Source organism: Chenopodium quinoa, unplaced genomic scaffold, assembly GCF_001683475.1.
Source record: "Chenopodium quinoa cultivar QQ74 unplaced genomic scaffold, ASM168347v1, whole genome shotgun sequence".
Classification (NCBI taxonomy): domain Eukaryota; kingdom Viridiplantae; phylum Streptophyta; class Magnoliopsida; order Caryophyllales; family Amaranthaceae; genus Chenopodium; species Chenopodium quinoa.
The window spans coordinates 2,739,033-2,791,901 of record NW_018742630.1 but is presented as its reverse complement, the minus strand read 5'-3'; the positions used below and the strand labels follow the sequence as shown (position 1 = coordinate 2,791,901).

The 52,869-nt window shown below is 35.8% G+C and overlaps 6 protein-coding genes and 1 pseudogene across 9 annotated transcripts; 3 read left to right on the top strand and 4 right to left on the bottom strand.

Moving 5' to 3' along the window:
- The first annotated feature begins 4,817 nt into the window (after positions 1-4,817).
- On the top strand, positions 4,818-7,522 carry LOC110721868 (annotated as a pseudogene).
- Positions 7,523-7,612: 90 nt separating this feature from the next.
- LOC110721867 (heat shock 70 kDa protein-like) lies at positions 7,613-10,809 on the bottom strand. Its single transcript, XM_021901084.1, has 3 exons — positions 10,270-10,809; positions 8,854-9,519; positions 7,613-8,617 (listed from the first exon to the last, which is right to left on the bottom strand). Exons 1-3 carry the CDS (start codon positions 10,732-10,734, stop codon positions 7,805-7,807), a joined length of 1,944 nt encoding a protein of 647 aa, XP_021756776.1. The 5' UTR covers positions 10,735-10,809; the 3' UTR covers positions 7,613-7,804.
- An 11,402-nt stretch (positions 10,810-22,211) lies between these two features.
- On the top strand, positions 22,212-28,252 carry LOC110721866 (eukaryotic translation initiation factor-like). Its single transcript, XM_021901083.1, has 9 exons — positions 22,212-22,822; positions 23,537-23,608; positions 24,055-24,150; positions 24,324-24,527; positions 25,246-25,340; positions 25,827-25,914; positions 25,990-26,340; positions 26,430-26,672; positions 26,770-28,252. The coding sequence occupies exons 1-9, from the start codon at positions 22,652-22,654 to the stop codon at positions 27,793-27,795; spliced, it is 2,346 nt and encodes a 781-aa protein (XP_021756775.1). The 5' UTR covers positions 22,212-22,651; the 3' UTR covers positions 27,796-28,252.
- An 840-nt stretch (positions 28,253-29,092) lies between these two features.
- On the bottom strand, positions 29,093-32,343 carry LOC110721864. The gene is made up of 7 exons (XM_021901081.1): positions 31,971-32,343; positions 31,637-31,880; positions 30,796-30,996; positions 30,012-30,690; positions 29,803-29,906; positions 29,645-29,704; positions 29,093-29,556 (listed from the first exon to the last, which is right to left on the bottom strand). The coding sequence occupies exons 1-7, from the start codon at positions 32,157-32,159 to the stop codon at positions 29,519-29,521; spliced, it is 1,515 nt and encodes a 504-aa protein (XP_021756773.1). The 5' UTR covers positions 32,160-32,343; the 3' UTR covers positions 29,093-29,518.
- LOC110721865 (protein MULTIPOLAR SPINDLE 1-like) lies at positions 32,343-37,025 on the top strand. Its single transcript, XM_021901082.1, has 9 exons — positions 32,343-33,301; positions 33,378-33,435; positions 33,537-33,683; positions 33,791-34,095; positions 34,206-34,260; positions 34,804-34,914; positions 35,501-35,693; positions 36,270-36,340; positions 36,593-37,025. Exons 4-9 carry the CDS (start codon positions 34,093-34,095, stop codon positions 36,775-36,777), a joined length of 618 nt encoding a protein of 205 aa, XP_021756774.1. The 5' UTR covers positions 32,343-33,301; positions 33,378-33,435; positions 33,537-33,683; positions 33,791-34,092; the 3' UTR covers positions 36,778-37,025.
- A 2,741-nt stretch (positions 37,026-39,766) lies between these two features.
- LOC110721863 (molybdopterin synthase sulfur carrier subunit-like) lies at positions 39,767-43,501 on the bottom strand. 4 transcript variants are annotated; one of them, XM_021901080.1, is made up of 4 exons: positions 43,240-43,501; positions 42,806-42,874; positions 41,349-41,360; positions 39,767-40,323 (listed from the first exon to the last, which is right to left on the bottom strand). In XM_021901080.1, the coding sequence occupies exon 4, from the start codon at positions 40,321-40,323 to the stop codon at positions 40,015-40,017; it is 309 nt and encodes a 102-aa protein (XP_021756772.1). In that variant the 5' UTR covers positions 41,349-41,360; positions 42,806-42,874; positions 43,240-43,501; the 3' UTR covers positions 39,767-40,014. The 4 variants fall into 4 exon arrangements, with proteins under 4 accessions (XP_021756772.1, XP_021756768.1, XP_021756771.1 ...); XM_021901076.1 differs by lacking the exon at positions 42,806-42,874 and having other exon boundaries at positions 41,349-42,034; positions 43,240-43,495; XM_021901079.1 differs by lacking the exons at positions 41,349-41,360; positions 42,806-42,874 and having other exon boundaries at positions 39,767-40,418; positions 43,240-43,498.
- A 731-nt stretch (positions 43,502-44,232) lies between these two features.
- LOC110721862 (F-box protein SKIP1-like) lies at positions 44,233-47,689 on the bottom strand. Its single transcript, XM_021901075.1, has 2 exons — positions 47,203-47,689; positions 44,233-45,059 (listed from the first exon to the last, which is right to left on the bottom strand). Exons 1-2 carry the CDS (start codon positions 47,673-47,675, stop codon positions 44,486-44,488), a joined length of 1,047 nt encoding a protein of 348 aa, XP_021756767.1. The 5' UTR covers positions 47,676-47,689; the 3' UTR covers positions 44,233-44,485.
- Positions 47,690-52,869: the final 5,180 nt, after the last annotated feature.

The following is a 52,869-nucleotide window of genomic DNA, read 5'->3' as shown; positions in this document are numbered from 1 at the left end:
TTTTTAAAATAATTTAAATCCTAAATCATTATTCGTTGCTTTTTACACTTGAAATTAAACTCTCAAATCTATATATCATTTTGCATATTTCTTGTGATCTCTTGATCTCTAACAAATTATCTATCTTTTCAACTTTTTAGACATAAAATGTTTAAAGAAGGTAAAGTTTTTTATTGCGTTATAAGTTATGATTTTTTTTTACGAAAAAAACATTTTATTAATCGGGTATCTAGATAAAACCATTAATTTCATAAGATAATTTTTATTTTTTTTAATAATTTAAATCTTAATATCCCACGGTTTTTTATACATAAAATCTCATAAAAATAATTTTTGTAATTAGATCATATAATATTTTTGAACATTAAAAATAATAGTTATTAGATGTAATATTTCGATGTAAAAAAATTTGTATTAAAAAAAATTTCGATAGGATCATCAACTCTGTTCACATCGATATCTCTTCCATCTAATAAAAGCGAATAAATAGAACATGTTAGCAAAAATAAAATTCATATAAAATTAATCTTTATAGTCTTATAAAATAAATTAAAATATTTACCAGAAAGTGAATAATTATTGTGAAATTAATCTAAAAATTGTAATTATACAAAATTAAATCTATCCATTCGAATTTTTTCATCTTCCCCAATTGTCCAAACAATAGTATTTTGGAAAATTGAATCATTATTTTGTTGTCGCTGACAATGCGTGTGATATTGCTTCTTATTTGTAACGACTGAAAAGTATCTAATGGGGTAAATTTTTCCTTCAATCAATTTTGAACAAAATTGTAGAACAAAGTTGAATTTAATTGAGGCATGAACGTAATCACCTTGTAATTAAAAATAAAAAAATTAAGTTAATTTTATGACTTAATTAAGCTACCTAAATCACAAAAAATTTGTTTTAATCATAAAATTAATTGATAAAAACTAATAGGTTCATTAAAATATTTAATAAATGTAAATGATTAATAAAGATATAATAAATCCTCATTTTATAGGATCATCAGGCGAGAAACTCATACTTTGATATTCCAAAGATTTTTGCTCGAATATAATTCTCTGATTAAATTAGATCTGCATGTAAAAACAAGATTCGGTAAATTAAACAAAACATAAACATATAATCATTAAGTATCCCAAATAAACACAATTTAAGCCATAATCACAAATATACATTTAAACATGGGTTTTAATAATTAGGCTAAGAATTACCTAGGCATTGATGACCTAATAAAACTGACTCAAAATTAATGACACAAAATTTGCTTGGTTTGGTTTTGTATTGATACGAAATTTCGTTGGTGTCATATGATGCGTCAATTTATAATGGTAAATATCACAAATTTTAATTTAATTATAATTAAAGAATAATTTTTATTTCTTATCATAAATACTATTAAAATTAATCTTATAATAGTAGGTATATAAATCCTATATCTAAAGATGATTATTTTAAAAGATAATTTTTAGTTTTTTTAAATAAATAAATCCTAATAAATCAATATTCGTTGTTTTTACATACGTGGCAAAATTCTTAAATCTCATTCGTCACTTTTGTTTAGGTGGCAAACGAATTTTTTAATTCCAAAATAAAATAGAAATATAATTTTTAATTGGTCGAAAATATACCTTTGCTTATGTGGCATGCCGAATACTCTTAAAAAATGTTTAATATATATATATATATATATATATATATATATATATATATATATTAGATTAGATTAGATTTTCCTTATACTAGAATTACAAAAAGCTGTCTTCAAAAAAAAAAAAAAAAAAAAATTTACCAAAAGCTACTCCGTAGTTATTTTGGCAAAATTCTACCTCCTTCTTCTTCATCACTCCTCTCTGTTCTTCTCCCCAAATTCGTGAATCCCAAAATCGATGGTAATCATCACCCCAAATATTTGCAAATTACTATAGAGAATCATCTGGGAGGTTTGTTGTTGCGCAATTATACTACAAGGGTTTATAACTTGAGGGAATTTCGATTTGGCGCGCAAAACGTAAGGTACCTTCGTACTCCATTGACATTTTGTATTTTACTTTTAATTCGTTGTTTTCTCTGTTATTTGCTATTTCATTGTTGCTATTTCAATTTTCAGGTTAGATTTCTTATGCAACATTACCTTGATAGCTAAGAAAATCTTAACCTTCGATTGTAGGACTTTCCCAAAGTAAGCTTAAGTAGCAAAATATATACGTAAATGGTTGCGTGACAAAAGTATTTACCAAACTAAGCTTCCAGGGTAAAACGTTGTCTCGTACAGAGTTTTATGCCCTGGTTTTTTTTTATAAAAAATTCAACTTAAAAACGCTGTCTCATACAGCGTTTTACATGTTGACTTTTGTTTTTTTAAATTTCGTAATTTTTGATATTAAAAAAAAAAAAAAATTACACTAAAACGCTGCGTGAGGCAGCGGTTTTAGTGTGTAATTTTTTTTTTTTTTTTTTTTTAATTTCTAGTTTAAAAATAAAAAAAGAAAAAAAAAATATTAAAGCTGTTGTGTTCTTAAGGTGCCCCATTTTCCTAGCTTAATTAACCTTTTTTCTTCTTTGTTCTACACGTAATGTTCATGCACTATAGATTAGTGTCTCTTTCTAGGATTTTTTATATTTGGTTTTTACCAATTATTTGACCCTCTTCCTATTTTCACTCCTTTAATCAAAGTTTCTACTGTTCTTTTCTCCTTCACTTTCACTATACTCCTACCTTTAACCTTTTCTGTCCTCTGTTGTGGCTTTACTTGAGCAACACACCTTCGTTTTGGATGGTATGTAGAATTTGCTCATGAATTGATTTTGTTAAACACAAAACAATGACAGCAATCAAAGCATATGTATTTTCAGTATATTGCAATCATGTGAATATGGACTTAAATACAAAGAGGAGAAGAAGGTAGGAAGCAACAATCGTATCCCAACCCCAACCGCAATACTCGAATACGATATGATAATTATCACATATTGATAATTATCCACCCAAATAATACAATCATTATCACATATTGATAATTATCCACCCCAAAGAATACAATCATTATCATAATAACGCAATAGTGTATAATATTTTTTTTCTTTTTTTGTTTTTAAACTAGAAATTAAAAAAAAAAATAAAAATTATACACTAAAACCGCTGCCTCAGGCAGTGTTTTAGTTTTTTTTTTTTTTTTTTAATATCAAAAATTACGAAATTTAAAAAACAAAAGTCAACATGTAAAACGCTGTCTGAGACAGCGTTTTTAAGTTGAATTTTTTATAAAAAAAAAACCAGGGCATAAAACGCTGTACGAGACAGTGTTTTACCCTGGAAGCTTAGTTTGGTAAATACTTTCGCCACGCAACCATTTACGTATATATTTTGCTACTTAAGCTTACTTTGGGAAAACGTCCTCAATTGTATACCGATGTTGATGTTGTCTTTACTAGGGTTTTGTGTTTTAATGCATGTTGACTAAATTTGATATAATTTGTGATGTCATATTTAATACATTGGTCGATTAAAACAGAAATCGGTCTAAAGCACTTACTTTAGTAGAATGCTTTCTTTGTGTTTTTAGACCTTTGGTTGATTTCTTTATAGACTACCCCCAATGATCAAGTCGTTTGTGGTTAAGATTCCATTAATTTGTATGTATTTCTGGATGTACATGTAATTTTTGTGATTCATGGTTGAGCAAGGTATATTTAGATTGAGAATTTACATGTTGGAACCCAATGTATTAGTATGTTGCTTGTTGCTTTTAATGGCATGTATGTGTTGGCTATGTATCTTGGAGTAAGGATGCAACAGGGCTTTTCCTTCATTTTTGTCGGTGAAAGATTGTAACGTATAACCCTTTGAAACACCATTTATGTTTCTTGCAATTAAAGTCTTAAGGATATGGACCTAATTTCAGTAAAGATGCTAGTTAAATTCCCAAACATAAATATGTTAATTGATCAAATTTTGATTTGTGGACATTTTCACAGAATATGAACTATTAATTCTGTGTTTTGGAATGATTTTCCTCAGATTGGTATTGGAAAGGGGAAAAAAACTTCTTGGTGCCCAGCAATGTGGCATGATTCAAGCCTACATGAAACCATAAGTTTATTTGTTTATTTATTTTTTGGATGCTGAGCACCAAAATAGGATATTTGGTAAGGAATCAATCTGGGAAATCTATCGATGCCTAGATGGGAGTCCTATGAGAGGTATGGAAGTAATGTAATTGGTATCACTGCAGTGATTTTCTCCACTTGAATGGAAAAAATTATATCCTTAAATGCTTGTAGCTTAATATTTACTTATTATAATCAAGTTTGGATTCTATTGAATAGTTACAATAGTATACAAGATCACAGTTGGCTGTTATGAGAAGCTTTTTCTTAGCGAAGTCTTGTTATGTAGAACCAAATCTCAGTCATAGAGGATTTTGTAGTTGAGGTCTATAACGTAGCCACAGTTGTGCAGAAAAGAAATTTGTTTGGGAATGATGAATAATAAAGCCATACTTTGTGCAATTAAATTTCTTGTCATTTGCATCTTCCTTTTTTGCTATTTTCTCATAGGGTGGTTATTTGTGGGCTGCCTTGCCACATGCACTCCTATTGAGCTGCTTTCCATGTGGAACTTGACAAGGATTGAAGTTCACTTGTGCAACTTGTTATCCCCTGAGGCACCTCACTTGCTACCTACAACTTATTTATTTTGCACTAACTATAAAATTCAAGTTTTCATGTTGCCTTTTACAATTACGCCCCATTTGGAAAATTGTGTTCATGATTTAATGGGTTCATACGGTCATACCGATGTTGCAGTGTTGATAATCCGACATGGGTGGTAGAGTAACATAGGGGGGTGGGGGGACTAAGAATATTAAAACAGTCTATAACCAGAGATTACTTAATAAAACTGAGAATTTCCTCTATTTTTTTTATTAGTTCATTCGCTTGTCAGGTTAGATGGTTGGTATGAATTAGAATCTGGATCATTTGTAATTGTTTACTGTTTGTTTACTTTCAATTTGTTGATTTCTCTGTAATTTGCAGTACCGTATGATTTATTTAATTTTCATTGTTGCTATTTTAATATTTAGTATGCCAGGGATTTCTTAAGGTCAGGGATTATGCAATATTAAGCATTGGATTACTTAATTGTGAGAATATACATGTTACGGAAGTATTATTTTTTATTACTAACCTCGTGTACCATTATGATTAGCTAATTTTTCTATATTGTTTAGCTGCAATTTTATAACATATCTGTATTTGCTATCTACAGGTTTTGAAGTAAGAGGACTGAAAGGTTGAGGGGGTTTTCGAAATATAAGAATCTAGAGTGTGTGTATAACAAGTTATGGGAATTTTTAGTGGCAGTATTGAGAAGAAGAAAACACATAGCTCTAATTTGCCTGAAATTGAACTTCCTAATGCTGAAGTGGGAAAGGTTTGTCTGATGTTTGCCCCTGAGCCCAATGGATATCTCCATATAGGGCACTCGAAAGCAGCCTTGCTCAATAAATATTTTGTTGATAAGTATAAAGGTCGTCTGATTGTGCGCTTGGATGACACAAACCCTGCTAAAGAAAGCACTGAATTTGTGGAGAGTCTTCTGAAAGATATTGGTAGTCTCAGCATTGTTTATGATGCTATAACTTACACATCTGATTACTTCCCTCAGTTGATGGATATGGCCGAGAAATTGATTCGTGAGGGTAAAGCATATGTCGATCATACACCAGTAGATCAAATGAGGATCGAAAGGGATAAAGGGTTTGAATCCAAGTCCAGGAACAATAGTGTAAGTAAGAATTTGGAGTTATGGAAGGAGATGATTTTGGGATCTAACAGAGGCCTGATGTGTTGTCTTAGGGGCAAATTAGACTTCCAGAACCCGAATAAGTGTCTGAGAGACCCTGTTTACTACAGATGCAATTTAGCTCATCATCATCGAGTTGGTTTCAAATATAAGTTGTACCCAACTTATGACTTTGCTAGTCCATTTGTAGATGCTTTGGAAGGCATAACACATGTCCTTCGGTCAAATGAATATCGTGACCGTGATGATCAGTGTCATATGATCCAGGAGGATATGGGAGTTAGAAAAGTTTGTTTTTATGAATTTAGCAGATTAAGTATGGTCTATACACTTTTAAGCAAACGTAAGCTTCTATGGTTTGTGCAAAAAATGGAAGAGTTGACGGATGGGATGATCCTCGTTTGCCAACTATTCAAGGGATGGTGCGTAGAGGTCTTATGATAGAGGCACTAACCCAATTCATACGTGAACAGGTATAATTCGTAGTTACATTTTGTTTTGCTCCAACAGTACTCTGCTTTGTTGATTCTGTTTTATGTTATGTAGTGAGAAAATTTAAGTTGAAAGCGCCTTTTTGCTGACATACAAAGTATATATTATGTATGTGAAAACTTTAAACTTATCCTATAATGCTGTTCTGCAGGGGGCTTCCACTAACCAAAATCTGATGCAATGGGATAAACTGTGGACCATTAATAAAAAGATCATTGATCCCATTTTTCCAAGACATACTGCTGTGCTCGAGGAACACCGAATTCTGATAACCCTCGTGAATGGCCCTGCAGAGCCTTTTGTGCGCATCATGCCTCGCCATAAAAAATTTAAAGAAGCAGGAGATAAGTGCACTCTCTATACCAAAAATATATGGATCGACTATGCTGATGCTTTGAGCATTTCTGTGAATGACGAGGTGACTTTAATGGATTGGGGAAATTGTATCATCAAAGAAATCAAGCGGAATGAGATGGATACTGTTGTGGAGTTGTTAGGAGTGTTGCATCTCGAAGGATCCGTTAAAGCAACTAAGTTGAAACTGACTTGGCTTCCTGAGACAGATGAATTAGTCAGGCTTCAGCTTGTGGAGTTTGATTATCTGATTACTAAGGAGAAGCTGGTACTACCTAGACAACCATTTTATATAACAATTTTTATTGATTCCTGGTCATTTGTTTGTTAATTGATTTTGTTTTCTATCTTAGGTCAAATTCAAGAAAAAGAAAGGAGAGAAGACACAGGAGGAAAAGATCCAGGAGGAGAAAGAATTTCTGAAGGCACTTAACCCCGTCACCAGAAAAGACACCTTCGCACTTGGGGACTCAAACATGCGAAATCTAATTTCTGGAGAGATCATACAGTTAGAGAGAAAAGGTTACTTCAGATGCGATATTCCATTTGTGAAACAATCGAAGCCAATTGTTCTTTTTGCAATTCCTGATGGGAGGCAGAGTAATATTGTGCAGTGACTCCTTGAGAGTCAAGTATGCTGAAAGTCTTTACTTTATCTGGTAATTGGTTGTGCTAACCAGTAATAAGGAGCAAGTTGCAGAATTTTCGAGGGTGTCTTAAACATTATTGCGAGATTTTCTAAAAGCCGGTAGCTTTTTTACTGTCATTAGCCCTGTTTATGTAATGTGTATCTGTGTGGATTTTCACTACTCCTTAACTAAGAATATCATTTTCTGAAGATGTCTGATCTTTTTGGTTTTGTGCTTTGGATTGAGTAATTTAGGAGTATGAGTAGCTCACAATCTAATTCCTTTTTATTCATTGATTACTAACTATTCACATAGTCATGGATTCAGAGTCATAACTCATGCATAAAAATGAAAGCAACATTAAGTGAAAAAACATTTTAAAAAAATAAAAAAATATAAAATATTAAAACCTGACCAAACAACATTACAACACCATATACACAAAACAGAGGAAACTAAAACAGAGGAGCTACCCTGAAATCCGCAGTATGATTCAGGTGATGACCACGCCACCTTAATCCACCTCTTCAATCTTAGGCCCACCACCCCCGGCACGTGCATCACTAGAACCACCGCCCATGTCCTCATCACCGGCCTCTCCATTGACGCCACCAGCTTCTTGATACATCCTTGAAATGATTGGATTACACACCCCCTCTAACTCCTTTTGCTTATGTTCAAACTCATCAACTTCAGCCAACTGATTAGCCTCCACCCACTCCACCACTTCTCCTACCGCCTTTTCGATTTTTCCACGTTCCTCCTCCCCCAATTTGCTTCTGAACTTGTCATCCCTTATTGTATTCCTCATATTATACGCGTAGTTCTCCAACGTGTTCTTTGCCTCCACCCTCTTCTTCACATCCTCATCTTCAGCCTTGTACCTCTCCGCTTCCTTCACCATCCTGTCAATATCATCCTTACTCAGCCTCCCTTTATCATTTGTTATAGTGATCTTGTTCTTCACCCCTGCAGTCTTATCCTCCGCAGCAACATTCAATATCCCATTAGCATCAATATCAAACGTTACATTTATCTGAGGTACCCCTCTAGGCGCCGGAGGAATCCCACCAAGCTCAAACTTTCCAAGCAAGTTATTATCCTTCGTCCTTGCTCGTTCTCCTTCAAATACTTGTACTAAAACTCCTGGTTGATTATCCGAGTAAGTCGAAAATATTTGCTCCTTCTTAGTAGGGATGGTGGTGTTCCTAGGGATTAAAGTCGTCATCACCCCACCAGCAGTCTCGAGCCCTAAACTCAATGGTGTAACGTCTAGTAATAACAAGTCTTGCACCTTCTCATGTCCCTCCCCACACAAAATCGCTGCCTAGACCCAACAACAACGAATAAAAAATATTAAATTTGAAAAATATATCTATAAAATAAAACTTTAGGTGAACACAAAAAAGATTATAATATTACCTACACGGCCGCACAACAAATGAAAGAGATTAAACTTGGATAATATATCAACATTCAACATCATATCGTACTTATCATACTTATAATTTACAGACTACAAAATAAAACGTTACATGAAAAAAAAAAAAATTATAATGTTACCTGCACGGCCGCACCATATGCCACGGCCTCGTCGGGATTAATGCTCTTACAAAGTTCCTTCCCATTAAAGACATCTAGTAACAATTGTTGAACCTTAGGAATTCTCGTAGACCCTCCTACAAGAACAACCTCATCGATTTGACTCTTATCAATCTTTGCATCTCGAATACACTTCTCAACAGGCTCCATACACTTCCTAAACAAGTCCATGTTCAACTCCTCAAACCTCGCCCGAGTAATGGTGGCATAAAAATCCATCCCTTCATACAACGAATCGATCTCAATAGTAGTTTGTGCGGTAGAAGAAAGAGCTCGTTTCGCCCGTTCACAAGCAGTACGAAGACGACGTAGAGATCTCGCATTACCACTTATGTCCTTTTTAGTCTTCCTACGAAACTCCGTGACAAAATGGTTTACAAGACGATTGTCAAAATCTTCTCCTCCTAGATGGGTGTCTCCGGCCGTTGCCTTGACCTCAAAGATTCCTTCCTCGATTGTAAGAATCGAGACGTCGAAGGTTCCACCACCGAGGTCGAAGATTAAGATGTTTTTCTCGCCAGTTTGAGCTGCCTTCTTGTCTAAGCCGTATGCTATGGCTGCTGCTGTTGGCTCGTTGATTATACGCATCACGTTTAGGCCTGATATTGCTCCTGCATCTTTAGTTGCCTGCATAGTACCAAGTATATAAATTTAACTTACTTTGGTTGTAAAAAATCATATTCAAGCATTAAATATAGGAAATTGAATAATGATTATAGTTAATCATTCATTTTATATTATGGAGATTTAAACGAGTCAAGCATCATAATGATATGTAAGATTGTAAGAATGTAACATATGTTCATATGTATGGGCCACTGGGCCAGATATTTGAGATGTATCCAAAAAATAAAAAAAAAAATAAAAATAAAATCGAATATTCGAATGATAGTTGACATTCTTGACAATATCGATTCAAATGACACTTTATACTTTGTATGTAGAACTGTAGTAATTTTTTTTTTTTTTTTTTTTTTTTTGAAAGATAGAACTGTAGTAATATTGTAATCATGAAATAGTAAAAATTTAATTTAATAAATTATGACTAATGTAAAAAGTTGACACAATCCATCTGAGTACTAATGTACTGTATTGTCTATGTATGGCATTAGGGTTTCTCTTCTTAAGGAGGCTCTTAACTCTCTAGCTGTATATGTTTCAAATTTAGAAAACTTATTTTTTTTTAAGAAATTTTTTAAAAACTTTTAATTATAGCTCTCCCTCACAATTATTTTGATATTAATTTAAAAGTCTGAATTTATTTCCGAAAAATGTACTATAGCCTGTAATACCGTATCGATTAAACAATAAAGGTTACAACAACAACCACAAGAGTAACAGAAATTAAAGAGTACATAATTATAACTAATTCATTACCTGGCGTTGAGAGTCATTGAAGTAAGCCGGAACAGTAACAACAGCATCCTTAATAGTCAACCCAAGAAACTGCTCAGCAACCTCTTTCATCTTAACCAACACCATAGATGATATCTCTTCTGGAGCAAACTCCTTCTCTTCCCCCTTATATTTCACCACTATCATCGGCTTTTCGGCCACGCCTCGTACAACTTTAAACGGCCATAACTTCATATCCGACTGCACCGAGGGGTCCGAAAACCGCCTCCCTATGAGCCTTTTAGCGTCGAACACCGTGTTCTCGGGGTTCATCGCCACTTGGTTCTTCGCGGCGTCCCCGATAAGGCGTTCGGTGTCGGTGAAGGCGACGTACGACGGGGTGGTACGGTTGCCTTGATCATTAGGTATGATCTCTACTCTATCATTTTGCCATACTCCTACACAAGAGTAAGTTGTTCCTAAATCAATACCTATTGCTTTTGACATAGTTTTGCATGAAATAAAAATAATATGATCACTTTCTTGTTATGTAAAAACGTTACATACAAGATATATATAAAGACTTAAAGACTATAGAATAAGGATATACATGAATTAAAGTTGAAGATTAAAGGAGATGTACGTGGAAGTAGGAAATTAACCGGTGATATTTGGTGCTTTGTTGATATGATTATTTATAGCGTTATTTTTGTTTTTTGTTAGATGAATTGAAGTTGGAGAGTTCTACTTGGAAGCTCTATGTTCCATAACCAACCTCTAACTTGCACATAATATGGACAAGTGTTTATATAAGGGCTTGCAACTTTGCAAGTAAAGAAACATTATTTGTGTAATACCGTCTTACTTTTAATAAGAACACTTTTGTGAGTTATTGTTAACATTATCCGTTTTATAATATAGACTTGATTTACTTTTATAAGATTTTGTTAGATTCATCTTAATAATGTCTACTTTTGTAATATCAGTTTTTAAAAAATTTCGTTAACTATGACTCTCACCTAATGAGTCGCCTAATATGTATAAGGCGACTCGATAGGTTAATGAGTCGCACCTTATATACATGTGATTTTGAAAATAAATCTAATTTAAGCCCCCAAATAAGTTGGGTTATAGAGTCACATGTATATATGGTGCGACTTGTAAGCCTATCAAGTCGCCTCATGTATATTAGGCAATTCGTTAGGTGCTTTGTTGATTTTAACCCCAACTTAACAAGTTGCCTAATAAGTATGAGGCGACTCGATAGGTTTATAAATTGCACCTTATATAAAGGTGACTCTAAAAATCAGACTTGTTAGGTTCATTGTTACAATTTATCGCGACTCGATAGGTTTATTGTTACAATTTAATAAAAACTAGTACGTACCCCAGGCGATGTATCGGGCTCCCTCTGTAATATATATCCTTATGTTTTAAAAATCTATACATTAATTGGCTACTTATAAAGTAATTATAAGGAATAATTATTTTCTCAAAGGCATTATCACTAATGTCTAAATTTGTCTACATTTAAACATTAGTTGCTTTAAATGTTCGTTATCGGATAATTAATTTAATTTTACGATTCCATTGACATTTAATAATTTGAGCACTCCTAGACTTTATCCAAAACCCTCAATTCGAATGTAAGTCTTCGGCTCCTAGACTTTTAGGATTTTTTTTTTAAAGACAATTGCCTATTTGGAATTTTAATTCTGGTGGCGATATCTGGTTTGTTTATTGAATTTTAAAATAAATTTTTTTCAATATGGCAAATTTTAAAACACATCATTGATACAAACATTGTTATGTAAAAGGTGTATATCCCTTTTGATTTGGGATATTTTGATGTAGGATATATATTATAGAAATGTACAGTATATATGAGAAAATTATTTATGTTATTCGAATTTTCTACTCATGGATTAATAATCAGTTGACAATCTGACAATCATAATTGTAAAATAAAAAATATAATAGTACCGATCATAAAGTTGTGGGCTATAATTTTTAAAGTATATAATGAATGGATTTATTTTGAAATAATCTTTAACACGAATATTATGATATAAAAATAATAAGTTATATTAAGATAATAATTATTGAAAGTTATAATTTATTTTTGTTAATAATAGGGTTATTATTTAATTTGTATATATATAATATTGGTATTTTATCCAAAAAAAAAAAAAAAAAAAAAAAAAAAAACTCTAAACCAGCAAATTTATCCTAAAATATATTCAAATTTTATTGAAAATAAAACTCTAAACTAACTTTTTTATCTTAAAAAATCTATCGAAATCTATCAAATATTTTTACCATACGTGTCATACTAATAATTAATTGTTGCCTACATGACACGACTTTTGGCGAAAAGTTAAAGCGCCAAGTGTCGCTATCTCGTGATCTGGCTAAAAGTTTAACTTTATATATTAGTTATATGATAGCTACAATCTCATGATAGCAAGAACTTCAATCTTTGAGGTAAAGAACCAAAGATCAAGCATGCTAAGTAGCATAAACATTGACATTGTATGAGCTAATCAAAATAGTTGGAACAAAATGTTGATTTTTTACGAGTCGCTTCTTTCAACACAAGTGACACAATAAATTAACCTATGGAGTCGCCTCTTTCAACACAAGTGACACAATAGCTTAACATATAGAGTCGTCTGACAACTAATAGATGACTTATACAAAAGATATCGAGTCGACTCAACAGGCGACTCCTAAAGTAGGAAGCTATCGCGTCGGTGGCTGTGTAGTCGCCTCTGAGGTGACTCGTTAGGTCATTTACAGGTGACTTGACAGGGATTTTTTGTAGTAGTGAATGTATATATTAAGGTTGTCAAAAAATGAAAGAGCTGAGGTACATATTAAGAGTCAATGACTTGAATTTCGTAATTTTATTTATATTAGACTTCAACGTAACAACTTGTTTTGACAAATTAAAATACTTCGTACATAAGAATCCATCACCGATTAAAAAGTAAATTTTAAATATATTTTCAAATCAAATCGCACTATTTTTTAATTATATGATGTGATATGAGTATATGACTTTTTTTTTTTAGTGAAAAAAAAAACCCTAGTACTTTCATTTGGGTTATGTATTTGATGACATTAAGGAGGCGTTTGGTTAGAACAATGGAAACGGAGTGGAAAGGAAACAAATAAAAGGGGGAAAAGGAATCATGTAACTACCTTTTCCTTTGTTTGATTTAGCTATGGAAAAGAATTACTTTGTGTTTGAGGAGAGTAAAGATATTTTTTACCTTAGGTTTTGGAGAGGTAACAAATGGGTGGAATATCTTACCCTTAGGTAATGGTAATTAACCAAATATTTGGTAACGGTAATGGTTTATCCGAATCCGTTTCCAACCCAAAATATACACTAACTAAACATGCTCTAAATTGAATGAAGTTAGGGATGCGACACCCCTATTGTTTTTAGAGAAGGTATTGGGTGCGAACTGTTGCACGCAAATTATGCGTGCGGCAGATTGACTGATATATTTCACTTGTTGGCTAATATATTTCATGTGTTGGTTGATATGTTTAATTTGTTGGCTGATATGGTTTTTACGTTGGCTAATATATTCCTTTTGTTGGCTGATATGTTTTTTTTTTTTTGATATGTTCTTTTTGTTGGTTGATATCTTTATTTTGTTGGCTGATATGTATATTTTAATTGTTGGCTTATATGTTTTATTTTAATTGTTGGCTTATATGTTTTATTTTAATTGTTGCTTGATATGTTTATTTTGTTGGCTTATATGTTGCTTTTGTTTGCTGATTTCATCATCTTGTTGGCTGATATGCTTCATTTGTTGGCTGGTAAGTACCTTTTGTTGGTTGATAAGTACCTTTTGTTGGATGATATGTATCTCTTGTTGGATGATATGTATCTTTTGTTGGCTGATAAGTTCCTTTTGTTGGCTGATATGTTACTTTTATGGGCTGATATGCGTCATTTGTTGTCTAATATGATTAACAACATACAATATATTTTTATCTCCTTCTCACTTTCTCTACTCCTCACTCTCTTCACAAAATCATGGGCAATCTCTCTTCCCCGTGCAATCTTTCTCTCTCTTCTAATCCTATCACTAGGAATAGCTACTGCTATTGATTGCAACCAATTTCTCACCTTGGTTAATATCTCTTCCTTCCACCGCCCCTACCGCAGCCCCCATTCACCACCAACACAACCACCACCACACTCTCTCTCCTTCCTGCCACAGCCACGTCGGAGCCCAGCCATAGCCAGCCGCGCAGCCAGACGGAGTGCCCAACCACGCAAACCATCGCAGCCAACCACCTCCAAATTCACACCACCTCAAAACAACAACGACTCACAGCCAATTAACCACCGCAACCAACAACATCAGCCCCTACAACTTACGGCACCCCTGCTCAATTAATCCCAACCACTACCAATCTCCAATTTACGGCAGCCCTGCTCACGCCCACCACCAAACCGCAATTCCCCTGCTCCTTCAATCACTACAACCCACACTCACAACCTCCGTTCCACTCCTCGCCGCAGCAAATTACGGCCACCACCCCTTCACCAATTCGCAAACAATTGCAACCAACAACAGCAGAGGAGCAGAGAAGAGAGAAAGAGAAGGGGAGAGAAGAATACCCCCTTTGGATTAATTATGATTGTTTCATGCAATTGATGTGAATTTCTGATTTCGATTTTGATATGGTAAAAAGAGGAGCAGAGGAGAGAGAAAGAGAAGGGAAGAGAAGAAGGAGAGAGAAAGAGAAGGGAAGAGAAGAAGGAGTGCCGCATTGCCGCACAAACAAATAGTTTGTGTTGTTTTTATAGAGGAAGAAGAAAATCATAAATATTAAGTCCTACAACATCAATATGGATTATTATTGTAAGTGTCTTTGAAAATTGGTGTGGATATATATATTAGGGAAATTCTACATGGTGGCCTCAAGGATTCAATTTTTCTACGTGGAAGACAATTTTTTTTCCAACTTTCTTAAGTAGCACCAAGGTTTTAAAAATTTAAGCATAGTGCCCAATTTTTAATTTTTTGGCTAACTTTTTTAATTTTTGGTTAACCATAAGTAATTAAAAAAATTATTAAAAAAAATTAAAAAACCACCATCCAGCAGCCACCTGCCAAACCCACTGCCCACGTCGCCGGCGCGCCCAGACCCTCTCCCTCAGTACCGGCGCCACCCTGACCTCCCTCCCGGCCCTTCCCCTTCCCTAACCACCGTAACCTCAGCCCCACCAATCGAAAACCCCTAAAAGTTATTGGAAAAGTCCGGTTGCCCCTCCTCACACACTCGAAACCCTAGCGTCGGTCTTTTCGAGGTGTGGGGTAGGGGCGGCCGAACTTTTCACTATTTTGTGGCTAGGGTTTTGATGTCGTACAATGGCTGGGTTAGGGTTTCGAGGGTGGTGGCTAGGGTTTTGGGTTTCGAATGGTGGCTGAAGAAAAAAAGGGGGTGGTTTTCGTGATTGGGCTGGTAAAATTGGGTTGGAGCTGGCGGTGGGTAGATTTGGCTCAGGGATGGCGGTGGGGTATGGCAAGGTTGGGGGCTGGCGGTGGTGTAAGGCTAGGGAGGGGGCAGTGGTGATGGGCGTGTGTGGGTGTGGCTGGCGGCAGTGAAGGTGGTGGGTTTGGTGGCTGGTGGCAATGAGGGTGGTAGGTTTGGTGGCCGGGAAGGGGGTTAGTTAGTTTGTTTAGTATAAAACTAATGGTTAGGCAAAAAATCAAAAAAAAAGGTCACTATACTTAATTATGAAAATCTAGAGTGCCACTTAAGAGAATGCAAAAAAACATTGTCTTTCATGTAGAATTTTTATATCCTTGAGGCTACCATGTAGAATTTCTTTATATATTAAAGTTGCCCTTTTATAGGCTAATGGTGTGTTATATTCACTTGATTTTCACTTAACAGAACTTGACTTATCTAAACTTATTAGACCTGAAATAAGTGAAAATTAGGTGAACAAAAACAGGTCTTAAAAATATATTTCAAGCTGTTTTTTCTTTATATATATATATATATATATATATATATATATATATATATATATATATATGTTTTCCTAAGTTTTTTATACTTTGCCTTTTCATCTATTTTCTAATTAGTTTTACCCCTTTTATTTTGTTCCTTTCATGACAAGTATTTTAATAATCCCTTACTACTTATCTCTATTCTCTTTAAAGCAAATTACCCACATGCATGGTCCGTAACTAAGGGATTGGAGTAGTATAGGCCCGACCTATTTGGTAATTGGCTAGTAGTTGGTTTGATTAACTAGTTTAACTAGCTTGTTGTATGCTTGTATTATCATAAATAGTTCATAGTTGGGAGTGTAAAAGTGTTTGGTAAATAACTATTTATTGTTAATTGCTTCAATTTATGTAATAATAATAAAATTTAATTGTTTAATAAGCTAATTAGAGCGGCTAATGTGCGCGATGCAAGCGCTATATCTAGCCTTACCCGGGAAGCTTTTTAAGTTTGGCCTTATTGCCAACATTAATAAGAGAAATTACGTAAACACATTTTTGGCGTAGAAATGTTCGTACACTATTATTAAGATTTATAATTAATGAGGGCAAATAAGTAAATAAATATATTAACGGGCATAATTGTCTCAATACTCTTCATAAAAATAGAATAAATATATTTTAGGGTAAATATGTAGATACATATTTTAAGGGGTATAATTGTCTCAACACTAATTATAAAAATAAAGTAACAAGTATAATATAAGGGTAAACATGTAAATAAACATTTTAAGGGGTATAATTGTTTCAACACTATTCGTAAATATTTAGTCATACTTTTAAAGATAGGGAAGAGTTTTAAGTCCAATATAAAAACTCTTTTTTAATATGATAATTATCAAACCCATCAGCTTTTTAAGAATGGACAGTCAAACCTTTGTTAAGTCTCAATAAGCTAAAAAGTCTTCAAAAAGCTCTTTACCAATTAAAACATTCTACATCTCTTGAATACGCCTTACATGGCACCAACCATTTTTACAAAAATAAAATTCTTAATCTTAAAACAAAAGAGACTTGCGGAATTAAGCTTAGAATCTCAAACATGTGGTAGTTTTCTAATGTGCTTATTAGTAGGCCTCGTGTGGGTAAGATTGTAGTGCGCTTCCATGGGCATGAAACTCTGATTATGAGGGATCAAAACTACTCACTCCGTTTTTTATTTTTTATAGGTTAGAGATGAGATTACGTGGAGTTTTAGGGAGTTCAATAAAATATTTACCTTCGTTTTTTTAGTTGACATATATTCCTTTTTAGGAAGTATTTTTTTATTTGACACATTTCCTTTTTGGGTAAGTTTTATACCTTGCATTTACTAGCTACCCACCCCACTTGCTTTATCATTCTCTCTCACTCTCTCTCCTCTCCTTAGTATGTGTGCCTAAATTGAATGCGTCAATTAAATAAAAATGGAGGAAGTAAGATGTTAGTGGGGTAGATAAGGTTATTATTTTATTGAAAAGTAAAGTGGTGGTGAAAGGAAGTGGGAACCATTGAAGGTAAACCTAGGCACAGGCCGGGGTGGCTTGTGTGCCGCCCGGCACGGCCCGGTCTTCAGTTGAGCACGACACAGCCCGACATCCGGCCCGGCACGGCACGGCACGACTGTCGAATTTCGTGCCACGGACAGCGTTCTGGGTTTTCAGGCACGGCCCGGCACAAGCACGCCCAGGGCCCGGCGTGCTAGCCCGCCGTGCCGGCACGTGGCACGAACACTAGGCACGGCACGCGTACCCGGCCCGCAGGCACGGCCCGACACGGCCCGCGTGCCCACCCAGAATAACCGTAATATTACCGTTTTTTGCAACGGCTAATTGCATAATTGGCCAAAAAAACGGCTAGTTAACGGCTAGTTTTTGGCCAATTAGCTCCCCAAAAATTCTATAAATACCCACCTCCATTCACTTCCCAAATCACAAAATCACAATCTCTTCTTCTTATCTCTTAATCTCGTATATTCTCTAAATCTCGAATAATCCTTATTTTCTTAAATTCTCTAATTATTCTCTTAAATTCTCTTATTATTTTCCTAATATCGGAAAAAATTAAAAAGTTCATAATCATAATTAGTGGAGCGTTGAACCACGGTTGTAAGATCTAAACTAATCTTTAATTTATTATTGTTTTATTGTTATTATTAGAGTAATCTTGTTTAATTATTATTGCTGTTAATTGTTATTGTTGTTGTTATAATTGTTGTTATTAATTATTATTATTGTTACAATTATTGTTATTATTTATTATTGTTGTTATTGTTATTGTTATAATTGTTGTTATTAATTATTATTATTGTTATTTTTATTGTAAAATTGTTGTTATTAATTATTGTTATTGTTAATCAGTTTTTATTAAAAATCTAATTGTTAATTATGGCATCGAACAACCCATCATCTAGGGGGAAAGGCCGACTTGGCCGTAGTAGTAGTTCTAGGGAACCACCTAATACAACGAGCCCCCAAATTCCGAGTCCAACCAATGACCCCGGTTACTTCCCCCTGGGCTATGAGCCATTTAGGCACGATGGTAGTTCCGGTTTTCAACCCTATAATATGTCGGGATTTCCACCACCACCACCAAACCAATTTTCACCATCAAACCAATTTCAAAATCCACAACAATTCCCACAATTCGGTCAATTCCCACCTAATTATTTTGGTGATCAACAAAACTATTATTCTAGCCAAAGTAGCCAAGAAAGTACCCAAATTCCCTCCGGTTCTACCCCTTCTACTACTACTAACCAAAACACACATCATGAATGGTTAACCAAAAGTGAGATGCTACTTTTGAAAAACCGAAAGAGTGATGTATGGTGTTGTTTCCTCCTAAATAAACCCCAAACACATGCAAAATGTAAAACATGTAATAGTGTATTCTCGGCAGTATCCAAATCCGGGACGGGACACTTAAGTAGACACATGAAAGCTTGTGCACAACCAGCTAGTGATCCAACCCAGCCAAAAATTTCCAAGTTCCATCCATACGGCTTTACCTACAACTATGAGAGGGATAGGGATGAACTAGGAAAAATGATAGTACACGCTGAACAACCTTTTCTTTTCTCGGAAAGTGACCCATTTAACACTTACATTAACAAAGCACTACAACCCCAACATAAAAGAATCTCTAGGAAAATCGTTCGTTCCGCCGCCATGAAAAACTTCCTAGAGTACAAATTGCGGTTACAAGCCAAATTGAGGGACCTTAACTGTAGAGTGTCTTTGACAGTCGATACTTGGGATAGTGGTTATAAATATCACTATTTATGTGTGAATTGCCATTGGGTGGATGATCAATGGTTGTTACAAAAAAGAATAATACATTTCAAAATGCTTGAATACCCACACACCGACATTAAGTTTGCTCACCATTTAATGTAAGCAATAGACGAATACAACCTTTGAGATAAAATGATGTCTATGACTTTTGACAATGCAACCTCTATGACATCATTTTAACTTAACCGATGTAATATTAGACGGTGATGCTCTTCATACTAGATGTGTTTGCCATGTGCTTAACTTATGTGTACAGGATGGAGTTCGGGCAATTGGCCCATACTACAACAAAATCAGAGATGCTATTATGTCTATTATTAGCTCAAACATGAGGTACCAAGAATGGAAGAGTTTTCTAAGACAACAAAAGATAAGGGCAATAAAAATCAAAACCGATTGCCCAACTAGGTGGAATTCCACCTATGACATGTTAACCAAGGCAATTGAGTACAAGGGCCCGTTAACAATATTTTACAACCAAAAATTTCCACAAACTGCTTTATATATATGATGATGATTGGTATAAATGTGAAAGATATATGCAATTTTTATAGTTATTATATAACATGACGTATTGTTTTTATTCTGTTTACAATCCTTGTGCTCAAAACTTTCTTTCTAATGCATGTTTACTCGCCCAACTTTTCGCTGATCATCGCAACCAAAGTGATTTTGATCAGTATCGGAAACAAAGTGGCGTAAATATTATAGTGAAATTCCTTTGATTTATATTTTTTCTTCCATATTAGATCCTAGGCAAAAGTATGAAAACATTTATGTGAGTTGACATTTACTTTCAATGCATGCTTCTTGACGATGATGTAGAAAACTATAAGACTAATGTGAAGGATCAGTTTTTTGCTTTATATAGAGTCTATGAAGCCAAATATGGCACCGTTCCTTGCTCAGGGCCTTCCCAACCATCCAAAAACGTAAGTAAGAAGGCCAAACATTTATTTTCACAAGCTACTAATTTGATTTCAAGGTTTTCAGACGATTCATCAATCAGGAGAACGCAAAGCGACGTCTCGGAGTTGCAGATGCACCTGAGTTACGACTTCACCAAAGGCATGGACGACGATGAGATAAACAGCCTCGACCTCCTTGCATGGTGGAAACAATAAAGCGGGAAGCATCCAACTTTGGCGGCAATGGCACGAGACATTCTTGGTATCCAAGTCTCCTCTGTTGCCTCCGAACGAGCTTTAAGCGCATTCGGAAGGGTTTTGGACGATAGAAGAACAAGTCTAAAACCCGAAACACTAGAAATGTGCGTGTGTTTCAAAGATTGGTTGGATGCGGAAAATCGCTCACAAGACCGTTCTTACGAGGACAACGACAACGATGAAGGAACCTCCGCTTCCGACCGTTCGGGTTCGGCTAGTTTATAATCTATCCAACTAGCCGATGAAGCCGAAGCCGAAGCCGACGACGAAGACGAGCAAGAAGAAGAAGAAGAATAGACAATCATTATCAATATTATCATTTTCCAATTTTTGTTTAATACCATCATTGTACGATTTTTATCATTGTTATCATTGTACAATTTTCTCAACTCAAGTAATAATAATATGAAGTACGCATTATTCACATCCAAAGTCCATTTTACCTTTTTTCCCCGTTTTGTTATAATTTGTAAATTCATATTAAAAAAAATAAAATTATACCAATTACTAATACAAAATTATATTTAATAAATCATAAACATTAAATTTTAAAGTAATAGTATAAAGTAAATATATAAATATAAATATTGAATATACAAAATTATAAAACATAAATATTCAACTTAATTTATTTTATACCTTATAATTTTATAACTTATAAGTTATAATTATAATTTTATAACTTATAAGTTATAAATTTTTATAACTTAAAAATTATAATTATAATTTTATATTTTTATAAATTATATACATTATAATATAAGTTATAATTTTATAATTATAACTTATTAAAAAAAAAAAATCTGGAAACTGCCCAGCCCGCCAGGCCAACACGCAGGCCGGCACGTGGCAAGCAAGGCACGAGCCCGCCAGGCACGAGGGCCGTGCCAGGTCGTGGGCTGGCCTATGAAAATGGCCGGCACGTGGCAAGCAAGGCACGAGCCCGCCAGGCACGAGGGCCGTGCCAGGTCGTGGGCTGGCCTATGAAAATGGCCGGCACGACACGACACGAGATTTTGGGCACGGCGGCACGACACGCCGTTGACCGTGGCCCGCGGCGGCACGACACGACACGATGCCCACCTTTAATTGGAGGAGTGAGAAATGATAAACTAAAAAAGGGTGGGGATATTAGTGGGTAAAGATATATTATTAAATTGTAAGAGATTTCCAAAAATGGAACCCTAGCTTATAAAAAAACGAACGAAAATACTCTAACTTATAAAAAAAACGGAGGGAGTATAATTTTGCAATTGATAATAAAAAAAGAATGATTTCATATTTTTTACTCCATAGTGTTTTACTCCTATTAACACATGCCTCTATTACCTTTAACCCACAAAAAAAAAACCTCTACAAATCTTTAAATCAATCCTCAATCATAACCACACCAAATCAAATCCTAAACATTCACTATTTCCTACTCCATCATGAAAAAAATTAAAAAAATTCCATATAAATAGAATCCAAATCAAACTTAGATACATACCTTTAAAAAAACTTTCCTAATTTTAATTTTCTACATATACTACTATAAATTCACACCAAGACAAAATAAAAAAAAAATTGATAAAAAAAATAAAAATAAAATTAAAGTCATCATCAAGTGAAAAAAAGAAAGGGTTTTTGAAGTCCCTAAAATCAGCCTCACAGCCTCTCTTCTCTTCCTTTTTCCCCTGTCTCTCTCTCTCCTCCCCGTAGAGAGAGAAAATTCCCCCAAACCAAAACCCTTTTTCCTTCAAATTTCTTCAATTTTCTCTCTCCTCTTATCTATCTATCAATTCAATCTATTCTATTTATCCCCTTTTTTTGTTATCTTCATCAGATTCGTCGAATCTTCAATCCGCCGGAAAATCCCTTTTTCCGACGTTTTTCAATTCTTTGAAACCCTAATTTTCTTCGCCGTTTCGCGTTTCGTGTAGCTAGCTGAGTTATGCCGGCTGACCAGACCGTTATTAGCTTAAGACCTGGTGGTGGTGGAGGCAATCGAGGCCCTCGATTTCTCGGACCCCGATTTGATTCTTCTTCTTCATCGTCTTCATCTGCTGCTGCTGCTTCTTCTGATAATCAGCTTCTTCGTCCTCATGGCGGCGCTTCGCTTAAGGTCTTTTTTTTTTATTTAATTTTGATTTTTACTGTCTTAGATCTGTTGAATTTGATTGAATTTGCTGTTTTTTCGATCTGGGTTTTGTTTGTTTTGTGATTTTATTAAGTGGGTTGTGATTTTTTGGATCTGGGTATTGTTGTTTTTGATCTGGTGGTTTTTTTTTTTGTTGATAAAGTTTGGAACTTTTTGAATGGAGTTTTTTTTGTTGATGTTAATGCCATGATTTATTTGTTGTGTTACTAGTGTTTTTGTGTTTATTTAGTGGATTGAGCTATGTTGTTCGGGAGATATGGCGAACCGAATCGAACGTCCTGATTCTTAGCAGTGTGCTAAAGATGTGTTCACTGCTGTAAATATGGACGGAAAGTTATATGTAGGCTTTAGGTGAGCTATGAATGAGTGGTATCTCGCTCATAAAGAAACCTACAGATATTTGTCGTATTTGCACTCGTAAATGAACTAACAAGAAATTTATATAATTTTGTATGTTGAATTGGCGAAAAACTAATGTTACTCTGGTGTGTTATGCTCAGACTTGCTTTGCACGTGTGTCTTGCTGACCATGTGTGTTATGATGCTGCCCGCTTTAGAGATTTTATATCTTGCATTGGCAAGTCAGTGCTTATGAAATTATGTGATGATAGGTTGTAAAAAGAAGTGTTTTGTATTAGACTCTTATAATTAATCTATGTATTTCCCCCGTTGGTGTAGTTTGGAGATGCTCGATTTGAGGGTCGTGAACGAGTCCGCTACACTCGAGATCAGCTCTTGCAACTCAGAGAGGTATTATTCTGATTCCAATTTATGTTTCTGTTTGTATCCAAGTCAGGAATAGTAATAATTTATCTGATTTAATTTTGAGCTGTCTTGGCTGCTTATCTTTTCATTAATTTATGTGAGATAATCCCGGCTGATGGTTTACTGCAGAGAGTTCTGTTCATTCTTGTTAAATTAAGTTGTGTAAATCTAGACTGTGGCTAACCTTGTCATAATTTACATCATTCTTGTTGTATACTTATTCCTGTATTTAGATTAGTGAAGCTGCACTATTTTCTACGCTATAGTATTCATATGCCTTTATGGTCTATCTCTTGCTTATCAGGGTTGTATCTATTTTATTTTGTTTTGCTGGAATTGAGATTTTAGGGGTAGTCCTTTGTCTAGAGTTATTGGCAAATGTGATTTTCGTATCCTGTAATCTTATGTACGTGTATTGTCTATTTACAAAGGTGGCGGTGGTTCCTGAGGAAATCCTAATTGTGAAAAGAGAAGTCGATTCTGAGCTGCTTGGTGAAGAGCAGAGTTGGAATCGTGCTGAAGTCATTGTAAGTGTCATCTGTGCAATTTAATGTTTTGACTAATTTTATTAATAGTTTTTTTTTTTTTTTTTTTTGTTGCATTCAGTAACTTTGGTCTGAGCATGTTTGGTTAAATATGCGATTTCCCCCGTTTATGATATAGAATTTGGTTTTAATTGTAATTTGTTTCAATTTATCAGCCTCCAAGCCAACCAACACCCCGTTATTCTGAGCCTGATAACCGGGATTGGCGCACTCGCTCTACTCAGGTACCTGCCCCTGCAGAGGAGAGGTCATGGGAGACGATAAAAGACAGAGAATTTGTCAACAGGGGCCCAGATTTTAATCGCCAGGATCAATTTAACTCACAGTTTGCAAGGGCAAATATTTCCTCGGGCCAAGGGGTAATCTCATTAATTGTATTATTTTCTGATTCTGGTCTGACAATCAGCAATGATTTTTTTTAACCAATGTTATCATGCTCCCAGATTTTAGAAACTTCATCTTTTTTTAGTTTGCATCTTCTATCAACTTTTCTATGCAATTAATTATTATTATGGTTTGGGCTCTGTTCGGGTATGTATCTTATCCCGTGCAGAACTTTAGTTTTTAAGTAGCTGTTACTTTCTGTATCTTATCCCATGCAGAACTATAGTATTAAAGTAGCTTAGACTTTCTGTAACTTTACCCCATTTCGAACTTTAAATTAAAAGTAGCTGTTACGTTCTGTATCATACCCCATTCAGAACAACTTGACAATTTTATGTGCATGTCTTTTTTGCATGTCTTTTTTCCTGTTAGACTATATGAATCTATGCATTTGGAGCATTGCTAGTTTTTTCTGTAATGCCTGTGATTGCTGGATTACTTTACCAGTCTGAGATGATGATTATGTAGGTAAAATTTGTGGTTAGTGACATCAAGTCTGCTTAACTATATATATATATTTTTTTTTTTTTTTTTTTTTTTCAACTCAAATTTTTGTAATTGATTGGAAAAGTATGTAATTAGCCTTTTTGTTTTTTGAATTTCAAGTAGTGTTTTACCCATCCCCAGCTCTTTGCCTCTGTTATAGTTTATTGTTTTTTTAGGCTTACTTAAGGTTTTGTTTTACATGAATAGGGTCCAACTCCAGCTCTGATTAAGGCTGAGGTGCCATGGTCTGTTAGAAGAGGCACCCTCTCTGATAATGACCGTGTTTTGAAGACTGTGAAAGGGTAATGTGTCTTTTCCTCTTTTTGGGCCTTAATTGCAGCCTTCCTGGAAATTTAATTCTATATGTTCACTATCAAGTTACATAATTTTTGGTCTCTTGGTCTTTAGTCATGGTGACTGTATACTGTACTCTCTAGAAATAGCTGTTTATGGCTTTTTGAGCTTGAATTGCTGCAGTTGTGATACCTGTAAATTAAAGTAATTCATTAAAAATTTATTGATCTGAAGTTTTGGGTAGCAATATGGTATAGCAAAAATATTTTTTGAACCTGTAGTCTGTAAAAATGTTTAGCTGTTGCATATGCCATCCTTTGAATATATAGGTCAGTGAAACTGATATGATCACATAAGATCTATAATAATGTCTTATTGCTAATGTGTTCTGCTGCCATCAGCCCATATTAGTGTTAGAAATGTAAACATGTAGGATCGTGTCCGGTGTTTGTTCAAGATTCCTGTGTAATAATATTATATTGTTTACAATGCAGTATTCTCAACAAGCTCACACCTGAGAAGTATGATCTCCTCAAGGATCAACTAATCGACTCTGGTATCACATCAGCTGAGATCCTAAAGGTTATTGTCTTTCTCTGTGTTTCCTAAATTTGGTTATTAATCTTACTTTGCGACTGATTTTTGTTTGTCTTTCAGGGTGTTATTTCTTTGATATTTGACAAAGCTGTTCTGGAGCCTACATTCTGCCAAATGTATGCAAAGTTATGTTCTGATCTGAATGAAAAACTTCCTCCATTCCCAGCAGAGGAAGCTGGTGGAAAAGAAGTCACTTTCAAGCGTATTCTCTTGAACAATTGCCAAGAGGCATTTGAAGGTGCCGACAATTTAAGAGCTGAACTAAGGCTGATGACAAGCCCTGAACAAGAAGCTGAACGTCGAGATAAGGAAAAAATGGTTAAACTCCGTACTCTTGGAAACATACGTCTTATTGGTGAACTTTTGAAGCAGAAAATGGTACCTGAAAAGATTGTGCATCATATTGTACAGGTATTTGATATTTGCTGCTTGTCCATTCTTTTGTAAGACAAGTTCCTCGTGCGAGCTTTGCTCTGATGGTTGCTTTGTACACAATGTAGGAGCTTTTAGGTCCTGACAATAAAACATGTCCAGAAGAGGAAAATGTTGAGGCCATATGCCACTTTTTCAATACCATTGGTAAGCAGCTTGATGAAAACCCCAAGTCACGGCGTATTAATGATGTTTATATGGCTCGGTTGAAGGAGCTGAGCACGAACAGCCAACTTGTCCCTCGTTTGCGTTTCATGGCCCGTGATGTTCTAGATATGCGATCTAACAATTGGGTTCCTAGGCGTGAAGAGGTTTGATTGCTGTCTTTAACTTAACTTTAAGCAATTTCGTCATTGGCTCTCGATATATATTGGTCATAATCTTCTTTTCTTGCTCATGGTTCTTTAGGTCAAAGCCAAAACCATTACTGAAATCCATACCGAGGCAGAGAAAAACCTTGGCTTGCGCCCTGGTGCTACTGCAGGCATGCGGAATGCGCGTGGTATACTTCCTTCTCAAGGAAACATTGGTCCAGGAGGATTCCCTGTTAATCGCCCTGGCACTGGGGGTATGATGCCTGGGATGCCCGGCATGCGGAAGATGCCTGGAATGCCAGGAATGGACAATGACAATTGGGAAGTTCAAAGGAATAGGTCAATGCCAAGGGGAGTTGATGCGTCTGCATCCTCTTCAGGAGGGCGCTTCCAGTCATCATTGGTTGGCAAAACAACACCAATGAACCCAAACCTCTTACCTCAGGGAAGTGGTGGTGTCATTAGTGGTAAAACTAGTGCCCTACTGCAAGGAAGTGGTCCACCTGCCCGTCAACCAAGCTTTGGCTCAGGTATGGAGCCCACTAGCCAAATTTCCAAGGCCAAGCCCACCCCAGCTGAACCAGCAGCTCCAGTTGAGAAACCTGCTGCTGCTGCTACCAATGTCAAGCCTGAGGAACTTAAAAGAAAGACTCTCTCTCTCCTTGAGGAATACTTTAGTGTCCGCCTGTTGGATGAGGCGCTACAATGCGTCCAGGAGCTCAAATCACCATCTTATCACAGCGAAATTGTGAGGGAGGCAATTAATTTGGGATTGGATAAGAACCCCCCTCGTGTTGAGCAGGTTGCAAAGCTCTTAGAGTACCTGTTTTCCAAGGGAGTTTTCACTGCTAGTGATATAAGCACAGGTTGCTTGCTCTACGGTGCAATGATCGATGATATAGCTATTGACCTTCCCAAGGCTCCCAATAATTTTGGCGAGATCATGGGTAAGCTAATTTTGGCTGGGGGATTGAACTTCAGTGTAGTGAAAGAAGTCCTGCATAAAGTAGAAGATGATATATTCCGGAAACCTATATTCGTTGCCACCGAGAGGGTGGTCGGACAAGGAGTTTTGGAAGCACAAGCTGCTGATGTTGAAGCATGCAGAGCCCTTCTCTGAATGCCGGTTGGTTGTTCTTTTTCCCCCCTTTACAGTAGTACTTGAAATTCAATGTAGTCCACCGCAATTATCCAACGTTTTTCCTATGATTACATTTTTGTTTTATGCTTTTCACAATTCCTCCCATGTTTGAGGTCAGTACCCATGTATTACTATATACTGAGTTGGAGCAGTGAGGATCTGGGTTTTTCTTTTAATTGGCTGTATATTTTGCTCCAAAGGACTAAGGTCATACTTGTAGGTTTTTTTCCATTTTTTTTAAATGTTTATTTTTTGGGATATTTTTTTGGTCTAGAAGCTTAAACATAATGCCATGGATTTTGCTGTCAGGCATGGCTGGATTATGTGTAATTTTCACATTTGGATGGTTTGTCCTTGTGAAGGACTGAGTTTGTTCTGTATTCGGTTACTTTCTGAATTTTGTGATATCCTGACTTGGACAAGTTTTTGTTCTTAACGGCTTGAGCAGGCCTCTGATTGCTTTGGTGCCTATAAATTTGTCAAACTCTCATGTCCTTCATGCACAAAAACATTTCTGTCCTAACAACTTTACTGTGTTTCGACTGTGTACTCTGTATATTGTTACTTTGTGTTAGTCTTGGCACAACTAACCCATATTTGATTATACGAGTCAACATTTGAACTGTAACCCTTAAAAGGTCAGATTTGGCCCAATATATAATGTTCTTCGTATTATTGAATGATTATTGTTACTGGTAAATTGACAGTAGCCTAGTAAGGATGATATCGATCTCAAACCAATCCGTTAGCTGCCATTTCCTATGATCCCGTCCATTTTTAAGGTCAGAATTGCAGATGTTAATTAAAATCAGGCAAGACAGCATAACCAAGATCATAAAGACAGCATAACCAAGATCATAGTACGAACTGTCTAGCATAATATGTATCCGAACCCAATTTACATGTAAAATTGCCAAATTAGTGACTAAACAACAGAAGAGAATAGTCGAGGCATAAATAAACTCTCCTAGCTCTCAAACATACATACTCAAAGCCATGGCCTCTTAATATAACAAAGCTAAAATCCTGAAGTATTTACTATAACAGAGCTCAATTTTAATTCTAGTATGTGTTTAAGACAACATAATATTTGAATGCTGATCAACTACTGAAAATTGCAAAATTGAAGTTATAGCCAGTTAAATTATCTAAGTATTTGCATTACACTGTTTTAGTACTCTGTCCATAGTAGCATGTCCGCACTATGCAGTTCGAACTAAGTATATCAATTATCAAAATGCTAAAACTGGAACTAGACGGCTAGACCCCGTATGTAAACAAGAAATTACAATGACCATTTCTCATTCTTTTCTTCTGACAGTAAGCATTTCTCATTCTTGTTAAGAATTAATATAAGTCACATTTCAGTAACCATCCAATAGAGATTCAATGAATTTAATGGTAAATAAACTATTGCAGAGGAAGATTCTGTAAATAGACAGGGATTGCATCACTGCATTAAGATTGAATAACAAATATTGATCCTAAGTTCCTAACTTTACAGTGAACTTCACTGTTTAGAAACAAAAACACAATCGCGCAAGAAGTGACTGCAAAGTTGTCTAGTTCTAAACCTAAATCAACAACTCTCCAGGAGATGAAAATCGCAGGAAAGTGTGACGTATTGTTATGTCTCAACACTAGTCAGCTGAATTCAGCTGAAAGTTAATCTGGTTAGCTTCTTGTGCTTAAGGTTTCTTGATCATGTTTCATGGCTTGAACTATTCCTTGAACATTTTGCTGAAATCATGAATCAAAATTTATGTTAGTGAGTAATACTATTTTTGGGACCATTGACAAGAGAATGCAATAAGAGAAGCATACTTACTAGGACTAACTATTCTTACGCACTTTCTCATGGAATTGACTCTAGTAATGGAATCAGAACCTGTAATCAAATAAAAATAACAGGAAAATGTCAGCCCCAAATCGTATGGAGTGAATGAAGAATCAATTGAAGAGGGGTAATTGTTTTAAAATGTTTACCATTTCCTGTCATGTCTCCTGTAAAAACTTCTCGAACAGCTGATGAATGCTCTACAAAATCTTGGCTACTCCCCAATTCTTCATTGTTTCCATCATGATTCAAACTGCATTCCATCCGACTTTAAGCATATACAAAGTATGATGATAACAATATGAAACCATACAACAAATACTTGATTCAATGCAGTAATATGGCAAAACCCACTTACCCCGTAACTGCAGCAGTTGAAGCACCTGCTGTTGATGGGCAGGAATAGTCAATACCTCCACAATCAATCCCAAAATCAGTCAGGAGCTCTGTCAGACAGAAGTCCGGCCCAAAGGCATCGAAATTAGCCAAATCCATGTCAAAAATGTCAACTTCCCTTTCAGATTCTGAGCTGGCACTACTTCCATCTCCACTGGTAGTTTCCACATTTGTTGGCATATCAGTACTGTCAAAATCCAGTCTCCCTTTGACATGTTCTCTATTGCCCTGCCGCTTGTTTGATTTAACAGGCGATGAAAAAGTACACTGATTCCTTTCGATGGAAATGTGTTTAGCAGGACTAACAATAATCGTCTTAGAGGAGTAAATAGTACAGTTAGTGGGTGTAGTCTCAGGAGGGGTGCTATCATGTTGAGACTTTGCTGTTGAAGAAACATCTTCAAGAGGAGAAGTGGATTTATCGCTTTGGGAAGAGAGTGCTCGTGGGGGTGTTTTGGGACCCGAAGAATTTGAAGTTGGAGATCCTGATGGCTTATCAAATAAGTTCTTTGCTACATGTGACCCTTGAATCGGCGATCCTCCTTGAGCAAAATTAGGGGATAGCGATTGTAGAGGAGGAGACTGATGATTAGTAACATGACCTTTAGCAGCATTACTTGGCTGTGCAGCTGAATTACTACCTGCAGTGTTAATTTTTGCAAGAAGCAAAATTCAGTAATGCGAATTGAAGTTTGCAAAATTTTATGGACTTGCATTGATGCATACAATGTTTAATCAAAACCAACCTTTGTCATAGAATGAGTTGTTAGTTATAGGAGTGCAATATTTCTTTGGTGCTTGAGGTACATCATGGGCATCCTTGTAAGTTTTTCTCTTCCTTGGAGGACGCGAACTAATGATAGGTGTTGAATAATTGGTATGATCCAGCTTCACACTCTGTGTCATTGACATCGTTGTCATAACTGGAGTTCTGTAAGCAGAATAACCTGAAAACCAGAGAAAAAAAAAGCATTGGGAATTAATTTCAGAAGGTTAATTTCCAATCTTCCACCATATGAAATGCAGCAAAGTTTGCAAGTAGACTTTGCTCTCATATCATAATATGCTACACACTCGAGCGCCACAAGAGGTAACTAAAATGTTTTAGACAATCTTCACAAACACTTCACTTAATCTGAAAGAGCTTTAATTGAATTTGAACATGTTTACTTACATGATACAATCATATTGGGTTGATTCGAAGATGAAAAATGTTGAAGACTACTAAAAAATTACATGCTTTTCATAGACAAATTTTCACACTATATACATCTAGATAAATGAAATTCAACAGATAGAGACTCTAACATGAAGGATGATCATGCCCGAGTTTTTGACAAATCCCTAATTTCAACTTCTCAATTCCCATAATGTCCTCATCTAAGAAACTACCACAATTTCACAAACCTAGAAACCAATTTCACTAATCAACCATATAATATGCATAAACATACCAACAAATGCAAATTCAATCAAACAACCAACACCCTTTTCCCCAACAAATCCAACCAAAAAACATTCTATTAAACCAAACAAATAAACCACCAAAAACCCCATTTCAAATCAACCAATGAAGAAGGCACAAACCTGAGTTAGGTGCAACAGAAGCGGGTGGCGGCGGAGGCGGAGGCGGGGGAGGAGGAGTAAGACAGTTAACAGTAGCAGCAGAATTATAAACATTCATCAAATCTTGCATTCCTTGTAAAAGGGTTTGAATCCTACACTTCTCTTGAACTAACCCATTTTTCTCTTGCTCAATAATCACTTTCTGTTCTTTCAACCAAATATACTCATCTAATAATTCCCCTAAACTCAGCAAACTTTTGGGTGTCTGTAATTCCACAAAAAACCCAAATCAAAATCAATCAAAAACTCAACAAATAATCCAAAAAAGAAAAAATCAATTGGATTGAATAAGTACCTCCTGAAGGAATGACTTGGAGATAAGAGAAGACACTTCGGAGTGAAAAGCGGACCGGGTTTTGGAGTAGTTATTATCGGCGAGGTAACGATCGACAATAAAGGCGACTTGAACTGGAGTTACTTTCCCTTTACCTACATTGTTGTTGGTGGTTGTATCGGGTTTTCTTCCTTTTCCTTGCTTCGCCATTTTTACTGGTTATTATCTTTGAGGAGAGAGAAAGTTAGAGAGAGAAAATTCAGGGAGTTGAATCTGAGGAAATTTGGGGGTAAATGAGAAAGAGAGGGAAGAAGAGAAGAAGAAAGAGGGAAGATAAAAATGGAGAAGGTTGCGCGGGAGAATTTTGAAATTATAAAATGAAGTTGCGGGTTTATTTTAGCGGGTAATGTTGCAGTTTCACTGTTTCAGCGCCATTTTCTTGGTTTTTTTTTTTTTTTTTTTTTTTTTTTTTTTTTTTTTTTAAATTTTTAATTTTTTATGAGCAATAAATTATTTACTACTCTATTATTCCAAGGATTATGAACCTGTTTTTTTTGGGCTCAAGGTGACAATGTTTTCCATTAATTAGGTGTTTTTTTTAAAAAAAAAAATGTAAGTTTGAGTATATTAACGGATTTTGAATTAAACTAAAATTTTTCCCTCAAAAGGAAAAATTAAAAGTTTGAGTATCACAATTTAGATTTTTGTTTTTTATTAAATTAAAAGTGATTGTTTTTTGTTTCTTACCTATTTTAAACTAATACTTGTAATTGATTTTGAGTTGATCTCCTATCAAATGACTTAATTAAACTTTATGATAAAATGTATTAACTTATATTTTTGTAGAGTATTTCATATTTTATACTTATTTTTATTTTAACCCATATATACAGATATAATTAGATTTATAGATCATATTATGCATTGATACATGTTAAACTTTTAAATTTAATTTTAACTATACAAAACACGACACAACCACGGGCGCACGAGACAGGACAAAATGGACAATTGTACACCCCGGCCCCCAACTTCAATTTCACTAGAAATCATTTTTTTACACCCAAACAAAAAAGGCGGCTAATCCCAAATAACCCAATTTCCCGCGCTCACCCCAAATCAAATCACTCAACCGACGGTGTCACAACTTCACTACCGGAAACTTACAACACATCAGAGACAAAATGGCTGCAACTACACCGTTAATGGCGGAACCTACGGCGGCGGCGATGAACTCCAATGAGTCGATGAAGATTGCAATCGCAATGGCTCTTCTCCGATCAAAGCTTCTCTCTCAACCTCACTCTTCTCTCTCCTCTTCTGCTTCTCGTACCTTCCATTGGAAGCAAAAGGTAAGCGCGCGCAATTCTCACTCTCTCTCCTCTACTCTGAATTTCTGATTGACGAAGTTCTTTGCTGGAATTTCAGGCGAAAAATCGTAAGCAGGAAATTCAACGACTCTCAGATGAGCTCAAACGTCTCGAAGGTTCGCAATTTCAATAATAGCTTAAATTCGTTTGATTTATAGTAAAATTTGAATTTAATGCTTATTTATTTTTGAATTTTTGTTTGTGCTTTTGTAATTAGATGATTTAGGTCGTGATTTATATCCGGAAAGTGCGTCCTGCAAGTGTTATTTTTTCAATAATTTGCAAATTGTAAGCCCTAAGAAGTTTATGGATGGATCTGATCATCGGCTGAATGATGTTCTTCGTTGCAGATTTCTCAGATTAGGTCATAATTTATCCTTTGTTCTTCAGCTTATTATAAGTAATAGAATAAGGAAATGTTTGTATGAGATTTGTTTTGTTGATTTGGATGAATTGATTACGATTTTGCAGTACGTTTGCATAAGAGAATAAAAACAAAGACGATCAATTCGATTGATCAACGAGCTTTTTCAGGTTCTAGTGCATCTCAAAACATTCATTTAGTACTAATGTTCGGTCTTGTTCCTGAGTAATGTATGTAATTCATATTGAAATGGACAATGCTTGAAATTGTGGAGGAAATTGAGTTTGGATCAGATTATAGAAAGTTTCTGTCTGCTTGTAATTTGTAATCAGAATATTACAAGGAAAAGGAGGTAGAAAAGCTGAAGATATCGGCTGAGTTTCTCGTGGATCTTTGTGAGACAACTAGCATGGTTAGATTTGCATTTCATAGACATTTGTTAACCTATTTTCAAGAAATATTTCTGTTTGTAAATGTAGTGGTATGGTCATGATTTCAAGCATGTTCAATGATTTTCTGCAGGTGAAGAGACCTAATTTTGCAAACTTGGCACATCAAGCTGTGGAATTCATTCTAGGTTAGGCATTGTTTTCATACTTGGTCTTGTATGATGCTAGTTTTAATATGAAAATTTGATATTATGTTATATTGTCTGCAGAATCTTTAAATTTATGCAAATATTGGTTTGAGGTTCATCTGATTACTTTTGGGTGAACTTGTGGTAGTTAATGTGTGCTTGATATTCAAATGTCTACTATGTTGTTTTACTAGTTGCGGAATGTAGTCTTGCTTTTATTTCTTTTGTAGTTTTATCCTATTAAGTTTGCGGTGGTTCTCACATTGCTTGAACTTTGTTTGAGTCTTGAACTTGGCTGGAAATGACAGGGAATGCAAAGAGTTTGTTTGTCTGCTGTTGGCACTAAATATAACTTGGTTGATTGATAGTTACAAAGGTCTTAAAAGCTAAATCTTTGCTGTATTCAGGGATTCCAATCCCAAGTGCATTATCTATGTATGTCAAAATGTGTGACTGTATCTCATAGCGTCGCTGACTTTCATAGGATATTGATGTTATGACTTCATCATCTTAGAGTGATGTATTTTTGTGCTGTTTTTGAAGGTTCTGTGAGTCAAGTATTGGCAACGGGGAAGGATATGGCTGTTACTGATGGAATTATCAGCAACTTGATTGTTTGTCTGATCAAAAGGACTTGCACACCTCTAGAAAATGGTAATTCATATTTTTTTCAACATACTCATTTGTTTCAATTATTTGATATTTTATTGGATAAATATTTCATCTTGGTTTTCCTCGGTGATTCGAGTTATAATGGACTAAACTTGATGCTGAAGTGCTTACAATTAATTTTTGGACATACTATATGTTTTGACTCTTTCAAGAAACTACTTCTCCCTGATTTTATAGTTTTTCAGTTTTTCTCACTGATTTGATAGTTTTTCAGTTTTTCCAAAACTGTCATGTCTGATTGATCATTGGCACTGGAAAACTTTTGGCCTGTTTCAATGTGATGGAACTTCAGAAAAATTGTTAATAAGAGCCTGTAGTTGAGGTAGTTGCTCTTTCAAACAGATATAACTGGAAAATGAATGCCCTTGTTCTTCTGTTCAGTAGTTGTGGAAGCCAAACAACTCACCCTGCGTAGAATCAAAGACCCCAATTTTTGTCTGTGGCAATAAAATGTCCTCTGACTGCATATCAAAATAGTAGTCTTCAGCTATGGCAGCAATTCTCTGTGTTTTATCATGTTCTCTTCTGTTTTATATAGTTTCTGATCTTGTTGCAAAATTGTTTGCAGAGCTATGTGACCCTGAAACTGATTCGCAAATTCATATTCAGCACATTATTCGTATGCTTGGAAATGTGTCCTATGTAGGACAGAGGGTCTTGCTTTCTGTCTGCCACAGGATATCTGAACCAGCAGAACGGTTGCTCTCGCTGGATCCGTTTGATGAGTCTTTTCCCCAGATACATGATTCAATGTTTGTGATGTAAGCTTCCCACACTTTTACATGATACGAGTGTTTTTTTTCCCCTAGTATGAATGTCCTGACTTTCTTCTTTGCTTCATTATAGCATCAATTGAAGTTATGGATTATTTACTTATTTATTTATTTATCTATTTATAAATTGAACCATTGTGGAATTCAGCATATATGCTTAATCAATCGCCTTATCTTTCCTCCTTTGACATGAGGTCCTTTGTCTATAATTGACAAGCTTCATTTCTATCATTTCTCATCTTCATCTCTCACCTAAACTGTCCTAATTATCTATGTATCAATATCCTCACCAATATCTTGGATCCCATATTGGCATTCATGGTTTGTTGGTATACCACAAAATGTATGTGGACTTACAGTGTCATGTAGTCCAGAAAATTTAAACATATAATTATGCTTTCTGCATATGCTGTTTAGTCTTTGACTAGTTGGTGGTCTTGCTATCTGAGGAGTAAAATATTCTTGTAATATTAGAAGGACTGCATTTGTTGTAACTGAGTTGGCTATCTTTTAGTATGGAGTAATTCCTTTTCTTATTCATCTAATAAATTGCTTGACTTGCAGGATTCAGCTTATTGAGTTTCTAGTGTCAGACTACTTAGTCACCTGGTCAAAAGATGAAGGTTTTGAGATTAGTATGTGTTTAACCTTGTTGTTTGGACTCCATAAAATCTTTTTTTGCAGTTAGATTTCAAATATTAACAGAAAGTACGGATATCAGTGCAAAAAATGGCGTTACTTTTGAAATTGGCTCTTATTACAGGGAACATAGTTGGTTAGGCCTTGAACCAGTATAATTAAGTGCACTGCTGTGCAATAACAAAATGTTTCTTGCATGTTTCAGTGAAACTGTCGCAGACTGATGTGAAAGTTTAATGTCATTGTAGGGTTGTTTGAAGAATGGCTGATTTCATTTCTTCATGCTCGTAAAACATTGCAATCAATGGAGAAGAGGTCAGGGCTTTATTCGCTTTATTTGGACCGAGTAACTGGAGAGTTGGCTAGACAGGTTGGCCAAGTATTGTCTCTCCAGAAACTCAACCAAGATATACTTGATGAATTGTTTAGCTAATTTAGGCCTCTGTATTATAAATATTTATATAGTCTTGGAAAATCCATCAAATTTCATTACTGTTGCTATTTTTGTAGAATGTCCTCCATTTACAAAGCTTATGCCATTCATTATAGGTAGGAAAACCAAATTGCTGTAAAGTGTGAACAATCACAAGGGAGCCTATATTATCCAAAAAAAAGTGTCATATTTACTGGGATATCATGTATTTCACCACAACGGACCTAGCTTGCATTTGCCCCTCCTTCAGTTCAGAATCTAATCTTACAGTATGTTTAAACACTAGGCTGTACCATATTACATGTTATCCTTTCAAAATGAATTACAGGAAAAAAATTATAAAAAAATAGATCATGCCATGACATGTCATTCATCCATAAAAGAAAGTAAAAATATTTATTAATGTAATAAGCTGAGATGTCATCCGCATCCAAAAACTAGTTAATTATAAGAACACTATCTCAACATTTTATATGACAATCTAGATGTTATTTACGCTATTGTTATCAATCTCCTCATCACTTAATTTATATAGGGACATGTAAAATAATTCGGTCACGAGTCATAATTAATTGAAAAAAATAACACACCTTTTATAGATGTTTAAAACTATATACAAGTAATACAATTATACTTCCAATTAAAATAAGTAGAAAAGGAAGAAAAAAACATTATACACATGCCTTTTTATATTTAGCTTGACCATATATATATATATATATTTTAAATTAGGATGCAAATTCCTAGGAAACTACTAATTTTTGCAGGCTAGATTGAAATCGAGTGAAGAAGGAAACAGAAATTACACGACAAAATCTCAAGTTGTTTAGTCAAAGGATTATATCCTTGAATAAAAAGATTCAACCAAAATTGATTATTCAACACACTTAATGATATACCAATAATTAAAATATATATATAATCTGGCAAGCTTCTCAACTAATTGCCATCCTATAAATATAACTACACAAATCATATAATTTCCTTCAATTCAAATAATTTCCACCCAAAAAACCTTCAGCTCTTCTCTTCATCATCATCATCATCATCATCAACCCGGTTTCATTTAATCAAATCATCCGAGCTTGAAAGTTACTTAAACAATCAAGATGACACAGTTGAGACGTCAATTTCATACACTGTTGTTAGTATGTTTCATGTTATTCATGTCACAATTTACTCTGAGTTCATCAGTACAACATGATGATGAACATGCCTTGAGTTATGCTGTTACTAGCAGCATCAGCAGCAGTAAGGCAACAAATGATGTTGATGACAATAACAATAGTCGTCGACTTTATTCATCGAATACCCGAAAACTTGCTGTGATGTTCCGAGGATCACCAAGATTCATTCCAGCCGTTGTTGCTAATCGTAGTAGAACATCAGATGCTTCGAATTTACACTCGTCTTTGCTCCTACTTCCGTTGTTAGCTTATTTCTTTCTTTAATAATCTTCATTTTTTCCATTTTACTTTCTATTACTATTTTACTTTTCCTTTAATTGGAATGGAACAGTATAAGTGTGTAATTATATATTTTGAAAATGTATATTGAGATTAATTTAGCTAATGTTATTCCTTATGTATAAATAGAAAACGAACATAAAACGTACCAAGTATGTTCTATGAACATCTTTTTAATCATGCATATAAGATATTGTAACTCCACTATTCCAGCTTGGGAAATTAATGTTAGACAGCTCTCATTATCATATTGTAGGCAAAAAGTTTATAATGTGGAAATTGGAAGAATGGTTAGCTTTTAATTTAAATTTGGTTAAAAATTATGATTAACGTTTAATTAGTCATATTAGGCTTTGCTAGTGGTTGATACCTAACATGATTAGATTTATACCTAATTTTAATTAGTTGTACTTAAATCCCTTGGAAGGAAAGGGGAATGTAAGAAATACAACCACTAGAGCCATTGTCAATAAGAATTCATTCTCTCTTAACAAAAACTATAGTACAATTACAAATTTACATACTTGTATACAAGTATATAACCTTCATGTAAAATATATCTATGTTCTTAAGGAGGTTTAATTTTAGAATAAAAGGGGTAAGTATTGATAGATATGAGGCATTTGCCGGGGATGCAGCAGATGATAATGCAACCGTTGTATATCTTACATGATCCTCTGTTCGTTAGCCAATAAATATGTCTAAATTCCAAAAAAATTGAGTACTAACCTTAGCAGTTAGCGTTCTTTATGATTATAGTTATAATGTCACTAATATAGATGGCTATAATTATGACATGATTTAGATGGCCAGCCTAAACCAATTAACTGTCTTCCTATTTGTATGCGCCTTCTCTCATTCTTTCACCAACATCCAAATTCCAACCATACGTCCATCTCCCTTCTCACTAACCAAGGGGATGACAATGTGGTTGAGGCGTCGATCCTGTGCACTCTTTTTATGCTCCGCCTTATTCATATTGCAATCTGATCTTGTCACCCCATCTTCTACTTGTCAGGGTGTGAAGAACTATCCTGTAATTAGCAGCAGCATGGAAACAAAGGGTGTTGATAGTAACAGTAGTTCTCGTTGTTCATTGCATTTTCGAAAGCTAGGTTTCATGGCAAGACGGCCAAGATTTATACCATTGGGTATGATTCACGGTAGAAAATCAGATGCTGTAAAATCACAAACATCTTGGTTCCATGGTTTCCTCTTGTTGGTCATTTATCTCTGTTACATGCTGTGATATATTTGCCTTCTACTCTTATCATATTCAGTGTTGAAACTTCAATGTTCCCGGTCAATATAAATTTTATACTACCTCGTATAATAATACCGACGTAAAGGAGAAAATTTTCTGGTAGCCTAGCTAGTTTGTTGGGGTGAGATGTCCTAGGTACCCTTGATGAGCGAACTGCAGCCAGGCTTCGATTAAGGTCACCATCAATCTTTCCATAAATATTAGGCAATTAGCCGGACTCTACGAATATCTTTCCAGAATTATCTTGAATACCGAAAAGTTAATGAACTTATGAACTTATTAGCAACTCTTGCAGAGCAATTTCTAAAATTCCCTCAAAGGCTTGATTCAGAGAGCATGTTTGGTATACATCTGTTTACACAGGAAGCATAAATGAAATTATGCAACAAAGTCTATAGCTTGCATATTACATTGGTCAAGGAATTTTTTCTTTTATTTTATACAAGGGAGTTACAAGGATATCAAAAGGCCCAAAAGTATAAAAAGTGAAATGTATACAAGGAATTATCAGCCTCCACTAATTGGTGGTATAATGGCTAATTCATCCCTATGTTCAACAATAGCAGATTCAGATGCATACTCCTCATTCAAAGCCAGCACCATGCACCCTCGTAACTCTTCGAGACCTGGAAACTGGGTGACAATCTTATCTAAACAATCACGAGCTGTGCTACCAGATTTTACCTCCAGTGACATATCAGCTAGCCCAGTCAGATCCCGGGCTCTGGCAAAAAACAGAACCTTTAGCTCAATTGATGATTTTTCATCCCTTTCATGAGTGTTGTCTTGACTTTCAGTCTGGTTCTTCAGCTCCATCTTGTTGTGTCAAATGAAGCCAAAATGTTGAGCATACGTTTTACAACAAACCGTCGATAGATCACACAACAGTCAATATCACCAGAGGAATGAGACTGATTAGTCAATACAACAAGCTAAAAAAAATTATCAGGCACCATTGAAATTAAATCACATACACACAGGTGTTTCTGATTGGAACAAGCTAGGCCAAAGAATCAAAGATCAGGACTCTATAAGAAAGGATGAAGCAACAATTTATACCCCCATCTCTAAGAATTTCAAAGAATAAAGTAAAATACAAACTACTGAGTCGGATAAGGTTTCAGAGAAGTGCAAGACATTTAAACTTGGAGTCTAGAATCTCTCTAGCTAAAGACGGTTTGCAGCTGAAATAATTCATGGTGCAAGGCTCAATCTTGTTGTTTCGTAGACTAGACACGATGCCTGTTTTTAATCACAGAAACTATAGAAGATAAAAGAAGCTGTAAGTCCCACTCAGTTCTAGTGATTTAGAACAACTGAACAAGGCGTTTTTATGTATACTGCGCTACTAAAATAAGGGGAGAAGAAGGAATAACTTTACTATTGATTGAGCCGCCACCTTTACCTTCAACTAACATCATAATCAGAATTATTTACAACCAGAGAGACCACAACAAAAGGCAAAACTTTAAAATGATTCCAACTTGCCAATTAAGCACCATATTTCAACCATTTTAGATATAGTGGTGAAAAAGAATCAATGGCCAGAATTCAACTATCTATGAAATCTGAATAAGTATATAACATGTGGTACGGTGGTTATGATTTGCACAAACAAAATTTTACTACATAAATCCATTAGTCAACACAAAACCCATCAAAACTTTCATCAGTAGTTCATTATTTTAAGACCTACAGCAAAGTACAAACTTGTGGAGGCCATGATTTACTTAAACAATCCTAATTCTTTACATAGGTTTAATTCTAAAACAAAACAATAACAAAAAAAGTGTACGAAAGATGTAATCAACTAAGTTTCAGATCTAAAAAATATCCCTTACCTTGTATACAGCTAAGTGGGTTTAAAGATGGTTGAAGGAGATGGTTTCGTTGACGAAATTTTCATTTTTTTTGGTAAATCTGCATGACCTCTATTATTATGCTGTCTTGACCCTTAATCCTCTAGGAGATGAGGGATAAGCAAATTAAGAGAGGAAGAATGAAAACAGAAAAAACAGGAAAGGAAGATCTAAAATGGAGGCTGGAGAGATGGAAGGAGGTCGAGAAGGTGATGAGAAAAGGGACGGCTAAGATATGGTTTAGGTTATTTGATATAAGAATCATTTAGACAACAATTTTTAAAAATTCCGTCTATTGACTGGTCAAGTGAACACAAGTCAGACCAGGATCCAAGTCCAACCTGCCTCCTATAAGGATTTGGACTCTTTCTTAGGCTCCTAGCAAATCCGAATCGGGCCGGCTTCAGTTCAGATTCGAATATAGTTGTCAACCCCATTTCCTCCATATATTATCCACAAGTGGACCATGATGACTTAACTTATAGACTCGAATTGAAGATTTGGAAGAAGACAGATACGGACAATTGGACATATGGTCATTGCTTGGCTCATTTCAGTGATAGGCTGCAAGCTGTCTTTAGATGCAGGAGTTGCATGACCACATATTGCCATTATCACCATCTAAATGGAATCCTTAGTCCCAGCTTATTGATAATGGCTACTTAGTTCTGTTCATAAAACATGACAGTTAAGTTCCATTATACAATAGGAAAAATTAAAACTTGAAGCCACCACCTGCTCTCAATTCATCTTTAGGATCAACACAACTAAGAAAGGAAATTACTAGTAATTCTTATAGCTGGTATCATCAATTCATCATAACTGCCCTAAGTAGAATTAAATATCTACATTAATCCAAGCTTACATAAGATGGGAAGACACAAAGAGAAGGAAAAAAAATTAAAAATAAAAATAAAAATTCATAGCCGTTTCTGAAATGGACAATGTCTTCTAGCGTTTGGTGCTTGGGTGAGTAGTAGGTATGGTGCCTAAGTGGTAGGCCACCATTGCAAAGTGGACACCAAGAAGCAACTCTTAGAAAATGAATTAGGTTCATAATTTAAATTCCACCATTTTAGTTCAAGTCTAGGAGATTAAGAGATATAAACCAAGTAGTGGTCCACAAAAATGTTGCTCGTTTCAACACCCAACTAAGCCATTAAATATCCAGCATCCACCCACCCTCCCCATGGCCCCATCTTATCCTTCATCTAGGTTGAGTTCCATCACACTCAAGTAAAATAGCTAAGCATGAATACTACATGAACAAGATATAAAATTTCTGATAAAACTACAATTCCCGTCTATCAACAGCAAGAGTGCATTATAAAATTAATAAGTAGCATATTATACTATGCAAGCAGTAAACCTACACCTATTTTCTGCTAATATATTCAATACAAGCTCTAAAAAATGAGCAAATGGGAAAACAACTAAGCCTTAGGTTGTACGATACACCCGTTGCACAAGGGAAATGGTAATTAGTGTAGAAACAATGACTTGTTAAGCTGTTTGTCCCATGAAAAGCTAAATTAGTGCAGGGTATTCAATCTAACAATGGTTAAATTACAAGGCTCTTACAAAATTTCATCAATCCAAACAAAATCAATACACAGCTAATCATACACCACTAATTCCAATCCCCAAATTTAATTAACTAAATACAAGATGATGATTGTTTATAAAACCTAATATTCCAGATATCATAAAATTGAGTTCAACTAAGCATTATATATCAAAGAACATATTCAAAATAGGTAAAGATATCCCAAATTTAATCAAGTGGGTATTATAATCTAGGTTTAACATCAATAAAATGAGAGAAAGTCAAACTTAATAATTGTAGCAATTGACAAGGAGAAATCAAATTTACCTTAGTGTGAGCTGCAGAATTATAAGAGATGGAATTCCGGCAATCGGAAGAGCACGGCGGCCGGCGAACACAACCACCAGTAAGGCGGCGGGACTATTGAATCACCACCGAGTTCCGGCGAAAAGGAAAGTTCGGAACTTTTGAGGTTTGGAGTTATCGTTAGAGGCAATCGGAAGTTTTGGTGTGGCGTTGGGCATTTCTTATTTGGGGCCTCACACAATAATCCAAAATTCCAAAGTATATTTTATACAATACAAGTAATTCAAATTTGAGTCCAGTTACAGTCCGAATTCGAATAATGAGAAAAAGCTATCTCTACAAATATTGTTATACGAGTAGTAGCTAATACTCCGTATAAGATTCAATCAAAAAATTTCAATTTAATTTAAACAACTCTCTTATCAGCTGATCCAAACACTTGTTGGTTATATTTTGTCTTAATGATTTAAAATCAATTACTTCTAGATAGTAATACAATTTCACCAATTTTTTTTGTTTTTTTGAACAGAAGTAATTTCATTGGATGTTACACCGAAGAAAAATTGCGCGTTTTTTTACCAAGAAAGCTTTTTTTTGAGATGTTGGGGAGCATTAGGGACAGTGGTAAAAGTGGGAAGATGCAAATCAAATGTATAATAAGGTCACTACTTTTCAAGGTTGTGGGATGCTTTATTATTTGCACAAGGTGTTAGTTGTGCACTTGTGCCAGAAATGGGTATAAGGTTCACTCTAGATCAACAGATTGGCTTAAGGAAGTAGTGACAAAAGTTCTTGTGCATCAGGACACTTTGATGTTTCACGAGGTTGATGAAGCCAAATTGTTGGTTGTATACCACCTTAAGTATACTCCATACTGTATATAAAACCGATAGCATTCGTTGGCCAGGGCTGTATCCGGTGTCTACTTAATAACCATCTATACATGTTGACAAATCTAGCTTATAATTTGAGTTACAAAAAGAATAATCTTGCAGATATTTCAGAATCAAATTATATCAGAACACAGGATTTTTGACCATTTATTCATTTCAGAACAACATCAGTATTTACAACAGCTAAATAAAAAAATAAGCTTTACATGGTAGTCACAAACAAATTTTGCGAAAACGAATACAACTCAGGTGAGTGCTGGTATTATCACAACAGAAATCACTCAGACAAGAGCAGAGATGACTTTCAACATCTTTTCATAAACAGCTGTAAAAAGTAAATTCTTGCCTACAGTCAAACTGGTGCCAGTCGGCATTTATATCCTAAAAATGTCTGTTTGAAATCGTTCATCATACAGCCTCCAGTGACCATACCTCTCAGTGTGATACACTGATCTTGGTATATAAAAGTTTGGTTTCAAAATTGTCTTCAAGTTCTTCAAATTTGAGGATGCATTTAAAATATCACGACTAGTCAAGTTTGCACACCCATTCAGATCCAAATATTCCAGGTTTAAGCAGCCTTCAGAAATCATAGCAAGGCCTCTACCTGACAACCTGGAAAACTTTAGCTCGAGATGCTCTAACTTAGGCATGGATTTACCAATGGCAGCAGCTTCAGAATCAAAGTCTTGGGGGCAAGCATTGAGGTACTCATTTGGTACAATTCCCCTATGCTGTGAAGAATCCAGCAGATTCATGAAATTGCGTTTTAGTACCTTCAGATGAGGACAGTTTCTTCCAATTGACGATAGAGATTCATGAGAGATCTCATGGCAGAAGCTAACATCGAGTTCTTTCAGCATAGGGCAGCTCTTGGCCACCTCAGTCATAGCTGCATCAGAGACACTTTGGCTACTTTTAATTGAAAGAACCTCAAGTTTTGGGCATCTGTAAACAAAGCAATCAAACTCAAAGATCATTCACAAAATTCACAAGGGACTTTATAACATTCCTGATCGTTTTCACAGAAGCAAGAATGTTCTTTTATTCTTTACTCAGAGGTTTTTAGTGGATATTGCGCGAGGTCAGGAACAAAAAAAAAAGAGGGAGGGGGGGGTGAGGAGGAAGAAACGCTAGCTCTAGCTCCTATTAATGAGATATACTTATTACTACTCTACCAGTGATCAACTGATCATGTTAGCAATAGTGTTGAGATATACTTAGATATGCAAGGGTTATTCCCATTACAACAGAAAAAGTACAAAATGAAGTCCATCAATCACCATGGAAAACTTGGCAAATCCAACTGTCCAAGTATCACAAGCAAAAAGATTGGAATTTCAACCAACATAGCATGTGTACCACATAATAGTTAGAGAAGGCTTATCACAAAGGATAAGCAACAAGAGCTAAATATGACATAAGACCTTCATGTGGTGTGTTTAGGGAAAATAGGTGCAGTAGCAAGTAATCAACTGGGCAGAAAACAGTGGCCTACAATTCCCACAATCTATAATCTTTGGGGTTGGGGAATGGAGGCATATGTATTAGGCTAAAAAAAATACAACAATATATAATGATCAGATACAAGGGTATAAGAATATTTATTAGCCACAATATATTGAATTTGTAAATTTCCAACATATTTCAATCACGGACTTAAGACTGGAAACATTTGATTACTCATCCCCCACCCCCACCTTCCCCGGCACTATGCACCAAGCCTAAACCACCAGTGACTATCACCAACATGAAGCGAAGACCAGTTCAGCAGCATCTTACTAGCTAATTGACACGTCAAGAGGAGGGAATAAAAGTTGTTATTTAAAGTTGTTATCAGCAAAATTTAAGGGGAAGGAATCCAGAAGCTGTGAGAGAGTTTGTTATGCCTTAAGCATTAAGGGGTAGAATATAAATGCAAGAAATCATTGAGAAATATATTGATGTTCTGTTGGAGAAAATTCCTAGCTCTCGAAAGTAGGAAGGTCGGTTTGGATACCTTAAGCCAATTCTTATCTTTTGCTATCTATTTTTGCCTAGTTGATTCCTGTCACTAATCTAACTAATAGCAACCCCCTCCCCCAATTCATATATTAGTTCATAAAACCCCATTCCCATGAGCCAAACACCTAGTCAATAAAAAAAAAAGGTCTGATATTCATCGTTTCAAGTACTCACAGCCTATTTGGTAAAATTCTAATAAGTGGTGGTGATAAAAATAAATTTGTATATAAAATTGTAAGAAAAATCAATTTCCATTACCATGGTAATGCTAGTTCACTGCAAGTTCTCTCTTTTTCTTCAAATTTTTTTATTACCATCCATTACCATTAGGGGGTGGTTATGAATATATATAAAGAAAAACACTACGTTTAGGGATGAAATTGCATTACCAATTTACCATTGACATAAGGATGTTGTTTTGCTTATCATATTACACTTATATTCATATCCATTATCACTATTTATAACCGGCTACCAAATTGGTCATAAAGTTCAAAAGAGTTTGAATTCCCCTTCCCTAACTAAACTTTTAATAGTCCCATCATAATATAATTCAATCAAGAGACATAACTTTCCAGGGACTTCACCATTGTTTTCTTCAGCATAAAAAGCCTAAAGTACATGCACTACACTAAGGATATTGTAAATGTCCAAGGTCCAACAACAAGCCTCAACCATGTATAACAAAACCCCTACATATATCATTAAACTCCCAAATTAATAACTCCAAATCCTTTTTAATATTCATATAGTAGGCAATTTCTTCAAAGCCCTTTGACAAAGTGCTACAAACTACTTTCCTATTAAACCAAACTAAACCCAATTTCAAAACCATACTTTAGTAATCACATCATTCATCAAATTATCTAATTAATCCCATATCACATAAATTCAAAATCCAAAAATTTTTTTTACCCATTTCCATTTTCCACACCATCCAGAAATTCCTTATAATTAATCGGATCGAATCCCATCAACATCACTACTTCTGCGATTCCATACTAAATTTGAAGGTATTCAAATGAATGATCAAACTAATACCCAAAAAAAAAAAAATAGAGTACAAAAATTGAAAAAAAGAAACAACCTTTGAGCAGCAAAAATGAGGGCCTGATCAGAACAATGTCTAACACGGATTTGTTTCAACAACCCATCACTCGAATCGACTATGAATTTAAGAATCGCATCGATCTTCCTCTGAAACTCGGGAGACCACCAACGAGTTGACTCAGTAGATGACTCAAAGTAAGGTTCAAGATCAAGCGAGTTGTTGAGAGAAGAGTCTTTGCAAGCTTCCATCCATGGCTTGCAGACGAGCATAGGTCCCTTCCATCTGTCCTCTAATGGCAGACGTGAGAGGATGTTGATTAAGCACTCGTGAGTTAACTCGGCCCAATCTGAGTTGTGGGTTAACTCGGTTGGGTTATCTTCTATGTTCATTTTTGGACAGATTGAACAAGTGTTGGCGCAAATTCTTTTCTTATACGAGTAGTACTCATCAATTTCATTGAAGGGGCAAAGTGGATATTGGACATTTCGTTCACCCGTGAGAAGTGTCATTTCGGATTTCTAGATCAACTTCAATAAGTTTGGATTGGATCTATTTTAAATTTAGGTCATATTAAATGATTATGTCCATATGTGTTGAAATATGAGTTTTGTTTAACTTTTACGAGTCGATCGGCTTAGTTTTTTAACACCTATTCTCTTGTTCAATTCTATGACTTGTACCTACAATTTTATTTTGGAAAAATAGAAACTAATAATCCCACCTTTGAGTGGTCTTCTCTAAACAATCTCACCTTCAATTAATCTCAAAATAATCTCATCTTTGCACTACATTTGCTCAAAATGGTTCTTGACTAGTTGTTAACCGATTTACTAGGTTAACTTAAAATGTGTCAAGTTTCCATTGGTTTAATGTCTTTTAATTTTAATTATAATTATTAGAAAAGCTTTCTCTCTCATACCTCCCCCATCCTTTTACCCATGCCCCCTCAAAACCACCGGCCTTAGCGTCTGCGCCCCTCCGTTGTCCTTTATCTCTCCTCCCCTTAACCAAATCACCATTGTCGTCGGTGGGACGGGTTTTTGAGTGGGTTGGGTGGGTTTTTATGTTGTGGGTAGTGTGAGGTAGATTTTGGTGGTGAAGGGAGGGTTGAATTTTGGGTGTTGGGTGGGTTTTCGGATTGGGTACAATTTGGTTTCGGGGTGGTGGGTAGGTGGTTTTCGAGTGGTATAAAGTGGTGATCAGTGGGGTAGGTTGTTTGGTATAGAGAAGAGAGAGAGAGAATATTGTTTTTCTTGTATTATAGAAGATCAGGCAGCACTAAATATATACACAAGTACATAGCTAAATATATAAAAGAATCCCTATAATTAGGGAGAGTATAAAATATAGAATATATGATTGAGAGGATAGTGCCTAGAAGCAAGGAGAATAATGTGGAAAGGATTTTCAATCCTTATTACGCCCCCTCAAAACGGGCTGCAAACTTGATAGCCGATTTTGTGAGTTAACTGGGAGAATATAGTACGTGACAAAGGCTTCGTAAGGGCGTCGGCTAGTTGATCATTAGTGGAAATGTATGAGACACGAAGTTTCCCAGCTTGAACATTTTCCCTGACAAAGTGATAGTCTAACGCAAGGTGCTTCATTCTGGAATGGAAAACAAGATTTACGCTTACGTACGTAGCACCTGCATTATCACAATATACAACGGGCATGGTGGAGAGTGACTGGCGCAGCTCGAACAGAAGGTTTTGAACCCAGTGGAGTTCGGCAATGGCTGCTGCAACAGCTCGGTATTTAGCCTCTGTTGAAGACCGAGCTCGTGTTTTCTGCTTTCTGGATGTCCAGGAAATTGGGTTCCTGCCTAGGTACACAATATTAGTTGTTGTGGAGATGTAATCATCTTTGTCACGAGCCCAATCTGCATCAGAATATGCATGAAGATTAAGAGGAGAATCTATGTGTATAACAAGACCCATGTGTGATGTACCATTGGGATAACGAAGGAGACGGTGAAGGCTTTGCATGTGGACATCCATGGGTCTTTGCATGTATTGTGCTAATTTATTGACAGAAAAGGCCACGTCTGGACGAGTGAGGCTTAAATATTGAAGACTTCCAACCAAGGAGGGATACTCAAACAGGTCAAGAAGAGGAGTGCCTTCAATAGAAAGAGGAGGGTGAGTAGCAAGAGGAGTAGCCACTGGTTTAGCATCCTCCATATTAGCCTTACATAAAATATCATTTATGTACCTAGTTTGACTGAGGAGAATTCCTTTGGAGTGAGGCATGACCTCCACCCCTAGGAAATAAGAGAGTGCTCCTAAGTCTTGTAGGAAGAAACGAGACGCCAGCTTTGTGATGAATGACTCCAAGGAAACCGGATTATTGCTAGTGATGATGATATCATCAACATAAACAAGCAAGAGGATAGTAATGCCATGCTCAAAGAAAGTAAACAAAGAGGAGTCAAACACGGCATTTTAAACCCAAGAAAGAGAAGATGGCTACGGAGTTCATTATACCAAGCTCTGGGAGCTTGTTTTAAACCATAAAGGGCCTTGTGGAGTTTGCATACATGAGTAGGATGAAGAGGGTCGACATAGCCAGGGGGTTGAATAGTGTAAACATCTTCTGTGAGAGTGCCTTGGAGAAATGCGTTATTGATGTCGAGTTGACGCAATGGCCAACCGTGAGTTACAGCAAGACTGAGAACAAGATGGATGGTAGTGGGTTTAATCACGGGACTGAAGGTTTCGCCATAGTCTATTCCATCACGCTGAGTAAAGCCACGAGCAACATATCGAGCTTTATGTTGGGTGATGTTACCTTCCTTATCCCGTTTAATACGGAAAACCCACTTACAACTGACAACATTTTGAGAAGGAGAGGAGGGAACTAGAGACCAGGTTCCATTTTTCTGGAGAGCAGCAATTTCTTCATCTATTGCTTTCCTCCATATAGGGCTTTTTAAGGCTTGAGTAATTGTTTTGGGAATGGTGGAAGTATGGACTTCGGCATTTAGGTTGAGTTTGTTTATGGGCTTGCGTATGCCATGTTGAAGCCTTGTGACAATTTGTGGGGAGGGGGATGCATAGGACGGTGATAAGGGAGGAGAGTGAGATGTTGGAGAGGATTGAGGCAAGGAAGAGGAGGAAGTATGATCTTGTGAAGAAGATGTCGTATGGGTGGGTGGAGAAGAGGAGTTTGCAAAAGTAGTGTGTTGTGTCTGACTTGAGGAGCATAAAGTGTGATTATCATGAGATAAATGAGTAGTGGAAGGTAATGGAGGAGATAAAGTAGAGATGGATAATGGAGCCCACTGATCAGCCAAATCAGTAGGGGAATAGGTGTATGAGTGGAGTGAAGCAAAAGGAAATACTTGTTCATTGAAGTGTACATGGCGTGAGACGTATACCTTTTTAGAATTTAGATCAAGACAGTAATATGCACTTGTGATGGGGATTAGCCAATAAAAACACAAGGAGTAGACTTTGGGTCAAGTTTATGAGATGAGTAGGGTTTTAGCCAAGGATAGCAAAGAGACCCGAAACACCGAAGTTTGAGATAATTAGGATGTTGACCAAATAATTTGTAATAGGGTGAGACATTTTTAAGAGTAGGAGTAGGAAGCTTGTTTATTAGATAAGCCGCCGCAGTAGAGGTAGCATTTGACCAATATTCGAGAGGCATACTAGCATGAGCAAGAAGAGAAAGGAAGGTTTCAACAATATGTCTATGGCGACGCTCGGAATAGCCATTGTGTTGAAGGGTGTGAGGTGGGGTTGTAAGATGAGAAATGTCGTCAATAGTAAGATAGTTTTGAAAAGTTAGGAATTCACCCCCATTATTGGAGTATAGGACCTTGAGAGGAAGCTGGAAGTATATTTCAACAAGAGATTTATACCGGATGAATATTTGTTTTGTGTCCGATTTTTGCTTGAGATTGTATAGCCATATATATTTAGTATAGTGATCTATGAAAATGAGATAGTACTTAAAACCATCATGGGAATAAACAGAAAAGATCCAAAGATCAGTATAAACATATTCAAGGGTAGCATTAGAGACAATAGAAGACGTAGCAAATGGGAGTTTATGACATTTATTACAAGCACACGAGTTACAATCTAAAATAGAGATATTAGGGACATTTATTTTATTTTCAGAGACAATTTGCCTAAACACATTCCGAGAGGGATGGCCTAGGCGATGATGCCATGTAAGAGAACTCATTGTGCTCGTGTAGGTAGTAGGAGGAACGGAAGGAAATTCATAGATGCCATTATTAGTTTTCCCTTGGAATAGAAGATTCCCCGTTGAAAGATCCTTCACAAGAAAAGAAGAAGAAGTGAAGGTTATAGAGATATTATTGTCAAGACATAATTGAGAGATAGAAATGATATTTTTAGACATGGATGGAAAAACTAGAACATTATTTAATTTAAGAGAAGAGATAGAACAAGAACCAAAGTGAGATATTTTGAGACCCTTACCATCTCCAACGATCAACTCTTCGGTACCATCATACGCGGCATGGAGGGATAAGTTGTTGAGATCGGTAGTGACATGATGAGAAGCCCCACTGTCAAGAAGCCATTGACCGAAGGAAGATGGATTGGATAATTGAGTGTTGTGAGCTTGAGGTGTGCGGATGGTCTGTGGTTTTTGAGAGGAAGTATAACGAGAGGGGGGGAGTAGTATTAGGAAACTGTTGAATGAACAAAGGACATTGCGCAACCACATGACCTTGTTCTCTACATCATTGACATTTACCAAGAAAGGGGTGTGGTTGCTTGGGAGTAGGAAGGATACCTTGAGTGTTTTGCCGAGGAGGAGGACGATTGGAGAATATTGAGGATGCAGCAAAAGCAGTGGCTGGAAGGGAGGAGTCATGGCATTGAGATTGTTGAATAGAGAGCTCCTTGGTAATGAGTTTCTCATGTAGCTCTTCAAAGGAAATGGTGGAGTCACGGGCATTAATAGAATCAATGACAGACTTATAAGAATTATCGAGACCGGCGAGGATTTTGTCAATTAAATCCTCATCTTCAATAGGCTTCCCTAGTGCAGCCAAACGATCGGCACATTCCTTCAAGGAATGCATGTAATCAGTAATGGAGGAACCGCCTTTGACAATACAATGTAATTTATCCTTGAGTTGCTTAATGTGACCACGAGAGGGGAGAGCATAGGTGTTATGGAGTTTATTCCAGGTTTTGGCTTGAGCGAAAAGAGGAACTAGATTGGGAGAGATGGTCCCAATAAGAGCTCCAAAGAGGAGGCGGTCTTGACGAACCCAAAAAGTATGCAGTGGGTTAGGCTCTTCATTTTCGTCAACGATGATGGTTGCAGGTGGACAGGGGAGAGATGGTCCCAATAAGAGCTCCAAAGAAGAGCCATGGTGGAAAGAAACAGCGGAGAAGAAGATGCTGTTATTTAGGACCAAGAATTTGATACCATATAGAGAAAAGAGAGAGAGAATATTGTTTTTCTTGTATTACAGAAGAGCAGGCAACACTAAATATATACACAAGTACATAGCTAAATATATACAAGAAACCCTATAATTAGGGAGAGTATAAAATATAGAATACATGATTGAGTGGATCGTGCCTAGAATAAAGGAGAATAATGTGGAAAGGATATTTTCAATCCTTATTATTTGGGACTTTGGGTGGTCTTGGTGGTGGGTTAAAGTGGCGAGACAATCGGGTTTGGGGTATTCAATTTGGGTCAAGA

Bases quoted from the DNA above. Each gene is read 5' to 3' on its own strand.
- LOC110721867 (XM_021901084.1), bottom strand. From the start codon at position 10,734: ATGTCAAAAGCAATAGGTATTGATTTAGGAACAACTTACTCTTGTGTA. The intron at 9,520-10,269 runs GTAATGAATTAG...GGTACTATGCAG, and splicing joins TCAATGACTCTCAACGCCAG to GCAACTAAAGATGCAGGAGC. The intron at 8,618-8,853 runs GTAACATTATAA...TGTTGGGTCTAG, and splicing joins CATATGGTGCGGCCGTGCAG to GCAGCGATTTTGTGTGGGGA.
- LOC110721866 (XM_021901083.1), top strand. From the start codon at position 22,652: ATGCCGGCTGACCAGACCGTTATTAGCTTAAGACCTGGTGGTGGTGGA. The intron at 22,823-23,536 runs GTCTTTTTTTTT...CCGTTGGTGTAG, and splicing joins ATGGCGGCGCTTCGCTTAAG to TTTGGAGATGCTCGATTTGA. The intron at 25,915-25,989 runs GTTATTGTCTTT...TTTGTCTTTCAG, and splicing joins CATCAGCTGAGATCCTAAAG to GGTGTTATTTCTTTGATATT.
- LOC110721864 (XM_021901081.1), bottom strand. From the start codon at position 32,159: ATGGCGAAGCAAGGAAAAGGAAGAAAACCCGATACAACCACCAACAAC. The intron at 31,881-31,970 runs GTACTTATTCAA...GTGGAATTACAG, and splicing joins CCAAGTCATTCCTTCAGGAG to ACACCCAAAAGTTTGCTGAG. The intron at 30,997-31,636 runs GTTTGTGCCTTC...TCTGGTTTTCAG, and splicing joins TTCTGTTGCACCTAACTCAG to GTTATTCTGCTTACAGAACT.
- LOC110721865 (XM_021901082.1), top strand. The intron at 34,915-35,500 runs GTAATTCATATT...AATTGTTTGCAG, and splicing joins TTGCACACCTCTAGAAAATG to AGCTATGTGACCCTGAAACT. The intron at 35,694-36,269 runs GTAAGCTTCCCA...CTTGACTTGCAG, and splicing joins CATGATTCAATGTTTGTGAT to GATTCAGCTTATTGAGTTTC.
- LOC110721863 (XM_021901080.1), bottom strand. From the start codon at position 40,323: ATGGAGCTGAAGAACCAGACTGAAAGTCAAGACAACACTCATGAAAGG.
- LOC110721862 (XM_021901075.1), bottom strand. From the start codon at position 47,675: ATGACACTTCTCACGGGTGAACGAAATGTCCAATATCCACTTTGCCCC. The intron at 45,060-47,202 runs GTTGTTTCTTTT...CTTTGTTTACAG, and splicing joins CTCATTTTTGCTGCTCAAAG to ATGCCCAAAACTTGAGGTTC.